This window comes from Cryptomeria japonica, chromosome 4 (genome assembly GCF_030272615.1).
Source record: "Cryptomeria japonica chromosome 4, Sugi_1.0, whole genome shotgun sequence".
NCBI classification, from domain to species: domain Eukaryota; kingdom Viridiplantae; phylum Streptophyta; class Pinopsida; order Cupressales; family Cupressaceae; genus Cryptomeria; species Cryptomeria japonica.
The window spans coordinates 641,556,018-641,628,106 of NC_081408.1; the positions used below are offsets into that span (position 1 = coordinate 641,556,018).

The following is a 72,089-nucleotide window of genomic DNA, read 5'->3' on the forward strand; positions in this document are numbered from 1 at the left end:
ACAAAGTGCCTCTATCCCACCCCACTCACTTAGATCATAGTATACTAAATCACCCATCACTGGGATACGCAAAATTTGGTAGACATCCTCAGGTGTCACCGTCATCTCTCCAGTCAGCAAGTGAAATGTGTTATGTTCACTATGCTAGCGCTCTGCCAACGCTGTTAGTAATCCCCAGTTTATCAAAGGTCGGGGCATGTCAAGAAGAGAAGCTAAACCACACCTGCTAATGTGGTCTCGCTCTGCCTGGCTGAGACGAGGTATTAACATCCATCTCTTCGGGAAACGTTCCAGAGACTGAAGAATGGAAAAGTGCTCCTGCAATCAAATCAACTCATCATATCAGTTTCTGGATTTATCTATCTATCAAATGAATCTATCTATAAGTCTATTTTACTCAATTGAGATTTTTATCAAATCTCGTTGGGCCCCTATCAATGACGCTCATCTATCATGAGGTCATTATCAATTTTCACTCATCTTGTGCGTGCATCGAGATAATCGGAACTGATCATCAAATTTATCAATCAAGAGTGCTTAATCAAAAATCAACTTCCCCTTTCAAAATCAAAAAACCAAAAAAAAAAAATCAAAAAATCAAAAAACAAAAAACAAAAAAAAAACAAAACAAAACAAAAAAACCCCCTGTGGTGGTGCCAGCGGTGCCCACGGTGGCGCCAGAGGCTTTGCCCGCAATGCCCATAGTGGCATCGACGTTGCCTTTCGCAGTGCCAGTGGCACCCGCGGTGGCGTCGGCGGTGCCTTCCGTAGCACTGGCGGCACCCGCGAAGCCAGTTGTGGCGGCGGCGGCCGGGCCTCCACCTCCTCGCGTCTTCCCTTCCCGCCATTTTTTTTTTCAAAAATAATATATTTTTTTAATGTATTTTTTTTTAAAATAAAAATGCATGTGCAAAGAATTCTTTTTTGAGATGCGAATCATTTTTAAAAAAAAAATTGAAAAACACATTTCACTAATCAAAAAACCCATCTCAAAAATGCAATTTTCTCCCCAACCCAACTGACAAAAATGCTAAAAAAATGATTTTTTTTATGCTAAGAGTTAAATCAACAAAGGTGGGTTTTCTTGAAGTACGTATCGGTGGACCATATGCCAGAGGACGCTCATATCGTCAAACTCGCTCAAACCTATGCTGGTGATATGAGATCGCCATGTCCTTTCTCCAGAGCAATTTTCTCCAACAACTGTAGGGCACAAATGAGGAGTAAAAAAAAAGAATTCACCTTTTTAAATTCATAATGGGGCATTTAGGTGGGATTTTTATTCCACTTATTTTTTCTAATCATTTGATCAACTAATCAGCCAAGCAAGACAATAATTTCAAGTTTCTTATCGGGAAATGAATCGGATTGACTCTAACAATCAGATAATCATTCCAATCTATAAATCAACAAAATTTCAATAATTTCAAAAATGAAAAATAAAAAAAATCATGAAAAATTCAAAATCATTCGAAAATTATCTGATTCATCTCTCGAGGGGGCATCCTCGCATTGATATCTATCAATCAGCGTCTGGGGCATCATATTGAGATTTATCATCTCTGAAACATCGAATCCGCATCATATGGAGATTTATCATCTCCAAATCAAATCAGTACCATATTGAAACCAAATCTGCATCAAATCAACATCAAATCTACATTCTATCGAATCAACAACATCATCGATCAATTTTTCTTTGAACCAATGTGTCATATCGAGATTTATCATCTCCAAGATCGAATCTGCATCATATCAAGATTTATCATCTCCAAATCAAATCAGTATCGCATCGAAACCAAATCTGCATCCAATCAAGATCAAATCTGCATCCTATCAAAATCAATATTACCAACATCATCAATCAAGTTTTCTTTGAACCAACGCGTCGTCACACATCGCTTCAAAGAGGGGCAAAATGTATACACCTAAAAAATGGTCTGAAGATAGTTAATTAAATATGCAGTTATTTGATTAATTCCCCTTCCCAATTAATTGAATTCACAAGCAATTTAATTAATTTCTCTATTCATCTACTAGTAAATAAATCTAAATGATTTATTTATATATTTCATCTCACATCCCCTATTGATTAATTAATTCTCAATTAATTAATGTCTCCCCATACTAATCAATTCTTCTAATCCCTAATTAAGATTAACAAACTCAAGTTTGTTGAGATTAATTACCCATTTTCCAATTATTTGAATTTCTAAATTCAAATGAGCACATGGCTCCTAACTTTAACCACCTAACCTAACCATCCCCTAACTTAACCCATTCAATCTAATCTTGGGTCTAACTAACCCTATCCTATCTTGCACATTCTAACCTCCTTATCCTAACATCTCATAGTGTGGATATTCTCTCATTGAGACACATGGCACTTTTGCCACATGTCTCCTCCCTTGGACACTTGCCCTCTCATGAGAAAGGCTCCTTGACACTTGTCACCACAGAGATGACAAGTGTCCCTTCATCCAACCTCTTCTCTCTCTCTCTCTCTCTCTCTCTCTCTCTCTCTCTCTCTCTCTCTCTCTCTCTCTCTCTCTCTCTCTCTCTCTTTTGTTGAGATTTGGGTTTTATCTTGATTGTTTGCCTATTTTTAGTACCTTTTCTTTCTTCTCAGTGCTGGGATCCATGTATGAGGTTATTTGTGTGTCTTGTTTCTTCTCATCTATCTATACATGTATGGCTAGGGTTTGTTCACTTCTCTACTCTGAGGAGGCCTATATTTTTCTCTTGTATATACCCATTCTTCTTGTAGCAAGGGATACTCTTTACCATGCTCTATTCTAGGGTTTATTGGTTGTTGGGTAGTTTCATCAAGTTCTTTCCTCTCTTGTTTTGGAATTCCTAAGCTAGTTTTCGGGGACTATGGATTTTGGGACCATTCCCCCTAAGGGGTTATTTTCTACTCTCCAAATGGTTTTATTGATAGATGTTTCTATTAAGCCATTTAGTTTTAGCCTAATAGTGATTTTTTCGTAGCTACCTACTTTTAAAGGATGTACCACTCATTGAAGAAGGGGGCTCTCTCAACTCCTTTTATTCCTCCAAGACTCCTCTAGAGGTGGATTTCTTTATTTTTTGTTCGGATGGGTCCTCCTCTTAGTACTATTTGGATCCGGGTATGTTTCTTGGAACTAGTTTTATTGAGGGGGCTTCTATTGCCATTTCCCCTGTTTATTCTACTACAAGTTTTATGAAAGTCTAGATTTTGTAGTGGGCATTAGTATTTCAAATCATATAGAGGTGGAATCTATTATTATTTTTTATTATATTCCTATTAAGGTAGATTGTGGTGTTATTCTTATTATTGGTCCTATCAAGGTGGACTATATGGTGGGTTTTGATACTTCTAAACCTATTGACTTACCTTCAAATTTAGATATCACTTGGTTTTTTTATCTCTAAGATGTTTTTTCATCTTGGATAGGCTAGTTTATTTCTATTACTACTACTATATAAGATTCTTCTCCCATTCTCTTCTTGTCTCAATTGGTAGCTAGTTTTGTTGTCTACTATTTCTAGGCTCATTATTGTCCCATTCCCTTTCTATTTTTATGGTGATTCTATTGGAAAAGGTTTTGGGTACCTCTCAAAACCCATTGGTTATATTTTTTCTAGTCCATTCTCTGGTCGAATTTTCCTCAGTTCAAAGTGTTCTCATTTTTGGAAGGTTTAGGGATTCCTTTCAAAACCCATTATTTTACTTACCCTTCCCTTGGTTGTGCTCTTTATAGATCAAGGTGGATTTGGTTTATTTTTTTAGGATGTTAACTAACTCCTTGATTTTTTTCTCTCTAGTTCAAGGTGTGTCTAGTTTTAGGTCTTGGGGTCCTTTTGAAAACTTATAAGTTCTATTTGAATTGTCTTAGTTGTGTCTCTTATGATATGCTAGTTGGCACTTCAATTCATGCTAGAATTTGGCTTTTTAGTTTTCTCACTTCTTGTGAGATCCCTCAATGTCATCTTGAAGGCTGAAATGTAAAAGGGTTTGGGCCCTATTTCCTAATTTACCTAATCAGAAAAATTTTAGTTGTCTTAGAATAGTTTGTTAAATAAATGATGATCCTTATCAAATTGTGGAAAAGTGACAATAAAGGTTGAGCTTATTATTATATTATTTTTTTTTAATTTATATTATGAACACGTAAATATTGATAACATTGACATTAAAAACTAAATTTAAAATATGATAGTCTTTCTGAAAGCATAGCATAATGGACAAATGGATTACATTGTCTAGATTAGAATTTTAAAGATTGTAAACTATGTCTTATGAATCTCATTGTATTATATTTAGATAGATTAAACATTACAAGGATGGGTGCCAAATATGGATTAAGAAAGAAGGGTAGGTTTCTACTTCTAATCCACCTATCAATAGTCAAATCTATTATTTGGCAAAAGCTTGTAATCATTAGTAATTTTACTATATGATTTTTTATTTTACTCTTTGCCATATTATGAAATTAGGACATTAGCATTTTATCTGTAAGATGTATGCTATATATATATCATGCTACACAAGATTTCGTAAAGCCTATCACATTCCATATTATTGGATACTTCATGCAATGTTGAGAGTTCTTTAGTAGAAGAACATAGGGGAAGCATACGCTTCATGGTTGGTAGGTTTAACACTTTGAATGTGATTTCACCTTGTGGATTACTATATTAGATAGAGCACTTGATCGAGGACATCAATATCAATTTAGTTTTTATATTTATTGGATGTATTCAACCTTCCTGTCTAAATGTGTTGTAATACTTTCCATCTAAATATGGAAGAACAATGTACCAGCAACAAAAAATGTCTTGTATAAATACGATTTTCTAGAATTTTTCTAAATGTTGGTTTACATGGATTCTTTAATGGAGTTTATTTTTAATCTTTGCCTATGTCTTTATAAAGACTACCTTATTACTATTTTAATAGAATGAAAAAAAATCTAATTAATCATAACATGTTTTAACTAAAAAATAGTATCTTTCTAAGGAACATAAAAACTATAAAAGAAATTAATTATTTATAAAATATAAATAAAAATATATAAAATTAAAGAAAAACTAGATGATAACAATAATGATGAAACTTATACAAAATAATAGAGGTCTCTAGATTAGATGCTATTGTTAAACATGGAAATATATGCAACACATTCTATTCTATCAAGTGAAAATGTCCATAACATAAACTTAAATATATCTTGAAAAATGTGTCATGTTCTATATTAAAAAATAAATAGAAGCACTCTTTAGAAGATATCCAATAATAGAAAATATATAATAATTAAGTAATCTATTGAAATGAAAATAATGAACATGAAAAGGGGAGAGGATAAAATAAAGCTCCTATGTTGAATATCTTCTGCCCAAAAGAAAATTTGTATCTTCAAAAGGAAAAGTATAATTTTTTTGATGTTTTTTTTTCTGGGGATCACCTTCAAATCAAGCCTATATTTTGGTTTATCTAGCCTCAAAAACAAATAATTTTAAAAAAATAATAGATAACATATAATTGTGCTCTTATTCTAAATATTCTTCCACTTTTAAGAGAAACAACAATGTAAGATAGAATGGAATTAAATAAGAACTAGAATATTTTTTATTAGGATAAACACGTTTTGAGGGGACCAGAAACCTTGAACAACAGGTTTTAAAGGGACCCGAAACTCTCAGATTTTTACGGATCTGGAACCAACAATGGGATGCTGCAGACAAAAAGATCAAGCATACCTAGCAGCCAACACTAAACCAAACGCTAGCCAGAAAAAAAAGGATCGAACACTACAAACCACGCTGGCCAAATTAACAGATCTAAAAATAACTAGATCTTAGAGATAGAGAACAAGGGTTTGAATGGCACCCTCAACCAACCATCAGGGTTTTCCCAAGCACGCTTAACCTATAGCAGAAACATCAGGATAACATCAACAAAACCTTCACCTAACCAAAAATAGAGACTGGCCATACAAGGCCCTTGAAAATTTTTAGCATCTAGCCTGGCCCTAAAAAGAGAAAAATACATAGGGTTTTTCTAGGCTCCCTCAACCTTTAGAGTGGGTTTTATAGTGCCCCCACAACAAGATAGGGAGTTAAAAAAACACCAAAAACCTTCAGCACCAAAATACTCAAACATGTGGATCCTTCAAGCATAACCAATAGCATCGGACTCCACCTCGATAGAAGATAAATATCCTCCAACCACATCCATCTCCCCCTCCATAGAAGATAGGCCCACCTCAATAGGAAATGTTGGAGAAGCCCCAAGATGCAATAGTAAATCATAAAGCACCAAGCCATGGAGCCATGAAGAAGGTCAGAATAACCCTCAAGAAAACATGGTCTGAGATAATCATGAGGCACATGAGAAAGAACAAAACCCAAAACAAGAGACAAAAAGGGTTTTATATAGGCCCCCTTAACCTTAATCTGAACCAAAGAAACATGGGCTACAAAATATCTCCCAAAATTACTAAAATCTACCCCATAGGGATTTAACCGGCTCCCTAAACCAGAAACACTGGGTTTTAGCATGGTTCCTAGAACCATAACAATAAAAGATGAAAGAGAATGTCAAAGGGAAGTAGCCAACCAACAAACTTCCCTGCAACTATTCATGAGAAAAACATCCAAGTCCAACTCCACCTCAATAGGAGTTGTAGTTACCTGAATAGACCGCTCAGCAGACAACCCATGAGAAAGCAAACAAGGAAAGAAACTATAAAAGGCCACCAACCTCAAACCACCCTCCAACAAGGCACAAAACCAAAGCCCCCGCAAATCTCTCACCGAAAGAGAAAACCCCAGAACAAGAAAGGAATTCCCAAAAACCAACCCAAGTGGAAAGCCCGAATAGGGGACGACACCCACAAAAACCCCTGGAAGAGGGATAGAGTCGCCCACCCAAAATCCGGCCCGCATGAACCCAAGAGGAATCCAACACCTGTCAAGAGAGAGAAACAACACAGTCGCACCTTCACAAAGTGTGCCATCAGCAAAAACAGTCGAGAGGTGCCCTGCCACCGTCTCCACACACCAAACCAACAAGTCCTCTGAGCCCTCAGCGGACCCTCATTCCACAATGGGGAGAAAAGGCCTGAACACAAGAAAGAGGATGGAGGAAAATGGATCTTCTCCCCCATCACCATCGCCATCCTCATTAGCAACACTAGAATCATCTGTTGACGAAACCCTCCCCTGCCCGCTTCCTCCTACGCTCCCTTTCCCACCCATCGCTTCAATATGAACTAGAATGTTATAAAATGGAAAAAATAAAACTAAAGTGTCCAAACCAAAAGCATTAAAGATTCAACAAAAAGAAAAATATAAAATAGATAAGTCAAATAAAAGCATAGCATAAGTCACCTTCAAGGCTTGGCAAAGCCAATGGAGGCATAAATATTAATGCAATATGCTACTACAATTCTTATAACCTCAATAAAGGGCTTGGTAATATCCATGTGCTTGAAAATACTCGTAAGAGCTCAACAATATTGTTAGAAATGCTAGATATTTATAAGTTTTTAAGAGATATTAAAAGAAAATTTAAGATAATTAAAAAGGCAATTCAAAAATTAAAAAAATGATTTAAAAGATAGGTTCTTTGAGAAGGATATTTCTAGTAAATATTTCAGATGTGTGTAAAATTTATAGTTAGAAAATTGAAAAAAAAAATTGTATTGATTAACAATTCTTTAAGTAATAATGGTGAAGTAAATCTATAAAATATAACATGAAAAATATAAAAATATTTAATCATGAAAACATGTTATGTTGGTGCTTAATTTTATGGATTTTGGCTTAGGTAAATGTTCCCTATCATATACATAGCCATGGTTGGATTAAGGGTATGTAGTCTTGGTAGGTATTCTTAACATTATCATAGTAAGAAACCTCTTCCTTGTTCACAATTTTCCCTTGTTGTTATCTATGGAGAGGATCTGATTAATAATACAAAACATTTTTTATTTAGTTTAATTTACATATGGAATCATTTATTGCCTTGACTTCAAAAGTTGGATGAGTAGGTATTGAAATCGTGGAGGCCTCTCATGGTGAAAAAAATCAATCCCTATCCTTGGACTAGAATTTTTTTATTGTGTCTTTTCATTCTTTTTACTATAAAGAAGCAATGTTAGATGGTAGGCTATGGATGTGGTTTAACTATTTCATTTTTCTCATGTCTTTATTCCTTTCTTTCAACTACTCAATACCATTCTAGTCTAGGTTAGAATACATAATTTTAATCTTCATTTCTAAGGTATATCTTGCCTTGAAGATATACCTGGTTATGTTCTAAGGATTGATTCAACTTCTTAAAAATTTTGCAACACAACCTATGTCTTTAATTTTTTTTACATTAATATTTCCAAGGCTCTTCCTAGGGATAATATCGTTTCATGCAAGATAGGCCTTCAACTTAATAAATTGATTTTGAGGATTTTCCCTTTTAATGCAAGTAACTTTTGATACTTGGACATCTTAATTTTTATTTCCTTTTCTATCATTTTATAACATTTGGTTTTGCTACTTGGTGGTGAAATGGCATTTTCAAATACTATATTGTTGATTATTTATTAGATTATTATAATATTTTTAGTTTTCTAATGTTTATTAGATCTCAATGGACACTTTTTAGCCTCTATTCATGTGGTAGATCCCTACGTGGATGATGATAATTTATTACTTTCATCATCTAATACTATAAAATCTTCTTTAGGGCCAAATTTGGGTACTCTTCATGAACCCAAAATAATCAAGGTGTGTGATGGTGTAACCCTTGGTCCTACTTTGTATTCAAGTCCTATCTTACATGGATTATTTGGTTATGTATTTTACCTCTCTCTATTTGGTTTATTAGTGCAAGGATACAATGGAGGATTTTCCTTTCCTTTCCTCTCTTTCTAATCATCTACATGATGGTGTGTTTTGGATATTTATCTAAAGAAGGAAGAGTGATGTTCCAAAACATGTCTTTGTTCCTAATGCCCATTTAACTAATGTGTGAATTATTAGGTAAGGGCTAATAATAGTGTAATATTTAGATCCTTTGGTTGTTTTGTAGGTTTGTTATTTTTGTGGGATAGTTATTATTATGAGGTAGATTAGTTATAAATATGTTGTTTTCTAGATTTTGTGTTAACTATCATCTCTCCTTTGCAAAAGATTCTGAAATTATTTCTAAACAAAAATTTACTTAACTTTTCCCTATTTATATTTAATCGTGTCTTTTTTATGACATACGAGACTGGATGTATGTAATCATTAATTTCAATCACTACGAATATTGTTGTTCAAATCTCGCATAGCTAGTGATGACTAATGAGTATTGTGCTTTTGCAGCTTTCTGTTACATTGAAGAGATCGATGGCGCATCGAAAGATTACTGCGAAGAAAGCAACACCCAGTATCCATGTGTTGCAGGCAAAGGCTACTTCGGTCGGGGACCCATCCAGCTATCCTGGTAATTAATCAATTCTGATCGCTTGAGCTTTATACTTTGTTCTGTTGCGCTTTCTTCCCACTTCACACTAATGAGATTGAGTGAGTATTGCAGGAACTTCAACTACGGTCCAGCAGGAAACGACATTGGGTTCGACGGGCTGAATGAGCCGGAGAAGGTAGCGCAAGATGCCGCCATTTCGTTCAAGACAGCAGTTTGGTTTTGGATGAAACAGAGCAACTGCCACAGCGCCATCACCTCTGGACAGGGATTCGGTGCTACAATCCAAGCTGTGAATGGCGCCATCGAGTGTAATGGTGGCAGACCTGACATCGTCAATAAGCGTATAAGTTACTACAAAAATTACTGCGAGAAGTTGGGAGTAGATCCAGGCTCCAACCTCTCCTACTAATTTTACCTCACTTCACCTCACCAATTACAACAGGAAAATAAGACTGCGGACTGAAATTCTTACAACAGCTTCTTTTGAAAATTTGTGTGACCTAGTATGATATGATGGAATAAAAATTTAGTAGATGAAATAGTGTTGTTTGTCAGTTTGTGTCATGGAATTATAGGAAGGCAACAGTTTTCTTTGATTGGATAGGGAGGCTACAATTCTTAACAATTGATTATAATTGTTTATTTATTGCAGTCAATTAAAATTATGAACAAGTTTCTTTAATTTTTTTTTAAATTGAAGAATGCAAATCAATCATTTCTTAAAGATAAAAAGAAAATAATATTTTATCTTCATTCTTATTTTACAAATTATTTTGTCACAAGGTCAGAAGAATCAAAGATATCTAATAAGGCTGAAATAAGTGGCCTATAGGCTCTAAAATCGCCAACAATCCGTGCAACTGCTGATATATAGTAAGAAATATGTCAAATTATCAATATGATTGTGTTTTACTTAGTGTGTCAAAGTCTCCAATAAAAATGTAAATATCTTTATGATGTAGATATTTGAATAGGGTAGGATTAGATTTGTTTTTTTCCTAAAACTGGAGTTCATAAATGAAATTAACTAGCTACACTTGGAATATCACAAATCCCCTTGTTATAATATCTCATTTGTCATTATGTGATTCTTGTAAAGCCGGGAATTGACAACTACATGCCAAGATTTTAAAAGAAAAACCTTTCAAGAGAAGAATAAAATCCTTGATTCTTGAATTCTATTATTATATTATTTTGATATAAAAAGAACTAGGCTCTAGAAGTAATGAATACTTAATATTTTTTATTTTACAATTACTCAAGTATACAATTCATTGCACAATTTAACTAGTTAAGCTAGGGGCAACTTCAACTAAATGCATAGTCCTCTTAATTTTGAAGGATATTTCCATATGATTAATTAAGGTTGCACAAAATGGAAGCTTACCTTTTATCCAAGCAAACAAAATAAGTAGGGGCATCATGATCAAAAATAAAAAATTGCATTCACTTTGTGTAGTCATAATATTTTTTAGTTCAAAAAAATTGTTTATCATTTCTTTTTAAATTCGTTCACCGTCATCTATAACAAAATTCAATAAATATCCAACATAGGAAAGAGGATTTGAGGAGATTTATGACAATTCAAGTTGGCACTTCAATACTCCCAACAATTAATAGACTAGTTTTTGTGCCCATATGAATTTTGAGTAATATTTTTGGGAACAATTAGAGGGGGAAAAGAATATAGAATAAAGTAAGGGTGCACATAAAATAAGAGATAATACAAACGTAGCTGCATAATTTAGATATTAGGAATTCAGGAACCTAAGTTAGAATAATAAAAAGAAAATGAAAGAGAGAAGGCCACATTCATGAACAAAAAATAAAATAATTCCATATGGTAGGACTTACTTCAAGATGATTCCTTGACTACAATTGATGAAATTCAATCACACCAAAAAGAATAAGATGTCACAACCATACTAAACATGGAATGCAAACTCAAAATTGATGATAAATGCTAGTTGGTTACTAAACTAATGTAATATGAAGGATTGAATATTGAATATTCTTTTCAAATTAGATTTGTACTTTTCAATTGATTGGTTGGTGGATGGATATAAATGCCAAAAACATCCATAAATGCATGCTCGGGGTCATTAATTAGAAATACATGGCATGAGATCCAAGATGATGATGAATATTCTATGAAAGTTTTGACTTTAGGCATGAAAAAGGTGAATTTAAATTTTTAGACGTCTTACGAAACAATCTAGTCCAAGGTGGCTATTTTTTTAAGATTGTGCAATGGAAAATTCTGAGTTGATTTTTTATGGTAGATTACTAATGTGTGTCGTGCACTAAATGGGTTAAAGTTCATGTCTAGACTAAATATTGATGATGTCTATAAAAATTATATAGAAAGGGTGGAAATTCTAAAGTATGCACTTTTATTGCTTCAATCAAGAAAGTCTTATATTTTGATGAGCAAAATTTGTGAGTTTTTTAAATTGAATCCTTTAGCAATGTATATGATTTAATTAATGTTTATATTTAACCATGCATGCATAGAAGAATAATGAATTTGATGAAGAATTTTAATTAAAGAAATATATATTGATGAGTTTAAGCATATTTGAAATATAATAAAAAATTAAGAGATCACACTCAAAATAGATTTATGTAAAGAAGCTATGTTAAAAAATACAAAAAGTAATCTTATAAAAAGATGACATAGAAATACATATTCAATAGATATATGAATACATGATGAAAGAATACACCTTTTAATCTTATTTTTAAATTCTTACTTTTAATTTGATAGGGGAGAATAGACTCATTAATAAAAAAATCATATGAATTTAAATTTAACAAAACCTTTTTGTAAATTTATTTCTAAATTTTTTTCATATACATTTTAATATTGTTCTATTTTCCATTTCTAACCATTTATCTATTGAAAAAATCTCCAAAAAAAGATTTTTTTAAAATTTTCTTTTAATTTATTTATATATATTGAGACTACCGAAATTATGAATGTTGTGATTTCATATGTTTGAATTTAAAATTCTAAACTTAAGATATTTATATTTTTTGATTTAGATAGATTTTTGAAGCTTTGGCATTCAAATTGCTTTGTATAAATAGACTTTTTGGGTGTGGGTTTTTTAAGTGTTGGCATGATTCCCTAAGACTTGTGTATTAAAACAATCAAGGGATGGTTTGAGGGGTTATGATTCATATGATTAAGTGGATGGTGTGGTCAATTATAATTAATATAAATGGAAGGATGATTTGATATTTTAGTTTTTTATATAAGTTACAGGATTTAGTTTTATGGATTAGGATGTAGAAAGGTTGATGGATGGATAGATGGTTTGATTGTTTAGGATCCATATGGTTTGAGCGATAGTTTAAGATTTCTATTGTATTAGTTTACAATTAATGAAAGGTAATAAAATTTATAAGTTTAGTATGTGCAAATATTTGGACAAATAGATAATTTATTTTGAGACCTTTCAAATGTAATAAATTATTGATATGAAGATATGTCGTAATTCATCAAAGGTTGTTAGAGTATACACGAGGCAATTTAAGTTGGCAATGTTTTTAATTATTAATGGCTAATTCTATTGATTAGAATTTTTAATTCTTCATATAGATAAGAGAGAAAAATAAGTGAATAACATAGAAGTGGTATTATAATGATTAAATTTATCTTTTAATAAATATTCTTTAATTTAATATATTGTGTTATTAGAAATGGAATTGAGAGCAAGAACATCTGAAACCATGGACGATGGAGGAGATGGAGAAAGAGATGATTATGGTGGTGAAGATAATCTAGATGATGGTGTAGATTATCTTGTGGTTGCCTTTGTGATTCTTGACTAGATGGGCTGGGTTCTATTGTCTATCGTATTCATGAGCTTTACAACTATATTTGGATTATATTCTCTTGGTGTCTCCTTAGATGTTCTTTTGAATTATGGGTTATCCTTAGCTACCCATTTTCATGTATTCCTTTCCTGGTAGAGGAATTTCTATCTGTGCCCTTTCTCCTTGATAGGTTGGAGATTTTTCTACTCAATGGTGATTGGTTACTCTTGGATGTGGCTGTATGTTCTCTACTTTTTAGTGCCTTGGTGGTAATCCTCTTGATCAAGATTCAAACTTTCCATGTTTACTTCATTTAATAGTAATGATTAATAGATTTTTGTGTTTTGGGTACTTTTTTTTGTCAAGCCAAACCTAGATGTGAGTTCTTTGGGTCGGTTCTTTCTAGGTTCAACTTTAGTGACTCTCTCTCTCTTATTGAGATTTGGATTTTCTCTAGGTTGTTTGCCTATTTTTAGAACCTTTTCTTTCTTATTGGTTGTAGGATCCATGTATGAGGCTATTTGTGTGTCTTGTTTCTTCTCATCTGTCTATACATGTGTGGCTATGCTTTGTCCGCTTCTCTACTCTGAGGAGGCCTATATTTTTCTCTTGCATATAGTCATTCTTGGGATACTCTTGTCCATGCTCTGTTCAAGGGTTTATAGGTTGTTGGGTAGTTTCATCAATTTCTTGCCTCTCTTGTGTTGGAATTATTAAGCTAGTTTTTGGGGACTATGGATTTTGGGTCCATTCCCACTAAGGAGCTATTTTCTACTCTCCAAATGGTTTTATTGACAAATGTTTCTATTAAGCCATTTATTTTTATCCCAGCAGTGAAGGTTCCTTTGCTACCTACTTCTCAAGGATGCACCACTCATCAAAGAGAGGGGGCTTTCTCAGCTCCTTTTATTCCCCCAAGACTCCTCTAGGGGTGAAGTTCTTTCTTTTGGGTTGGGATGGGTCTCCCTCTTAGTGCTATTTGGATCTAGGTGTGTTTCTTGGAACTGGTTTTATTAAGGGAGATTCTACTGCCACTTCCTATAGAGGGCATTGGTATTTCAGATCCTATAGAGGTGGAATCTATGATTATTTTTTATTATAGTCCTATTGAGGTAGGTTGTGGGGTTAGTCTTATTCTTGATCCTATTAAGGTGGAGTATATGGTGTCTTTTGATATTCTGAATGTATTGAGGTACCCTAAGATTTAGATATTTCTTGGTTTTTTAACCTCTAAGATGCTTCTTTTTCATCTTGGATAGGCTAGTTTATTTCTATTAGTACTACTATCTAAGATTCTTCTTCTGTTATCTCCTTATCTCAATTGGTAGCTAGTTTTGTTGTCTACTATTTTTGGGCTCAATATTGTCCCATTCCCTTTCTATTTTTATGGTGATTCTATTGGAAAAGGCTTTGGGTACCTCTCAAAACCCATTAGTTATGTTTGTTCTAGTCCATTCTCTAGTTGAATTTTTCTGAGTTCAAAGTCTTCTCATTTTTAGAAGGTTTAGGGATTCCTTTCAAAACCCATTATTCTACTTACCCTTTCCTGGTTTGTGCTCTTTATAGCTCAAGGTATCTTTGATCCATTTTTTTAGGGTGCTAACCCACTCCTTGGTTGTTTTCTCTCCAAATTAAGGTGTCTCTAAGTTTAAGTCTGAGGGTCCTTTTGAAAACCTACAAGTTCTATTTGAATTGTCTTAGTTGTGTCTCTTATGATATGCTAGTTGGCACTCCAGTTCATGCTAGCATCTGGCTTTTTAGTTTTCTCACTTCTTGTGAGATCGCTCTATGTCATATTGAAGGCTGATATGTAAAAGGGTTTGGGCCCTATTTCCTAATTTACCTAATCAAAACATTTTTAGCTATTAGAATAGTTTGTTAAATAATTAATGATCCCTATAAATTGTGGAAAAGTGACAATAATGATTGAGCTTATTATTATATTATTATTTTTTAATTTATATTATGAACATGTAAATATTGATAACCTTGACATTAAAAGCTAAATGTAAAATTTGATGCCTTTCTGAAAGCATAGCATAATAGACAAATGGATTACATTGTCTATATTAAAATTTTAAAGATTGTAAACTATGGCTTGTGAATCTCATCATATCATATTTCGATAGATTAAACATTCCAAGGATAGGTGCCAAATATGGATTAAGAGTGAACTGTAGTTTTCTACTTCTAATCTATCTATCAATAGTCAAAGCTAAAAATATTCTTCGGAAAAAGCTTGTAATCATTAGTAGTTTTACTATATTATGATTGTTTTTTTTACTCTTTTCCATATTATAATGTTAGGATATTAGCATTTTATCATGTAACATGTATGTTAGATATATCATGCTACACTAGATTCCATCAAACCTATCGGGTTCCATATTATTTCGTACTTCATGCAATTTAAAGAGTTCTTTAGTTGAAGAACATAGGGGAAACAGACACTTCATGGTTGGGAGGTTAAAAACTTTGAATATGTTCTGACCTTGTCGATTACTACAGATAGAGCACTTGATAGAGGACATTAGTGTCAATTTAGTTTTCATATTTATTGTATGTATTCAACCTTCTAGTCTAAATGCATTGTAATACTTTCCATCCAAATATAGAAGAACAATGTGCCGGTAACAAAAAATTTCTTATGTGTAAATACGGTTTTCTAGCATTTTTCTAAATGGTTGTTAACATGGATTCTTTAATGGATATATTTTTTTTTTAATCTATGCCTATGTCCTTAAAAAGACTACCTCATCACTATTCTATTAGAATGAAAAATAATCTAATTAATCTTAACATGTAATAACTAAGAAATATTACCTTTCAAGGGAACATAGAAGCTACAAAAGTAATTAATTATTCCTATAAACCGGTACTGAGAGGGGGGGGGGGGGGTGAATCAGTACAGGCACAATTTCCTTTCCCAAACTGGTTTGACTGCAAACACTGCAAATGTCTGACAGACAGTAACACTGGTCTGAAACAGAGTGCAACCGGTAAAGTTAAGAATGACTATGACAAGCATTAACTGGTTAGACACTTAGCTTTCTACTCAACTTAATAGTACACTTCCATTTCACCCTTGTGCACGAATAGGTAATCTATCACCAGAAATATAATAACAGCTAGCTCAGCATGATTTACCTTCAGACACAAATCACTTAAATCATCACATGAAAAATACTACACATGACACATAGATTTTTCACGTGGAAACCCAACTGGGAAAAATAACGGTGGGGATGAATACCCACAAGTTGCTTTTGAACTCTGTAGAAGTGCACTCTATTAGGAGCCTAGTCCAGTTAGAGACTGTTACAATAGATTTTGCTATGAACCGATCCTATTAGGGATCACCCAGTTAAGGGATGGTTGAATACCTGATTAAGGGTTAAACCCTGTTAGAGGTTACCTTGTTAGTGGATTTCAAGAACTCAATTAGTTTGAGTCACCCTGTTAAAGGATTTACAACAAGCTGATTAAAGCTACCTGGTTAAGGAATTTTCCAACTGTTGAAGTGGTTAAAGATCAATAGGTATTACAATGATCTGATAATAGCACTCAATGCCTAATGCAAATCTGCTTAAGTTCCTTCCTTCTACACACACACCATGCAGTAATCAATCCTCTTATCTCATCTGGTCTGGCAAGAATCACATATCTTTTCACTTAGATACACACACACAATTTTCCAACAACCTCAGAAAGAAACACAACAATGACCTTATAGGAAACAGATAGGTCGGTGGCATAAACCCTAAACCCTAAACATTTAGGTTAAGCAATTCAGGCGGTTCAATCCTAGCCATTGAACACTTTGCATTTGAATACAAAATTCTTGAACATATCTCAAGACATTCTCCATCGTTCATTCTTCACCGTTTTCATGGCGACTTGTAACCCATCACACGTTCTCCACCGTTTACAGGGACTTCGCACATTCCCGAGGTAGATATGATCAATCTCCTTCATGCAAGATCCTTCACATGCTCAAGATGACATGGCAACACGATTAGATCTTCATTACAATGCTAACTCATCACACAATGTCATCGATTGAGTCACACAGGCTTGGAACACTTCGACTGGAAACCCTTAAGCTAAGACTGCCAACCGGTAGTCATATCATGTTCAGTCCTCATAGAGAACATTCCATATGCCAGTTCACATTTCATCATACCAGTTCTGTTGGACAAACATACCACTTCACCTATTGCTCAATATACCGGTTTATATCATTATACCAGTTCACTTTGCCAACTGTTTGGCTTCAATATACCTGTTCACTTCTTTGCACATATACCGGTTCACATTTCAACATATTGCCGGTTGACTCTTCAATCATATTGACATCAATGACAACATAATATCATCATGTCAACATACTCAGCACAAATGCCAACAAACAATAGCAATGAAACTTATACCAAATAATAGAGGTCTCTAGACTAGATGCTATTGTTAAACATGGAAATATATGCAACACATTCTATTCTATCAAGTGAAAATGTCCATAACATAAACTTAAATCTATCTTGAAAAATGTGTCATGTTCTATATAAAAATTAAATAGAAGCACTCTTTAGAAGAGATTCAATAATAGAAAATATATAACAATTAATTAATCTATTGAAATGAAAATAATGAAAATGAAAAGGGGAGAGGATAAAAAACACTCCTAACTTCTTAAAGCTATGAGATTTCCATAATCCATATTGTATACTAGTTTATTTTTTTGGATTCGATTCTGTGTATGAATAACTTCTTCCCGAAAGAAAATTTGTAGATTCAAAAGACAAAGTATAATTTTTTTGACCTTTTTCGGGGGATCACCTTCAAATCAAACCCATATTTTGGTTTATCCAACCTAAAAAAAAATAGATAACATATAATTGTGCTCTTATTCTAAATATGCTTCCACTTTTAAGAGAAACAACAATGTAAGATAGAATGCAATAAAATAATAACTAGAATGCTATAAAATGGAAAAATATAACCTAAGTGTCCAAATCAAAAGCATTTAAGATTCTACAATAAAAATAAATAAAAATAGAGAAGTCAAATAAAAGTATAGCGTAAGTCACCTTTGAAGGTTTGCCAAAGCCAATGGAGGCATAAATAGTAATGCAATATGCTACTACAATTTTTATAAGCTCAATAAAGTGCTAGGTAATATCCATGTACTTGAAAATACTCGTAAGAGCTCAACACTATTGTTACAAATGATAGAGAGTTCTAAGTTTTTAAGATATATTAAAAGAGAAATTAAGAGAAATAAAAAGGTAATTCAAAAACAAAAAATTGATTTAAAAAATAGGTTCTTTGAGTAGGATATTTCAAGTACATATTTTAGATGTGTGTGTAAAATTTATAGTCTTAACATGAAAAACAAATATTACATTGATTAAAAATTCTTTTAGTAATAATGGTGAAGTACCTCTATAAAATATAACATGAAAATTCTAAAAAAATCAATAATCATGAAAACATGTCATGTTGGTGCTGAATTTTATGGAGTTTAGCTTAGGTCAAGATTCCCTATCATATACATAGCCATGTTTGGCTTAGGGGTATGGATTCTTGGTAGGTATTCTTACCATTCTCATAGTATGAAACCTCTTCCTTGTTCACAATCCTCCCTTGTTGTTATCTATGGATAGGATGTGATTAAGAATACAAAAGTTTTTTTATTTAGTTTAATTTACATATTATTAATAAATTATGGTGTTGACTTCAAAATTGGATGAGTAGGTGTTGAAATATTGGAGGCCTCATGTAGAAAAAAATCAATCCCTATCCTTTCACTAGCATTTTTTTATTGTGACTTTTCAATCTTTCTACTATAAGGAGGCCAAGTTAGATGGTAGGCTATGGATGTGGGTTAACTATTTCATTTTTCTCATTTCTTGATTTCGTTCATTCAACTCTCTTAATCAACTCCTCAGTATCATTCTAGTCTAGGTTAAAACACATAATTTTAATCTTCATTTCTAAGGTATATCTTGCCTTGAAGATATTAGCAATATAACTTGTTATGTTCTAAAGATTGATTCAACTTCTTAAAAATTTGGCAACACAACCTATGTCTTTAATTTTGTTGACATTAATATTTCCAAGGCTCTTCCTAAGGATATTATGTTTTCATGCTATGTAGGCCTTCAACTTAATATATTGATTTTGAGGGTCTTCCCTTTTAATGCAAGTGACTTTTGATAATTGGACATCTTACTTTTGATTTCCCTTGCTATTATTTTATGACAGTTGGTTTAGCTACTTGGTAATGAAATGGCCTTTTCAAACACTTGATTGTTGATGATTTATTAGACCTAATATTTTTAGTTTCCTAAGGTTTATTGGATCTCAACGGACATTTTTTGTCCTCTATTCATGTGGTATATCCCTTTGTAGATGATGTTAATTTATTACTTTTATCATCTACTACTAGAAAATCTTCTCTAGGCCCAAATTTGGCTGCTCTTTATGAACCCAAAATAATCAAGGTTTGTGATGGTGTAACCCTTGTTCCTACCCTTGTTCCTACTTTGTATTCAATTTCTATGTTACATGGAATATTTGTTTATGCATTCTACCTCTCTCTATTTGGTTTATTAGGTCAAGGATACAATGGAGGATTTTCCTTTCCTTTCCTCTCATTCTAATCATCTAGATGACGGTGTGTTTTGGATATTTGTCTAAAAAAGGAAGAGTGGTATTCCAAAACATGTCTTTGTTCCTAATTCCCATTTAACTAATGCGTGAATTATTAGGTGAGGGCTAATAATGGTGTAATATTTAGATCTTTTGGTTGTTTTGTAGGTTTTTTAAATTTTTGTGGGATAGCTACTATTGTGAGGTAGAGTAGTTATAAATATGTTGTTTTCTAGATTTTGTGTTAACTATAATCTCTCCTTGCAAAAGATTCTAAAATTCTTTCTAAACAATAATTTACCCCTTAATCAAAAGCATATAACATATTACAAACTTATATAGAACAATTTTTTTTATTTATTTAAGTGTTATTTTAAATTATACTTTAAAATGTAGAACACTCGTTAATCTCATTTATCATTTTTTTGGTACACTTTATCCAGCTCCAATATTATAAATTATTATGAATAATAATATATTATAATGTAATACTATTTAATAATATAAATTTATGTTATTTACTCAATATTTGAAGATTATAGGCATGTAAATTTATTATTTTTAGGGAATTATATATTTAGTAGACGTAGAATTGAAAGTTGGTTATATAGAAATATAGAATAAATTTAGTAAGCAAATCATCCAAAATTAATTTTATTTAAAGGATTGTAATTAAATAAAACTAAAGGTAGACTTGTTAGTTTTGGTGGGTAGATATAAGATGGGTAAGCAATTGTATTTGTATTTTATTGTGGTTTACTATATGCACAAGTATTAATTTATTTTCTCAATCTAGATAACTAAAGGAATCAAAATGGTTATACATGTTGACACCAAATAGTTATCCTTAAGCAATTTCAATCTCTACAAAACTTTTTTTGATGTACTATTCTTAATAATTTCCTATCAAATATCATTATAAGAATTTTTTTGAAGTTGGTGTGATGAAGACAAACATATGCGATATTAGAAACAATGTCATTAAAAAAATAGGTACCTCAAAAGTATTATAAAAAGAGGTGATATTTTAATAAGAATTGTATTATGCGAGGTGGTATGAATAGTTTACGATGTAAAGTTTGAAATGAAATTTAGTGGTAATATCCAAGACTTTATAATCAAATGTGATATATGATAAGTTTGTAAGTGTATTGAAAGTAATTTTAAGTGTGACTCAATTAGATAGATGGAAGATGGATACTATAAGGTAAAATAATCTAGGAATAAAATCTATCTATCTTTGACATCGACGCAATTTTAAAGTTTTGATATGATAATCAATTTACAAACATAAGTAATCTATGAAATGAAAGTTAATAATATTATTTAAGATTTAATAATCAAATGTAATATAATATAAATTGAGTGAAGTCTCAAGAATAATTTTAAAAGTGACTCAATTAAACAAAAATCCCTTTATAAGTTTGGATGATAGAAAGAAATAGATTTTAGATAATAAAATAAATTAGAAATAACATCTCTTTATCTTTGATTTGAACACAATTAAAAATTTTAATGTGAGAGGACGTAGAAACAATTTAAAAGTTCAATGTGAGAGTCAATACAGAGACGTAGCGCAATTCATCTTTTGAAAAGCCTATCTAGCCAATCCATCTTTTGAAAAGCCTATCTAAAATACTTCGAATCAAGTATATGAAGTCAATACACAGATGTAGCCAATCCATCTTTTGAAAAGCCTTTCAAAAATACTCCGAGTCAAGTATAAAGTCGATTCAAAAATCAAACGAAAGCAACAATTTCTACATTCATTAATCTGGAAGAACTGCCCACATACCCATCTCGAAGATGGAGATGAGACTTGGTTTCAAAATGCTTCATTTGTCAAATAAAAGACGCTATGTCACGAGTCGCCCATAAAAGTCGAAGAATGTTAGTTTGACTGGTAATATGGCTCCGGAAGAATGCATTTCCTCATTGAGAACTCGGAGGAGAATTGGTGGTCAAATGGAGGGGAGATAGCGCTTAAAACGTGTAATGTCTTCCATCTGCACATTTGGGAATCTATAAATACGGGCATGAGGAGGGAGCTTCAGAGATACAGATGCAACCAAGTCTAATAGAGATGGAGAGTGAAAGAAAGGCAATGTTGATTTTGGCAGTGGGGATTGCTCTGCTGTTTGAGAGTGTTTCTGCACAGAGTGTCTCCTCCATCATAAGCAAGTATTTCTTTAACACCATTCTCAACGCTGCAGACAGCTCCTGTGCTGTAAAGAACTTCTACGCATACGATGCGTTCATCCAAGCCGCCAACGCTTACTCTGGCTTCGGCACCACAGGAACTTCTGACGATGGCAAGAGAGAGCTTGCTGCCTTCTTCGCCCATGTCACGCAGGAGACTGCATGTACGTAATCATCAATTTCAATGACTTAAGATTGTAAAACTGCCAATTTCGCATAACTAGTAATGATTAATGAGAGTACTGTGCTTTTGCAGCTTTATGTTATATTGAAGAGATCGATGGCGCAAAGAAAGCTTTCTATGATGAAAGCAGCACTCAGTATCCATGTGTTGCAGGCAAAACCTATTTCGGCCGGGGACCGTTCCTGCTAACCTTGTAAATTAATCAATTCTCACTTGACCGTTATACTTATCTCTGTTGCACTTTCTTCCCACTTCACACCAATGAGATTGAGTGAGTATTGCCGGAACTTCAACTACGGTCCAGCAGGAAACGACATTGGTTTCGATGCGTTGAGTTATCCGGAGAAAGTAGCGCAAGATGCCACCATTTCGTTCAAGACAGCAGTGTGGTTTAGGATGAAACAGAGAAACTGTCATAGCGCCATCACTTCTGGACAGGGATTCGGTGCCACAATCCAAGCTGTCAGTGGCGCTATCGAATGTACCGGTCGTAGTCCAGACATCGTCAACACACGTATAAAATACTATAAAAATTACTGCCTGAAGTTGGGTGTAGATCCAGGCTCCAACCTCTCCTGCTAACTTCACCTCACCTCACCTCATGATACCTCTCCAATTGCTATTACAACAGCAAAATAAGACAGCAGACAAACATTCTGCCCTACCACCCTGTATAGTTGTATCCATTTATTAAATAAAATTAAAAAAAATATTAAGTAAAATAAATGATGTCGACTTTTGATGAGTGTTCAATGGGAATAATGATCGTGAAATTCAAATACTTTTGAAAATTTGTATTGAATATTAGTGTGAAGATAAATTTTTGTCATTTATTTATTTTTACATTAAATTATGAATTCATATAATTATCTTCAAATTATTTATTTAAAAGGGTCTACATATATCTATATTAATGTATCTACAAATTTTATTATATTTTAGCTATATTACCATATGGATATTGTCAAAAGTTTATAACATACAATTTTAAAATTATTTTTTTATTGGCGAGCTGGTTGTAATGGATGAGCTAGGGTTTCTATGGGTGAAGACTCGGGTGAAGAGGATGAGGACAATGATGCAGATGGGCTGGGAGAAGCTCTTTGCCTTTCAACTTGTGCTTGTTGTTTTTCCTTGTGCATCGCTTTTGCTTTTGGTTGTAGTTTTATGAAGATCTAGGCTATCTATGGTGGGGAAGGAGGTGATATTTTCCTCCTGTTTTCCCCTGATCTCCTTGGTAAGGGTTGGGGACTGCAAGAATTTTTTGGGTGCTGGAGCCAGGGCTATGTCTGGTTCGAGGAAGTTGTGGCTATGTTGGTGGGTGCTCTTGACTCTGGGTGTTAGGTAAATGCTTTGCATCTTTGGAAACGGAAGCCCCGATCTTTTGGAGTTGGGGTTTTCTGTTTTTGTGGTTAGTCTACTACGAGTTTCACTCTGCTTAGGTTTTGTGGGGCTTCCACTCTTGTGGGTGGTTTGGCTTTTTGGGATGTCATGTTGCTTTTGTTCGTTGTTTTTTTTGTGTGGACCCTCTATTCTTTTTTGGTTTATTCCTTGGTGGGTGTTTGTTATGCTCTTCCTATCAGTTCTCATGTATCTCTGTTTGAGGTGTTTTGCTCTCCTATGGAGGTGGAGTGGTGGCATGGGTCCTGGACTATGTTTGAGTTGTTTGGGCTTTTGGGTTGCTCTCTTTCTTGTCCTATTGAGGTGGCCCTTTCTCTTATTGAGGTGGAGAGTAGGCATGAGAGAGTTTCTCGGTTGTTGTTGTTCACGTTATTGGTTGAGGGAGTGGTTCAAAACCCTCATGGTTTTCTTCACACACGGTTCTAGGTTTACGATTTTTCCCCTATTTCCCAAAATGGTTTGCTGGTTGTGGGAACCTGTAAAAACCCTCTTGGCTAGATTGCACTTTCAGGACAAGATGTTATTTTTTGGACCTCAACAGGTTATGGGAGCCTTGTAAAACCCACTTTCTTGTCAACCTATGCCCCTTCTTTTCCTATTGAGGTGGCCCTTTCTCCTATTGAGGTGGAGAGTAGGTGGGGAGGAGCATGTTGGCTATTGCAGTTTGTGTTGCTAGTTGAGGGAGTTGGTCTCAACCCGAGGTGGTCTCGGCAGATGGTTCTGGGTTCATAGTTTTATCACTGTGTCCCAAAATGGTTTTCTTGTTGTGGGAGCCTATAAAAAACCCTCTTGGCCGGATTGTGCATACAGGTAGTGTTGTTGTTTTCTAGGCCTTAGAAGGTTCTAGGAGCCTTGTAAAATCCACTTTCAAGGTTGAGGGAGCCTAGAAAATCCCTATGTTTTTAGTTTTTTTCTGGGATTGGCTAGTTGCTAGTAGTTTTCAAGGGCCCAGTCTGACCATTGTTTGTTTTTGGTTAGGTACTAGCTGTGTGGTCTTTTGTGGCCAGGAGCTTCTGTTATCAGGTTGTGGGAGCCTTGTAAAACAAATTAATCAAGTTATGGGTGCCTGGAAAAACCCTTGGTGTCTATTGAACATCAAGGGAGCCTTTATAAAACCCTTGTGCTAGTGAAAGGCTTTGGCCTTCTACCTTTCCAACTAGGTTTCATTTATATCACTTTGCTGCTAGGTTGGTTTTAGGTTGCTAATTATCTTTGATGTATCTTTTGCAGCTGCCTGTTTTGGGTTTTGGATCCTCGTAAAATCTGAGGGTTTTGGGTTCCTTCAAAACCTATTGTATGGGGTTTCAAGTCCCCTCAAAACCCATTTTTCCTAATAAAGAACAATTGATTATAATGTCATGAAAACAACTTTTTATTTTTATTTTTTTCAAAACGTATTACTTTTTAAAAGCAATAATATAATAATATAAAATAAGGATTTGTAGCTTAATGAAAATATATTATACTTTAATAAGTATCTTGAATTTATGATTATGGATCTATATTGAGATTGGATTTTCTTTTTGTGATTGGTCAACATTCAAATATTTTAGGGAGATAACTCAGCCAACCACCAAGGGTGAAGGTCTCAAATGCATAAAAGGATGGGACTATGGATGGTGGTGAGCAATGGAACTTATGATGGAAATAGGGAGGTCAAGAAAGATGTTATTTCTTGGGTTTACACCACATAGTAAGGTTGTACCCATTTTTTAAGTGTCTTTCATGATGTTAGATTAAATTTCTTTCTATAGAAAAATAGACATATCAACGGATTTCTAAAAACATATTTCTATTTCTTGTCCACATCCTTATAAAATTCAAAAATAGGAATGATGGTAGGCATTGTGACATATGGATGTAGATATGATGGATATGAATGAGAGCATGTTGTGATATGGATGACTTGCTAATTGTTGTAAAGGTTGGATGGGATGTAGGGGTGGAAAAATCTTTTCCCCAACTGTATAGTACATGTAGATAGCTAATTTATGTGTGATACTTACAAATGGGTTTTCATCCCATTACTTTTCCAAGGTTCCATTAGAATGGTTTTTACCATTGGATGATTATTATATTTTCATTACTCTAATTTTTTATTTCCTTTTATATATTGGGGTTGTTGAATTTTAAATTTAATTAACTATTTCCATAACAATCTAATAATATCCCATTCTAAATTTATAATAATGCAGACCAAATTACTTGTGGTATTCTAGGTAGATGTTGATGTGAGCATTGTTGACTACTAAGTTAGCTTCTTAGAAATGATAACATGGTATCATCATAGTCCCTATGATATTGATTATTTTCAATGTAAATAGATTGTGGTGCACTTTGAATGATGGAAGTGGTGATGGAGCTATTTTGGACGATGGAATGGGATATATAAGATGGGTGAATAGAAGGATGAGATTATTGAGGCATGACTAAATGGCATGGGGCCCAAGGAAATAAGGAACAAAAATTGCACACATGATGTGATGTAATGGGATTATATCTTTTGTTTTTTATAGGAACTTTTATCTCTTAAAATGTTTGTACTTGTTGTCATATAGGATTTCAAATCTTTAGATTCTTAGTTTTTTGGACATTAGAGTTTAAGTGTCCATAATGCAATATTTTAGGACCCACAAAGGTTTTGAGTTTTATTTTGTCACATTTTTTCTTAGTTATTTGAATTGTTTTGATTAATAAAAGTGGGATAGGCCTATACCATTAATTTGTTATTTGAATTGTTAGGATTCACAACTACCAAAATTCTCAATTGAGATGGAATAATTTATTTTTGGGTTTTTGAACTATGAAACACTAGTCTCTAGTGTTAAATTTATGAATTTTATTTTTTAGGTGCTTGGATTTTGAAGACTAGATTTTGTGACCCAAATGACCATTAGATTCTAAGATCTATGAATGTTGAGATTAAAGATATTTAATTTTAGAATTTTAGACTTTAGAGCTTTATATTTTTGGATCTTGATAGAGTTTTTGAACATTGCCATTTGAATTTCCTATTATTTTTGTTGGGTGTGGAATTTTAAAGTTCTTTCATGGATTCCTTGGAATATGTGGATGCATCCAATTATATTTAAAATAAATTTTTAAAGCCCAATAGGTAAATATTCTTCTCTTGGAGCCCCATTAAGGTTGTGATAACTTCATCATTATGAAATAGGTCAAGTGGTTTGTGATGTTTTTCATCTAGAGTGATGTATTCAAGGGGTGTATGGGTAAGATTGAAGCCAATAAAAAGGTTTGTAATTTGGGGGATAGTATCATTGAAAGGGTTGGAGATTGAGCGGATAGTATCAATGAAATTTTTTTGGATAGGTAATACAATGCTAATGTAAGCATTGTTCAAAGGGAATTTAGGCTTCATAAAATGATTGTTTGCAAAAAAATTAATAGGAACAGTGAGAAAGAAATATTTTGATCTTGCCTAAAGTTGCACTAGTAGTTACTGGAGTACCCTTAATAAAAAAATTCTACATATTAAAATATTTGTATACATCAGCTTGAGATTATTAGTGTTGCATTAAAATGAATACTTTTTAGGATTCCTTCTTCATGAACCTGGCTATTTTTTTTTCTTGATAGTTCAAGTTTATACACATTTGATTTATAATGAAATATGTGTTACTTTATAAACATGATGAAAACCCATCATTAGAAGTTGCAAACTATTGGTATTTTTCATTTTTTAAACCAAAAAAATATAAAGAGATGAAGAGGAGTTATCAAATGATGTGTTTCTAAAAGGGATGCCAAATATGGTTTAAGAGATAGCAAGTTGTGAGGTCTAGGAATGATATAATAGCTTTATGAATTGTAGGAACTACAAGTTTGGTTATAGCCCATATTTACTATGAAAACTATGCTAAAAGGTATTCTATATGAAGAAATTAGGTTTAAAAACTATTTTGTGGTAGGAAAGTCATAGTATATGACATATGAAGTGATCAAAGGGTAGAATATTGTGTTATGATAGCTGGATCATATGCTACCAATATTGTATGAGAATGGCAATAATGTGAAGTGTGTTCAAGTAAGAGTTCCCCCTTCAAATAATTACATAACTAAAAACAATAAAATTAATTTTAAGGTGGAATATAATGAAATTATTCCTATAGGGAAGAAGAATAAAAGAGTATATTACATGTGTATGAAACATGCAAAATTATGCTTATGAAATGAAATAGTGCTCATTAGGGATTTTACATGATATGATGTAAAATCACATGAAGCATGCAAAGAAATATATAATCTTCTTAGTATGCATAAAATAAGAAAAAAATATCATCACCATTTTAGGGAAGAGAATGAATCACCAACATCCTCCAAGCCTATAAAAATATGAATGCAAAAGAAGAATTACAAATGAAAAAAAAAATTAGTTCAAAATGGAATATACCTCAAAATATCAAGACTTTTCTTCATCCCTAGAATACCTTAAAATAATTATATGCCATATAAAATAAACTAGATACAAAGAGAAGAATAAATATGATATTTGACACCACTATATGCAGGTACCTACAAGGGTAAGATGGGTCCTCTACATGTAACTAATAAATACATATCAAACATGATGAAAAGAATAGAAAAATAAATAAAAGTATACACACATGTATAGATGATACAAAGGAATGATTGTATCCTCATACACCAAATAGTTCACTTTATAATCTTGATTATAGTGGTAGCAAGAACAAGATGATAAAGGCATCATTGTGAGAGTCATACTAAGAGAATTTCATCCACCTAAGTACAATGAATTAGTTATAAGAATACCATATCCCTTTGATAATAGACAAAGGTATGCATGAATAATATCATGAATATAGATGTTTGTTATGGGATATCGCTTGAGGATTCATAAATTTATTCTCTGACATATGTATGTAATTACAATCAATACATACAATGAGTTGTAGTTGCTCACTACTATACACATTATTGTGAGTAGTAAGAATTGCAAGTTGATGCTCAATATTATGAATAGATTTGATAACATTTTGGATTTTCTTAATCTGGGTAGGGAGAAGAGATTTTCATTAAAGTTTACAAAATAGACAAAAGGTTTCCACATTATTTATTAATAGACCATCTCGTATGAGGGTCATAGCCTTCTTAATATATTTTGATTTAATAGACATTCTAATATAGATTGCATCACCAATGAGACCTTCAAATAGATTTTGAGAGATATCCCAATACAATAGAAGTAGAAACCTAAAACACAAGGTTCAATAGTAAATTGATAACATTCATACCCCAAGAAAAGTCAAAAATAGTTCTAATGGTGTTGTATATGAAGTATTCAAGGAGTTCAATATGTTTGGTGTGTTTCTCCTTGATAATATTTTGAATTACCTCTTCTTCTATGTCATTTTTTGATACAAAAAATTCCCTCAACTAATCAATCAAAGAACATTAAGAATAATTACACTTTCATCCATGTATCTTTAGGAATTATGGTTTGTGTTTACAATTAATTACTTGAAACATTCTAAGGATATGTGAAAATCCTATTCTCAAAGATCTCAAAGTAGTGGCCAACGAACAAGAATAAAAAAGGAGTTAAAATCCTCTACATGTTTAGTTGTGCCAAACCAATCAGGGTGATCATATATAAATATATTATAATGAAACTACTTGACAATGTGGGTATTTCTCTATAGACATGCTCTTAATTAGATAGAACAAGAACCCTAATAAATACAACACATATGGCTTACTTATTGGACACTCTTGATTTTTGGTTCAGAGAGAATATATTCATACTTATAAATATGTAAATACTTAAAATGAAAGATAATTTGTTCATTTTATATTTTTATTCTAACTGATAAACATAAGGATTTTGCATTGTTCCTTGTTCAGGGTTATAGAGTCACTTCAAGTAGTCATTAAACACAACTATAAAAAGAAAATTTATATCATAGATCTCTTAATATTAATGTATGGCATTGATATCCCCAATTTTTGTCTAACTATAGTTCTACTTTTAGATCCTTAACAATTAATTCAAATCTTTATATCATACCTAAAGCTATTTATATTTTCCTTGAAAAGATGAAAAAATAACATATACTCCATGGAAATGATATAGAGATGAAAATAATTAAACATTTTTATTAAACTTTCAAAATAGATTGACTAAAAAATTTAGGAGACAACTATAGTATAATTTCTATATTATATTACTCATTCTAAACAAAGGATTGATCTACAAGTATTCAATAACTAAACAACCACTTCTTTTATAACTTTTGAACCAAGCACATGATAATATAGCAACTAACTTGATAGAATTATTTTGAAAATTTTGAAAATATTAGAATCTATGTATAGTACCTCTAATCTCCATTTTATAGGAGCAAGGGAGCAACAAGCTTCAATTCATGTACACGTCACAATTATATTTGAAAAAGGAAAAAGATTGGAGAATATGTCAAAGACATCTTTGAGAAACTACTAGACAAAATAGAACTTTCTCATTGAGAAAAAGAATGTTGGAGCTCCAAAAATTGTAGGTGATGGGCTCAAAACTTGAGGAAGATTCTCCACCTTCAAAATTGACTACAACTAAGATGATGCTATTGTAACTGCACTATGGAGAATGTGATTGCAAAATTATGAAGTGTCATGGAAGTCCCTTTTGAAGATAAATGAAATGCATATCAAATGTATCTTCATTTCATTTAATTCAAAATCCAAACTTGGAGCCCACATTGAAGAAAGGTGGTCCTCAAGATGATTGTTTGAAATAAAATCAAAATATGTATTCATTTTATTTAAATTTCAAAATGTGAACATGGGATAAAGATGTGGAATGGTGGGGCCCTAAGTGATGGTTGAGTTGAAATGTAGATTAAGTTTTTATTCTTTTTCATTTTAATGATAAAAAATTCTATCCATCACAATGTGGTTGGCAAGGGCCAAGTGTTTGTGATACTCATCTCCCAACAGTCCTGATGCAGAAATTTCTGGCAAAACTGAGCCTTGAAAACCTCACTTCAAAAAATGAACAAACTCAAAATAAATTCACTTCAATAATCTCTAATGAGAATTTTATTCATATCACAAATGCTGCACATAAACTCTTCTTGCATTGATGTTAAGTACAAGGCTTCATTTGTACATGAAAGAAAACTAACTCCAACTTAAAATAGATTCATTCAAATCTATCCTTGTTTTAGAAAAAATATCCAAACTACTTACTCTACATGCTAAAATAAATAGATTTAGGATTATTAGAGAGATGTATGGAATTTATAAAGGAAAAACAAATTTCTCCGCACACTCAACAATCTAGAAATATCTAGAATGTGACAACGTTAAACTACCAAGGAACAAAAGACTTTTTCATGGGCTCCTATCCATGAGTTCATCAATTCTACTTCCATACTTAGATATACCTAAAGTTGTCATCCATGTAGCTTCTTCAAGTGAGTGCTATTTCCATTTGACCAAGTATTGAAGATACTCTTTGTTTTTTGGTCTTATTTACCACTTTCTTGTACAAAATCGCTTTAGGTTGCTTTGGCATCTCTATGGACAATTGTTGCTTCCACTCAATGATCTAATATCCACCTATTTTAGGAACATGAATTGTTTTTCCTTCACCTTTGTAAGGGTATAGATCTGCAACATTAAGGTAGGAGAAATTTCAATGCCTTTTGGAAGTTCTATCTCATATGCATTGCTAGAAAATCTCCTTAGAACCCTACAAGGACCAATTTTCTTAACTTTAACTTGTTGTACTCACCCTTTAGAAACTGCTTCTTTTTTAGTAGCCGGGTAATCATGAGTTATAGTTGCCAATAATGTTGCACAATTGCTCTAATTAGTAATTTTTTTCTCAACTACTGAGTATATACAAGTGGGCACCTATTGACACAATACATAAATTTTTATTGGACTTTAAATTAGCATGTTCCATTGAATGGTTATTAGAACATGGATGATAATTCAACCCCTTCCCCTATAATAATTTAATGGTTTTAACTATAAAACAAGTATTTAAAACACCAATACAAAGTAAAGTACCACGAGAACTTAAAACAAAATATAGAGTCTAATATATAACTGAGTCAAAGAAAGACAACAATTTCTACATTCATTAATTTGAGTTAAACTTAAGAAGGTGCATTCATTAGTTTCTCTTAATCCAACAATAATAATTTAACAATTTTAACTATACAATGAGTATTTAAAACAAAATTGGGTAACACGAAAGTTGAAGATATAAAGTCAAGTCAAACAAAGGCAAGAATTTCTAATAAATGTCTGGCATCTCGAAGATGAGACTGAGATTTCAAAATGCTTCATTTGTGGAATAAAAGAGCTACGTAACGACTTGTTAGCTTGACTTTGAATGATTCTTAAAGGACCGGATCAAACACCCGGAAACACCGAATGCGCTCCTTGTCAAAACTCAAGAGGGGAAAATAGCGCGTAAACGCGTTATGTCTTCTTCCAAATGCACATTAGCCAATCTATAAATACGGGCAAGAGGAGGAAGCTTGATAGATACAAATCCAAGCAAGTATAATAGAGAGGAAGAGAAATAATAGAGATGGAGAGTGAAAGAAAAGCAGTATTAGTGTTGGTTTTGGCAGTAGGGATTGCTGTATTGGTTGGGAGTGTTTCTGCACAGAATTGTGGGTGTTCGAGCAATTTGTGCTGCAGCAAGTGGGGATACTGCGGCACTGGAGATGATTACTGCGGCACTGGCTGCAAAGAAGGGCCATGTTCCACCTCCCCCACTCCCTCCACTCCCACCACTGGCGGTGCTGTCTCCTCCATCATCAGCAAGGATTTCTTTGACGCCATTCTCAACGCTGCAGACAGCTCCTGTGCTGGAAAGAGCTTCTACACATACGATGGCTTCATCCAGGCTGCCAACGCCTACTCTGGCTTCGGCACCACTGGATCTTCTGACGACGCCAAGAGAGAACTCGCTGCCTTCTTCGCCCATGTCACCCACGAGACTGGATGTACGTAATCTCTATTTCAATGACTACGAATATTGTTGTTCAAATCTCGCATAACTTGTGATGACTGATGAGTATTGTGCTTTTGTAGCTTTCTGTTACATTGAAGAGATCAATGGCGCATCCAAAGATTACTGCGATGAAACCAACACTCAGTATCCATGTGTTGCAGACAAAGGCTACTTCGGCCGGGGACCCATCCAGCTATCGTGGTAATTAATCAATTCTGTTCGCTTAAGCTTTATACTTTGTTCTGTTGCGCTTTCTTCCCACTTCACACTAATGAGATTGAGTTGAGTATTGCAGGAACTTCAACTATGGTCCAGCAGGAAAGGACATTGGGTTCGACGGGTTGAATGAGCCGGAGAAGGTAGCGCAAGACGCCACCATTTCGTTCAAGACAGCAGTGTGGTTTTGGATGAAACAGAGCAACTGCCACAGCGCAATCACCTCTGGACAGGGATTCGGTGCCACAATCCAAGCTGTCAATGGCGATGTTGAATGTAACGGTCGTAAACCAGACATCGTGAACAGGCGTATAAATTACTACAAAAACTACTGCCAGAAGTTGGGAGTAGATCCAGGCTCCAACCTCTCCTGCTAACTTCACCTCATCTCACCTCATATATCTCCAATTACATTTACAAGAAGAAAATAAGACGACAGATGAACATTCTGCCCTACTGTCATGTCCATTTGCTAAACAAAATAAAATTTCCAAGTGAAATAAACGATGTTGTCAAGATTTTAAAATTAAAATAGTTTAACAGTTTGTTTTGAAAATTTGTTTGATTTAGTATGATGTGATGGAACAAAAATATGTGATGAAGCAGAAATTCAATAGTACATGAAATACTGTTGTTTGTTCGTTCCTGTCATAGAATTATAAGGAGGCTGCAGTTCTTGGCAAGCAATTAAAATTGTTTATTTGCTACTGCCAATCAAAATAATTCAAAAATTATTTTTAAAGCGTTATATAATTTAATAATTTAAATCAATTATTTTTTAAATATATAAAAATATATATATTTTGTCTTCCTTCGGGTTAGATAAAATATTCTCTCACAATGCAAGAAAAAGCAAAGATATCTATAATAAGATTATGCATGGCTTCTTAAATCTCAAACTTTCTCAACTGCTGATATTTACAACCTATCAAAAATTCAGAAATATGCCAATTTATTAATGTAATTGTGTTTTACTTAGTGCATGAAAACGTCTTGTTAAAAATCTTTATTATGTGGATAGGTTGGATAGGGTAGGATTATATTTGTTTCTCACTAAAAGTGAGTTTCATATATGAGATTAATTAGCTAAACTTAAAATATCACAAATCTTCTTGTTATAATATCTCATTTCTTATTTGTTATAAATCTCCATGGAGCGATAAGGTGTGCATGGATTGATAAAAAAGGTGATGATAAAGAAGAAGACTAGATAGGACGACACAAGGAGATATAAGGGTGTTAATGTCGAACATATCTGAGGATGAGGCCCCTCAAAAATGTGGTCTTACTGGTTCATAGCTGCAGTTAAAAGCGATTTGGCTTCGACCCCTTACCAATCGTTATATATATATATATAATTTGTCACTATGTGGTTCCTATAAAGCCAAGAATTGGCAACTGAATGTCATATCATCCTTTAAGGAACAAAATCCTTTATTTTTTAATTCAACTATCATATCATTTTGAAATTAAAAAAAATAGGCTTAAGAAGGAGGGGAACACTTAATATTTTTGAATTTAGAATTGCTCAAGTATACAACAAATTGCACAATTTCTCTAGTTAAGCTAGGGGCAACTTCATCTTAATGAATAGTTCCCTTAATTTTGAAAGAGATTTCCTTATAATTAACTAAGTTTATATAAAATGGAAGCTTTTCTTTTATCCAAGAAAACAAAATAGATATAGGGGCATCATGGCCAAAATTAAAAATTGCATACATTTTGTGTAGTCATAAAATTTTAAAATTCAAAAATTTTGTTGATCATTTCTTTTAAAAGTTGTTCACCTTCACCTTCAAGAACATTTAATAGATATCCAACATAGGAAAGAGGATTTGAGTAGATTTATAACAATTCAACTTGGTATATTGATACTCCCAACAATTAATATGCTAGTTTTTGTGACCATGAGAATTTTGAGCAATATTTTTTGGAACAATTAGGAGGGAAGAATATAGAATGTACTAAAAATGCACGCAAAATAAGAGATAACACAAAGGTATGTACATGTAATTAAAATATTAAGAATTCAACAAGTAATATAAGCCTTTAAGCTAGATAATCACAAAAAAAAATTGAAAGAGAAAGAGAAGGCCACATGATAGAGGATCCAATGCTAATGCATGGACAAAAAAGAGAGTAATTAAATAATGACATATTTTTCAATAAGGAAAGAGGTCATAAAAGGGGATTTCATTCTCCATCAAATGATGGAGTCATCATAGGGGTGTTGGATATTGTCAATTATTATATAGGAGAAAAATAATTAGCAAGAAGAGGAGACTCATAAAATGACACTAAATGGATCAAAATTAGTGTTTAGACTAAATATTGATGATGTTTGTAAATATTATTTTAAAAGGTGGAATTCTAAAGTATGCACTTTTATTCCTTCAATCAAAAAAATCTTATAGTTTGGTGTGCATAATTTGTGAGATTTTTAAATTGAATATTTTAGTAATATACATAATTTAATTTATTTTAATAATTTAACCATGCATGCATGGAATAATAGTGAATTTGATGAAGATTGTTAATTAAAGAAGTGTATATTGATGAATTTAAGCATATTTAAAATATGGTAGAAAAGTTAAGAGAGATCACACTCGATTTAGATTTCTATAATGAAGCTATGTGAAAAAAACACAAAAAGTAATCATATAAAAAGAAGACATAGAAATAGATGTTCAACATATATATAAATACGTGATCAAAGGATATACTTTTAAGCATATTTTTAAATTTTTAAAATTTATTTGATACAAGAGAGTAGACTCGTTAATAAAAAAATAATATAAATGTACATTTAACAAAACCTTTTGCAATTTTTTTTCCAAATTTATTTTTTTATATACGGTTTTATATTTTTCTACTTTCCATTTCTAGCCATTTATCTCTTGTAGAAAATCTCCAAATTAATAAAATCTAAAAAAAAGTTTTTATTATTTTCTTTAAATTTATTTTTTATATATTGAGACTATTGGAATTATGAATGTTGCGATTTCATAAGTTTGGATTTGAAATTGAAAACTTGACATTTAGATTTTTTATTCTAGATAGAAATTTGAAGCTTTGGTATTTAGATTGCTTAATATTTAAACTTTTTGGGTGTGGGTATTGTTACTGTTGGCATGGGTTCCTTAAGATATGTGTATTTAGAAGGGCTATGGGATGGGTTTATGGGTTAAGATTCATAGGATTAGGTGCATGGTTTGGAGGATTAAAGTTAATATAAATTGGTGGATGATTTGATATTTGAGGGTTTATATGAGTTAAGGGATTTGATTTTATAGATTAGGATGTAGAAGGGTTAATGGATGGATAGATAGGTGAGGATTTAAATGATGAATAGATGGTTTGATTGTTTAGGATTTATAAATTCTTTGAGGGATATTTTGATTCAACGGGATATTTATGGTTTTATAGGTTAGAATTTATATGGTTGGATGAATGTTTTAATGGATAATTTGGAAGGTTTATTTTGTGCAAGTGTTTAAGGTTGTAATTTATTGGAAGATTGGCCTCTATATTTATAAGGCAGGTAACCATGACTTTTTAAAAAATTTTAAGGAGAAAGTGATCGAGTTGGATGTAACCTTGAATAGTGTTGGGGAACCCATTTGGGTATTACTACATTCTTCTTGATCTACAAGGGTCTCATCATTATATATTTAAATAAGTTATTACATTGGTCAACAAATTCATTAAAAAAGGGGTTCATATTTTTTATTTTGATTGGATTATGACTTGTAAAGGTTTGACTCAATTTTTTTATGGTCTTAACATAAGAGACAATAAAGATACTCAAACATCCTAGCTACTCAAGTGGTTCATTTTAAATTGTTGTCCTATTAATAAAAAAATAAACTTGATAAAAAAAATAGTACCAATTCAATATGTTAAATTGATAACTATGGAGGATTAATAGTATACCAATATACCATCTCTCTATTTTTAAAGATATGTGGTGAGAATATTCCCTATGTCAACCACTTATTGATTCATCACAATCACCAAATTATTGAATGGTTAATTATGATAGGTTTACAAAATGATCAACTAGGAAATCTCCTATATAACCAGAGTGAGGTGAGGCATAATTCCATGATATAAGGGTGTTTTTTGGTGGGTTGTCTTGAGAGTGTAATCCACATCCTCCACTTGGTAGACTATAAATTCATTACTAGAAAATTATTTCAATTAGTGAGCCCTTGTGACCTTAATACTTAACATTAATGTAGCCCTTACTGTTATTACAAAAATCATTCTTACAAATCCATAATGTATTCCTAAACTCGCTACTAGAAATTAAATCTCTTTCTTTAAAAGAGCTAACAAATAGAATTACACATTCACAAGAGATTCACAAAGACAAATAACAAAATACTTGATATTATTATTCATGTGAGAATAAGAAGTACATTTTGGAGACAATATTTGTAGTAATTTTCATGATAGTCCATAAACTAATTAATATTGTTGAAGGAATATTTACATTCTTCACTATGAAAGACTAGACACATTCTAACTTAGACACTAATACTCTACCCTTTTCCAAAGAGACCAAGATTCCCTCAAAAAAATCTCTCTTAATTATAACCTTGGAATTCCTTTTATAAGAGTAAGGAATGCAACAAGCTTTAGGTTGTTTACAACTATCATGTTCTCATTTGACATATGTTTTTTTTATACACATGGAAAGAAAATATTCCCAATATGAAACCTAAAACAAAAAAGGACAACTTATAAAACCATATGCACTAATGATGAAGAATAAAATATTGTTGAAATTCAACTGCTTGAGTTGTGCCATCATCACATTGTTGATGACTTTAGGGATGTAAGATTCTCACTATACAAACTAGAAGAGGAGCTCATAGAGTGCAATCTTGCAAGCAGATAGGGGGGACTGACTTTAGTTATCAATTTTAACTAAATGGGCTCTTTGCTAGATCTGACTTTCCCCTATCCTTATTGTTCTCCTCCCCGCTCCCTCTATATCTTAGGCTTCAGGAAACAGGGGGTGAAGGTAGGCAACTAGTAAAAGGCCATTTACAACTGCAAATGCCTTTCAATATCCCTTTATCTACCTCTTGCAATTTCAATGTCCCTTTAGCTACAAAGTAATCTGTTGTGCTGCTATAAACACAACCTTCTTAAAATATTCTCCACCTAGTATCATTAAACCTAAATCTTATGAACATAGAGTTTGTTTCTACATATGGGCATTCCATTTATGATACTGTTCTTGAACAAATGTAGAGGGAAATTTTTATAATGCTCCTTGAGCAACTCAACATCTATCAACTTATGAAAAAACTCAAAGCTCTAAATTTAGAAGTTCTAAATGTAGCCTAGCATGTCGTACCATGCGTATAAAACCTCCTTTTTGCCTTTTCAAAGATTTAAAACTTATCTTCTTTAATCATTTGACCGCCAATTGAAATTTATTTTTGGGAACAAACAAACATTCGTACCCATGTGATGGTACCCACACAATAATTATTACAAAGGCAATGGTTATAGTGACTGAAAAAATATCACATGGGCCCAGTTGCCACAATGTTGTGATAGACATAAGTCATTACTTAAGCGACAAGAAACTACCTTAAGGAGTTTTCCCTATAAATATTTTGTAGACTATGAATCACATCCACCATTATATCATCAAATATCAAAGATGAAGGTTCAATTCCAGGCCTAAGCTTTGATAGAACAAAATTTGTACAAGCATGATAATAATTGAAAGAAACTTGTCACTTTTCAATTGTATCATGTGTACCATAGTGATGAATTATTATTTGTTGAGCAAGGATTGAATGTTAATAAACCACGTGCTTATGGAAGTAAATGAATTCATTGTGTCACACATGTGATGTGAGGGGAATGAGGTCGCTGACATAGGGGCATTGTCCTTTAATGATGACAAGGAGATACTGCTCAAGATCCCAAGGATTTTCTTAATCTCTCGATGGATTTTGATGAAACTTGGCATGCCGAAGTTGACGTCATGATGGTCGCCACTGTATTTTTCTCTTCTCTACGATGTGTCAGATTATTAATTACAGAGGGGAAGGTGGCATGTGGATTTAGAATCAAGGAAGGATTTCGCATTAATGACTTTTACTCCAATTTGATGTGAGGTCAAGTGGAAAATTTTAAATATATTGGAAGGCATATCATTTGTAAGAAATCCAAGGCTTGAGTAATAAACCCAGGTCTTCAGACTGCATAATGCAAAATTAATGCACAACCTATAAATTGTACTTGCAAAACCATCCACCACCATTATTAATTATTTTTGGGATTAGTAATTTAATTTTTTAGTAAAATTATTTTTTTTGTTTTATTAGAAGCATAATTCAGCAAGTAAAAATTTATAGTTTTATATATTTCAAAAATTTCGCTCATAAAAATTATTTTTGGGTTTCTATCAAATGTTTTATTTGCAAAAAAATGATTTTATATTTGAAAAGAAAGATAAATATTTATCAATATTTTCTATTGATTTTTACCAATTTCAATAAATTCACCAACCAAATTTACATTACGTTTCCACAAAAAATTAAAAAATCGCCAATAAAATTAAATTTTAGATCTTCAAGTAACAAAAAATTCGCCAATATTTTACACCATTTTCGAGGGGGGTTTCTTTAAGTTTTCTCTATACTTGTAAATCATTAAAGATCAATATATATCTTGCAATCCTAGTCATTACAAAGAGGGAGAAACAAGACTTTCGATAGCTTTTTATTAGAGTAAAACAAGTTTTGAAGGGACCCCTAAACCTTTTACCAAAAAAGGACTACCAACGATAAGAGAAAAATAGACACAATAATAGCTGGCCAACAACAACAAAAAAAAGAAACCAAAGGGTTGATAGACTTGAAAGCCTACTGAAGTTTCTTTAACATTTTTTAAGTTTCAACATTCTTGTGAATCGCATCTTCATTGATGTTCAGAACATCATGGATAATATGGACTTGATCCATCTTCATTGATGTTCAAAACATCATGGATAATATGGACTTGGTCATGGTTGTGCATTCTAGTTGAGAGGCCAAGAATGGGTCCTATACCTATGCCATGTTGATCTATAGCAGCATCCTTCCCTATGTCCTCCATAGTAGCAGAAGAGGAGCCAATGTTACCATTTGTCAAACCTTTAAGGGTCCACTCCTTTTCATTCAGCTTCTTGAGACCATTAATACTATTTTGCATAGTAGTTCTACTCACAGCCACAACAGCCCTAAGCTTATCATGAACCTTATCGATGGACTCTTCAAGAAATGTGATCTTTTCCTCATATCCATCTTCATAATTTTCACATCCTTGGTCACATTTTGGGTGAGAGAAAGCATTTTATCTACATTATCCAAAGAAGGAAATTTGTTCAAAATATTCTACCCTAAATCTACTTTATCATTAAGTGTATTAACCTTATCTTTAAGTAAGTTGATTTCAAACACCATCTATTTAAAAAGGTTATTTTATCCCTCCATCATATCCTTTGCCACCACCAGCATGTCCCATGTTCCGGTGGTAGAGGACCCCTTATCCATTCCTGCGAGGGTATCTTACTCTATATCAACAAGGATATCAATGTGGATTTCCATCCCCTATGGACCATCCATCCTAGAATCAGGAATGTCAACCCTGTCCCTTGCCTCCTCATCCATTTTATTTTTGACATTCACAGTTGAATTCTCCAAAGTCTTCTTGACAACAGGGGATCTAGTCTTCCTTTGGTCCCTGAAGAAGTTGAGAAAATACAACTTCTGAGATCCTAAGAGCACCTGCAAGCAAAATACCTATCACAAGAGAAGATTGGAGACAAAAAGACAATAATGGCTCTAAAGAGAAAGATTATCATTCAGAGAGGGAATGAATAAAAATGTACAATGCAATCCTTATAAAAGGAGAATATGAAACCCTAAAGGTGTGCGACCCTAAAGGGATAATATTTATTTAATAATTAGAAATAATTATTAATTACCTACCATATTATTAAATGCCTAAGTTTAGCTTAAGTGTAGAGGATAATAGACTAATAATTAAATAAATAATTATTAGCTAATACAAAATAACTCTAACACCCTCCCTTAAGATGAACCTAGGGAGTAGCTAAACAACTAAATGCAGGAAGCAAAAAGAAACTACATGATGAAGGCAAATTTGGGTCTCGGCAAAAAGGCTCGATGAGATACCCAATCACAATGTTTTGAAATTTTTTAACCCTTATGATGGGCACCTCGACTCATAGACCTTCGCTTGTTAACATCATAAAGATATTTGCGTTTTTATCAAAGACATGCTTGTTAAAACAAAATTATATTATAAATTGGTGCATTTCTGATTTTTTGATAGACTATATATCAACATTTACATATGTAGAAAAAACTGAACATTTTGGACACCGCATATTACTCATTTAAATCTTATTATGGATTTCTTTCCATTTTTAGTTACTTGTTAAGAACTGCAGCCTCTTTATAATTCCATTACAGAAACTAACAAACAACAGTATTTCATCTACTGAATATTTATCCCGTCACATCATACCTACTGCATCACACAAATTTTCGGAAAATACTGTTAGAAACTTTTTTAATTTTAAAATCTTTAAAACATCCTTTATTTCACTTGGAAAACTTAGATATAAATATAGATGACAGGAGGGCAGAATGTTGGTTTGCTGTCTTATTTTTCTATCGCAATTGTATATTGACAGATGTGAGCTGAGGTGATGTAAAGTTAGCAGGAGAGGTTGGAGCCTGGATCTACTCCCAACTTCTCGCAGTAATTTTTGTAGTAACCTATACGCTTATTGACGATGTCTGGTCTGCCACCGTTACACTCGATGGCGCCATTCACAGCTTGGATTGTAGCACCGAATCCCTGTCCAGAGGTGATGGCGCTATGGCAGTTGCTCTGTTTCATCCAAAACCAAACTGCTGTCTTGAACGAAATGGCGACATCTTGCGCTACTTTCTCCGGCTCATTCAATCCGTCGAACCCAATGTCGTTTCCCGCTGGACCGTAGTTGAAGTTCCTGCAATACCCACTCAATCTCATTAGTGTGAAGTGGGAAAAAAGCGCAACAGAGCAAAGTATAAAGCTCAAGCAAGAATCGATTAATTACCAGGATAGCTGGATGGGTCCCCGGCCGAAGTAGCCTTTGCCCGCAGCACATGGATACTGAGTGTTGGTTTCATCGTAGTAATTTTTGGATGCGCCATCGATCTCTTCAATGTAACAGAAAGCTGCAAAAGCATGACAATACTCATCAGTCATCACAAGTTATGCGAGATTTGAACAACAATATTGGTAGTCATTGAAATAGATGATTACGTACATCTAGTCTCGTGTGTGACATGGGCGAAGAAGGCAGCGAGTTCTCTCTTGGCGTCGTCAGAAGATCCTGTGGTGCGGAAGCCAGAGTAGGCGTTGGCAGCCTGGATGAAGCCATCGTATGTGTAGAAGCTCTTTCCAGCACAGGAGCTGTCTGCAGCGTTGAGAATGGCGTCAAAGAAATCCTTGCTGATGATGGAGGAGACAGCACCGCCAGTGGAGGGAGTGGAGGGAGTGGGGGTGGTGGTACATGGCCCTTCTTTGCAGCTAGTGCCGCAGTAATCATCTCCAGTACCGCAGTATCCCCACTTGCTGCAGCACAAATTGCTCAAACACCCACAATTCTGTGCAGAAACACTCCCAACCAGAACAGCAGCTCCCACTGCAAAAACCAACATCAACATTGCTTTTCTTTCACTCTCCATCTCTTCCTCTCTATTATACTTGGTTGCATTTGTATCTCTGAACCTCCCTCCTCTTGGCCGTATTTATAGATTGGCAAATACTTGTCCATAAATGTGCAGATGGAAGTAGTCATAACGCGTTTACGCGCTATCTCCCCGGCTTGAATTTGGACTTTTGGAGCGCATTCGGCTCTTTCATTTGACCAATTCTCTGCCAGAGGGTGTCCGTTTGTTTCGAGCTTCAAGAAGTCATTGAGTAAATGCTAATTTATTCTTCAATTTCTCATATTCACCGTCAAACTAACATCCTTTCTCTGTCTTTGATGTGCAACTCGTTACGCAGCCCTTTTTTTCTTTTTTTTTTTGACAAATAAAACGTTATGAAAACAAAGTCTCATGTTGACCTTCGATATGGCTATGCGTACATTTATCCCAAATTAATGAACATGCAAACTGTGGCCTTTGTTTGACTCGGTTATATGTTTGACTCGGTTATATACTTGACTTCTTTTATTTTAGACAGACTTTTATTTTATTTTAGATAGACTTTAATTAATATATAGGGATATTAAAGCAATTAATTAAATAATATTATAGAGAAAGCTATTAGACTAACTGAAAATAGCTGTATTATTGTGAGTTTATTTTATTATTTAAATTTTATTTTTCATTTTAACATATTAGAATAAAAGTGTAGAATCTAATTGCATCATGATTTATTTTTCGATCTTTATTGTTTAACTTTCAAGTTCTTTTGTTAGACACAATGAGTAATGGCTGTAATAACACATCCTAATTTTGATCTAAAATTATATAAAATTAAAGAATGTAGAATTGTTATCTTTGTTTGATTCAAATTCTATATTTTTGCCTTTAGTGTTATTTCATTTTGTATAGGTATGCTAAATATTTATTTTAAAGTTGAAATTATTAAATTATTATAGTAGAATTGTAATATTTTTTTAATTTTTAATCTTTGGTATTTTGTTGACATATTTATGAAATTAGTAATCATTCTTGCAAATAATGTTACATATATTTGTATGATTGATATTTTAGATCATGAAGAGAAAATCTTCCTCAATTTCAAAAACATCCAATTTCCTAATAATATTTCAACCCTTATTTTTTGAAAGATCGAATGGAGCACAGCTAAAATTTATTATATGAAATATTTTTCTCTCTTGTTTTAAGTTAAATTTTTGATGTTCCAACAATGTCATCGATTATGTAGCCTTCTTAAATGTATTATATTTACTAAATGCACTTGTATTAATAATACAAGTGTTTTTATTTATATTTCAAACTATTTTATGACTATACTAAACTAAGAATGCTTACAACCTTATAAACATGGCGTCCTCAACCTAACCAACTAAATTAATCTCCTTTTATTAATTTAATACATAGATAAGATAAGTAGTTGGCCAATTTTATGGCGACTTCTTCCCCATTTTTATTCCCTACTTATTGACCTAAAATTTAGAATTCATAATAGCAATATGGGATGGGCCATTGACAGAAAGTGAGGATCTTTATATATTCCTTTATTATAATAATTACAAATACAACTTTATCACATAAAATTTAATAAGAATGATAATACAATTATAAAATATCTTGATGGGCCATTGATAGAAAGTGAGGATCTTTATATATTCCTTTATTATAATAATGACAAATACAACTTTATCACATTAAATTTAATAAGAATGATAATACAATTATAGAATATCTTGATGTCTACGATAAATTTCTTAAGAATAATTAGAAGAGATATTTTTGGTTCTCTTGATAAATAAAACAAAAGTCCCATCTTGATTAGAAACTCCTTACATAATATTAAGTTTTAAAATTTTGAGATAATTTTATTTGATAAATGAAATAAAAAGCTTATTTTTATTTTCAAGATGGCTATGTAAACATTTATCGTGAACATAAAAGCCATTCTCTTTATTTGACTCACTTTTATCTCTTGACTATATATAATGAAATATTTACTTTTTAAATTTACTTAATAAATTATACTAATATAATATTCACAAAAAAGTGGGGATAGTGAATCACACTCACCAAACCTAATAGGACCAAATTCTTTTAAAAAGACATGATTGCATATAAATAGGGCCGATTGAGTAAAGTCTAAGAAACAAAAAAAAAACCAAAATGACTTGGAACCAGTAATGCCAAGTCCTAGTAGAGAACTAAAATTTTTAATTTTGGTTTCTAGATAATCCACTAAAGGAAGATGGGGTGATATCCACAGATAGACCTTGTTAGGTTTGTAGTTTTGAAGTGTAGTATTTGAGTATTATTACCAGTACTGACACCAAGGCTTAAGAAACCTAACTTCAATTTCATAAAGCATATGGAAAGGTATAAAATCAATAATAAAAAAAAAAATCTTGGCCTTGAGTAGAAATTTTTAATTTTATGCATAGACAAGAAAAAAAAATCTTAATGGAATATTCTAAAATCCTCATCTTAATCTTTTCTATGGTTATGTTGACATTTATCCAAATTTAATGAACATATAAATTGTTGTCTAAATGTTCAACTTGCTTTTATTTCATCTCTTCTCTCTATATATAATGAGTATTTGATCTTTAATTATATTTAATAAAGGATATTGATGTAATACTTAAAAAAAAGAAATAGTAGTGATACACACCCACAAAGTCTAATGCGACCATGTTTATAACCAAAATTATTAAACATAGATAACACCAATTCCAATGAAATATAAGTAGTAAAAAAAAAGAGGAGGGGGTTGATAACTCAATGATGAATGGATAGTACTAACCCGGTACTGAGAGGGGGGGTGAATCAGTATAGACAAAAATACAGTCCTAAACCAGTTTGACAACAGACACTTCAAATGACTGGCAAACAGTGACATCGGTTTAAAACAGAGAGCAACTGGTAAAGCTAAGAATGACTGAGACAAGCATTAACTGGTTACTCACTTAGCTTTTCACTCAACTCAAGATTACACTACAATTTCACCCTTATGCATAAACAGGTAATCTATCATCAGATCATAATAATAGCTAGTTCAACATGTTTTATTGATAGGCATAAAACACAGAACCATCATATGCTTGACAGACAATAGCAAAGCATCACAAGATAAAAGCATCACACATGACACACGTATTTTTCACGTGGAAACCCAACTGGGAAAAACCACAATGGGGATGAATACCCACAAGCTGTTTTTGAACTCTTTAGAAGTCCACTCTGTTAGGAGCCTTGTCCGGTTAGAGACATTACACTAGGTTCTGCTAGGAACTGATCCTGTTAGGGATCACCCGATTAAGGGATGGCTAGAATACCCAGTTAAGGGTTAAACCCTGTTAAAGGTTACCTTGTCAGAGGATTTCAAGAACTCAATAGCTAAAGGATTTCAAATTCAATAGCTTTGAATTACCCTGTTAAAGGATTTACAGCAAGCCGGTTAAGGCTACCCTGTTAAGGGATTTTCCAATTGTTGAGGTGGTTAGAGATCAACAACTATTACAATGATCTGGTAACAACACTCAATGCCAATGCAGATCCACTCAAGCTCCTCTTCACCTTCTGCACTTACACTCTGTAGGTATCACTTCTCTCCTCTTGGTCTGGCAAGAATCACGTATCCCTTCTCTTGGATACACACACACAACTTTTGCAAATTACCTCAAAAAGAGACACAACATCGACCTTATAGGAAAACAAATAGGTCGATAGCATAAACCCTAAACCCTAATCCTGTTAGGTTAAGGAATTCAAATGGTTCAATCCTAACTGTTGAGCACATTGCATTAAATGCAACAGTTCTTGATCCAATCTCAAGACATTCTCCATCATCCATTTCCACCGATTTTATGGCGGCTGATAACCCATCACACGTTATCACAATTTTACAGACTTCTCACATTCTTGAGGTAGATAGGAACAATCTCCTTCATGCAAGATCCTTCACGTGCACAAGGCTTACGTGACAACATGATCTGTTCTTTGTTACCATGCTAACTCATCACACAAAGTCACCGGTTGAGCCACATAGGCTTGAAGCACTTAAATCGAAAACCCTGAAGTTGAGACTACCAACCGGTAGTCATACAATACTTCCATGTGCCAGTTCTCATAACTATATGTTGGTTCATCATTAACAAATGCACTGTTTCACTTTGACACAAATAACGGTTCATAGTGTTCTACCGGTTCTCTCATATGCCGGTTCTCACTTCTTCAGCATATTGACATCAATGACAACATACAATGTCATTATGTCTTCATACCGGTTCACATAATGCCAACAATCTCCCCCTTTGGCATTGATGGCAATAAACAAAGATATCTTCTCCGCTTCACATCTTCTTCCCATTTTCTGCAGATATCTTCTCCCCCTTTGACAACAATACCAAAGTGGAGGCACAAGCTTCCCTGTTCCATATATCTTTAGTTTACCTCCTGAAGGGGCAACACCCCTAATTCACCTCTTAAGTACATAAATGTAGCCTTTGGGAGAGGCTTGGTGAATATATTTGCTAATTGCTCCTGACTGGAAACATGTTCCGGTGCAATCTCTTTGTTCTGAACCATTTCCCTTAGGAAATGATACTTGAGTTCAAAATGCTTGGTTCTAGAGTGTAAAACCGGATTCTTTGAGATATTGATAGCACTTGTGTTATCACAAAATATACTTACCGGTTCAAATACAGGAACTTTGAAGCCATTTAATACATGCTTCATCCAGATTGTCTGACTGCAGTTCATGAAAGCTACAACATACTCTGCTTCCACTGTAGACTAAGAGATACAACTCTACTTCTTACTCATCCATGAGACCAGTCTAACACAGACAAAGAATGCACCACCGGTTGTCCTTTTTTGGTCATCTATATTGCCTACCCAATCAACATTTGTGTATACTTTCAAGTTGAAATCCTTGCTATAAGGATACCACAATCCATAGTCAATAGTTCCCTTCAGATACCTAAGAGTCCGCTTGACTGCAACCAAGTGAGATTCTCTTGGGCTTTTCTAGGATCTTGCAGTAATGCCAAGTGCATGTGCAATATCCGGTCTGCTATGCACTACATAATGCAATTTACCAATCATTGATCGGTATTCCTTCTCATCAACCAATTCCGAGTCATCTTCTTTAGATAGTTTACAACCGGTCACCATCAGAGTACCAACCAGTTTGCTATCTTCCATGCCAAAGGTCTTCAACACCTCTTTGACATACTTGGACTGAGTGATAAAGATTCTATCCTTCATCTGCTGGATCTACAGTCCAATGAAGAATTTAATCTCCCCTATGAGTGACATTTCAAACTCTTTCTTCATCTCATCTACAAACTCATGACTCATCTTGTCATCTCCACCAAAGATAATGTCATCAACAAATACATCACAGATCAGGATCTAATCTCCTTCAGACTTCAAGTAGATATTAATATCTTCACTTGTTCTCTCAAATCCAATCTTCACAAGATGGGAATGTAGACATTCATACCATGCTCTAGGTGCCTGCTTTAGTCCATATAAGGCTTTATGTAGCCTACATTCCATGTCACTATCTTCAGATAGGGCAAACCCATCTGGTTGCTCAATATACACTTCCTCTTCAAGTACACCATTTAGGAATGCAGATTTTACATCCATTTGATATACTTTGAAACCTTTAAAAGCTGCATATGCAAGAAGCATACGGACTCCTTCCAATTTGGCTATGGGAGCAAAGGTTTCTCCATAGTCTTCTCCTTCTTCTTGAGCATATCCTTTGCACACTAATCTTGCTTTGTTCCTAATCACTATGCCATCCTCATTCAGCTTATTTCTGAAAACCCATTTAGTACCAATGACATTTTTGTGCTCTGGTCTGTGTACCAAAGACCATGTACCATTTTTCTCTATCTGGTCAAGTTCCTCTTCCATTGCCTTGATCCAGTCTTCATCCTTATGTGCCTCTTTGAATGATTTAGGCTCAAATTCAGAGATCATACATGAGTTTTCTCTGACCTTTCTTCTTGTAAGGATTTCTGCATCCTTATCTCCTATGATCTTCTTAGGATCATGATTCAGCTTGACATACCGAGGAATGGTCTTGATAGATTCCTCTTGCTTTTCTTCTTCATCCTCATCTCCATCAGTATCAACATCTACATTTGTCGGTGTAGGAACATTGTTACTGGTACTCGGTTGGCTATCAACCGGTTCCCAGAAGGTTGCAACCATTTCGTTTAGCGCTTGCTCACTGTCGGTTTCCTCAATTTTCTCAGAGGTTTCATCAACTCTTACATTGATGCTTTCCATAATTCTCTGAGTCCTATTGTTGAAACACTTGAGAGATTTTCTCTTGGTGGAATATCCTAGGAATATTCGCTCATCACATTTCGCATCAAATTTGCTCTAGTGTTCACTCCTCTTGATGTAAAATTTGCTAGCAAACACTCTAAAGTAGCTAACCACAAGTGTCTTACCGGTCTAATACTCATAAGGAGTTTTATCCTTACCTTTCTTGATGAGTACCCAGTTCATTGTGTAGACTACAGTGCTCACCGCTTCTCTCCAAAAGGTGTCAACTACCTTTCCTTGAATCAACATGGTTCTAGCTACTTCAACCATAGTCCGGTTATTCCTCTCTGCTAGGTCATTTTGCTGTGGAGTCTGGGGGCCAGACAATTGCCTCTTGATGCCATGTTCTTCACAGTACTTGTTGAATTCACCAGAAGTGAATTCCCCTCCTTGATCAGTTCTCAGGCACTTGATCCTTTTACCACTTTCCTTCTCCACTAATGCTCTGAAAGCTTTGAACTTTACAAAGGCTTTAGACTTGTCTTTCAATAATGTGACCCACATCATTCTTGAGCAGTCATCAGTGAGAATCATGAAGTACCTATCACCCTGCACACTTCTAGTTTTCATAGGACCACACAAATTAGTATGCACAAGGTCAAGCAAGTTGTCAGCAGTGAAAGATTTACCTTTAAAGGTTGAGGAAGACATTTTCCCCAATTGACACTCTCTGCACAAGGTATTATTCGGTTTTCTTAGCACCGGCAACCCTCTAACTGCCTTGATCTTACTAGCCTTCACAATGTTATCAAAGTTTACATGGCAGAGTCTCCTATGCCATATCCAGCTATCATCAAATTTAGCCATAAGACATGTGCTTATGTTTGCATTCAGCTGAAATAGGTTACCTTTGGTCTGCATGCTGGTGGCCACCAATTCACCATTTTTTCCTTTGATTCTGCAAACTACATTCTTGAATTCTAGAGTGAGGCCACTGTCATTCAGCTAGGCAACACTCAGAAGGTTGTGTCTAAGACCATCAACCCAATACACATTGTTAGCACTACTCTTTCCATTCAGAGAGATAGACCCTCTGCCTTTGACCATGCATGGTGCATCATTGCCAAAGCGAACCACACCACCATCATACTCCTCCAAGGATAGAAACTTGCTCCGGTCACCAGTCATATGGTGAGAACAACCACTGTCAATGATCCACTCATTGGAATTATCAAACCAAGAGACAAGAGCCTTCTTGTTTGACACATCTTCCTTAATAGCAAAAAACACAATATCTTCATTTTCTTCATCCTCTGATTCTTTATCTGTGACACCTTCATCAACTGCCACAAAAAAGTTTCTCTGGTTTCCTCCTTTGAATTTCTTGAACCTTTCCAGTTTGTCATTGTTGTCTCCATTAGGACAGTTTACAACAATATGTCCTATTCGGTTACAAGAAAAGCATTTCAAAGGTAGCTTACCTATGTATTTGCCAATTCCTTTAGGAATTTTCCTAGAAAGGAGAGCTTCAAATGCCATCACAATTTCCTCATCATCCATTTCTCTGCCCTGTCTTGGTTCACCACTAGTGCTAGCTTCTTTTCCTTTTCTAGATGGTACTGTAGAAGCTTTAAAAGTTGATTCAGTCTTTTGAACACTACCATTGAAACTATTTAGCTCATAGGTTGTCAACTTTGCAATGATGGAGTCTAGGGATACCTTAGTCTTGTCTATTGATCTTAGCTCCTGAATAGTAGCAACCCTTATTGCATAGACCGGCAATAGGGATCTCAGGACTTTTCTTACCACACTGGAATCTTCTATTTTACCACCTACACTCTTGATATCTCCAACAATGGTTTTGATTCTTATTCCATACTGTTGAATGCTCTCACCTTCAACCATCCACATATCTTCAAACTTCCCTCTAAGGCTTTCTTCCTTAGCCTGTTTTACATGCTCATCACCGCCATAGATATTTTCAAGAGTATCCCATACCTCTTTGGGATTTACATTATCCTGAACATCAATAAACTCAATGTCAAATAAACTATGAATTAGGGCTTCCAGAACTTGCCCATTCTCTTGCATCTCTCTCTTTTGGTCATCGGTGAGAGTACCGGTAGGAGCAACATAGGCAGTCTCAACATAGCTCCAGTCTTGAGCACCCATGCTTCTGATGTATATCTTCATTCTGTCTTTCTATTTACTAAAATTTTCTCTGTTAAACTTTGGACCTTCCCTCTTCATCATTAGACTGGGATCTTTACCTCAAGTGGTTAAGCTTATAGCATAGAGGACTTGGAGGAGGCTCTGATACCAATTGATAACTCAATGATGAACAGATAGTACTAACCCAATACTAAGAGGGGGGGTGAATCAGTACAGATAGAAATACAGTCCTAAACCGGTTTGACAGTAGACACTTCAAATAACTGGCAAACAGTGACACTAGTTTGAAATAGAGTGCAACCGGTAAAGCTAAGAATGACTGAGACAAGCATTAACTAGTTACTCACTTAGCTTTTCACTCAACTCAAGACTACACTACTATTTCACCCTTATGCATAAACAGGTAATCTATCATCAGATCATAATAACAGCTAGTTCAACATGTTTTATTGATAGGCATAAAACACAGAACCATCATATGCTTGACAGACAATAGCAAAGCATCACAAGATAAAAGCATCACACATGACACACATATTTTTCACGTGGAAACCCAATTGGGAAAAACCACGGTGGGGATGAATACCCAAAAGCTATTTTTGAACTCTTTAGAAGTCCACTCTGTTAGGAGCCTTGTCCGGTTAGAGACATTACACTAGGTTCTGCTAGGAACCGATCTTGTTAGGGATCACCCGGTTAAGGGATGGCTAGAATACCCAGTTAAGGGTTAAACCCTATTAAAGGTTACCTTCTTAGAGGATTTCAAGAACTTAATAGCTAAAGGATTTCAAACTCAATAGCTTTGAATTACCCTATTAAAGGATTTATAGGAAGCCAATTAAGGGTACCCTGTTAAGGGATTTTCCAACTGTTGAGGTGGTTAGAGATCAACAGGTATTACAATGATCTGGTAACAGCACTCAATACCAATGCAGATCCTCTCAAGCTCCTCTTCACCTTCTGCACTTACACTCTGCAGGTACCACTTCTCTCCTTTTGGTCTAGCAAGAATCACATATTCGTTCTCTTGGATATACACACCCAACTTTTGCCAACAACCTCAGAAAGAGACACAACATCGACCTTATAGGAAAATAGATAGGTTGGTAGAATAAACCCTAAACCCTAAACCTGTTAGGTTAAGGAATTCAAACGGTTCAATCCTGACCATTGAGCACACTGCATTAAATGCAGTAGTTCTTGATCCAATCTCAAGACATTCTCCATCATCCATTTCCACCAATTTCATGGTGACTGATAACCCATCACACGTTATCACCATTTTACAGACTTCTCACATTCCCGAGGTAGATAGGAACAATCTCTCTCATGCAAGATCCTTCACGTGTACAAGGCTTACGTGGCAACATGATCTGTTCTTTGTTACCATGCTAACTCATCACACAAAGTCACTGGTTGAGCCACACAGGCTTGAAGCACTTAAACTGGAAACCCTGAAGTTGAGACTACCAATCGGTAGTCATACAATACTTCCATGTGTCAGTTCTCATAACTATATGCCACTTCATCATGAACAAACACACCACTTCACTTTGGCACAAATGTCGGTTCACAATGTTCTACAGGTTCTCTCATATGCCGGTTCTCACTTCTTCAGCATATTGACATCAATGACAACATACAATGTCATTATGTCCTCATACCGGTTCACATAATGCCAATAGGGGTTTGCATCATTAGGATCTCCCTAAAAATCTCTAGACATGTATTTGTCACTTGTATCCTAGCTAATAATTTGGGTGTTGTTCAACATAGACATGAGAGATAGAAAACTATAGGTAGGGGACCATGCCATAATTATCCCAACTATGAGAAATACTTTCTTATTCTCTAAAAGAGTGGTTGGACTAAAGATGAGAAATATCCCTCTAAAACTTCTACATTCAACAAAACTATTAAGGAATATATTCTACAATGCAACATAATTTTGTATCTTTTAAAATTTATTTTTTCCTTAGAAAATATGATTATAAAACTATATTCTATTGCATATCACATTCTTTAGGAAAATAATAATATTTCTTAGCATTATTTTTTCTTCGGTAGGTATATATATAGAAAACAACCTAATTACTTTGAGACACCAAATTACAATGGTGGAGTAAGGAATACGCATTATAATTTAGTGCACTTACAATTATAAATTGAATATAAATTTAAAATTTTGTTGTAGATATAAATGAATCATTAGTTCTTCACAGACAATATAAAGAGAATAATATCAAATATGAATCACCGTGGGAGTTAGGTTTACTAAAGAGTGATCATTTTTGTTTTAAGTTACTAGAGAACTTTTTATTTTAAGTTAGTATTTATTGATTTATGAAATTGGTAATCCTTTTTCTGAATATCGTTAAATATATGTATCGTTAATATTTTGTAGCCCTGAGAGGCCATACATTTCTTATGTTTAGAAACACCTTATTCCCTATTAACATATACGGTCAAATGTAATTCAAGTGTAGGAGAAGACATAATCCTGACCTCTCTTAAATTAAATATTTTTCCTTTTGAGTCAAAGAGATATTGTAATACGATTACCTTCCTTAGTTTACAAAGTTAAAAGTGTAGTGGTTTTAAGCCTTAGGGTTTAATTAGGGTTTTGCCTTGTTCATTGGCCACTGGCCTAGAAATCCTTGATCATAAGAAGAGGCTAGTCTTTATAGGGTTCTAGGAAACTTAGCTTGAAAACACCAATGATTCAATTAGATAAGGATCTCTTGAAATGCATTCATGGCAGATTGATGATGCATTCTAATCGACAAAATAAAAGTTAAGGGATATATCCTTTATCAAAACAATTTGAAAGTTTTGACATGGGATTCAATACATAATTATAGTTGATACAAGGTCATCTTTGGCCCATAATTACATATAAATTTAAATCTTCATTTATTGAAGCAATAAGTAGGGAAAATTAAATAGGTGAAATCCACAAATTTTCAATCAAAAGCCCTTTTTAAATTTGTACCTCCTCTCCTATTAAGGTGCAATCAAGCTTAATCTTTTTGTTTTACTTTTAGGTACCAATGTTTAATTTACTTATTTCCTCTATTACAATAGTATTACTATCCTTAAATTATGGGGATGATATAGGTAACTCTAAGTTATCATCCTTCATTTCAATGAATTCAAACTCATCACCCAAATAATCACCTATGGTGGGAGACCTAAACATATTTCTGCTTATGGAAATTCGTAAGTAATTCATCATTAAGAGATAAAGATATTCATGATTAAAATACCTAAAAAATCTTGACACTTGAAGTACCTATGTGCTTATAGTAACCCTAACACCTATGAGAGGGCCACATAATTAGTGACATTATTGGTATATAGGATATTTAACTTAAAGTCAATAGGAAAAATAATATTTCATTCAAGAGAGATCAAGACTATGGGTTCCTCTATACATGTGTTACATTTGACCTTATATTTTAATAGGAAATTAGATATTTTTTAATTTAAAATGGTTTTCTCTCTAGCTTCCAAAATACCAACCATACAATTATGTGCAATGTTTTTTTCAAGAAAATATACCAGATTCATAAATCTATAAATACCAACTAAATAGAAATCCAAAGAATTTTTCTTTTAATCCAACTATAATAATTTAACAATTTCATCAATAAAAGAACCATTTAAATCAAAATAGAGTAACATGAAAGCTAAAAATATAGAATCAAGTCAAACAAAGGCAACAATTTCATTCAAGAGAGATGAAGATTGTGTGTTCCTCTATACTTGTGTTACATTTCACCTTGTATTATGTTAATAGAAAATTAGATGTTTTTAAATTTTTAAAAAGTTTGCTTCTAACTTCCAAAATATTTAACTATACAAATATATGTAATGACATTCACAAAAATGAATATATGTAATGACATTCACAAAAATGATTATGAATTTTACTATACCAACTAAATAAAACTATAAAGATTTTTTTAATCCATCTATAATAATTTGACAATTTCAACTATAAAATAAGTATTTAAAACACCAACACAAAATACAATAACACGAAAGCTAAAAATATAGAGTCAAAAGACAAACAAAGGCAACAATTTCTACATTCATTAATTTGGGATAAATGTCCACACAGCCTGCCATCTCGAAGATGAGCATTGAGTTTCAAAACACTTCGTTTGTTAAATCAAAGAGCTACGAAACGACCAACCTCCATATCTCAGAAGTCAAAAGATGTTATCTAATACATCACTTGAACGACCGAATCAAACAATGTGGCCCAAATTGGTGAAATGTAAGCACCAAATGCGCTCCCATCAACACCGTATGTCTTCAATCTGCACATTCATGGACAATCATTTGCAAATCTATAAATACGGGCAAGAGGAGGGAGGTTCAGATACACAAATGCAACCAAGTATAATAGAGAGGAAGAGATGGAGGGTGAAAGAAAAGCAATGTTATAACCATTTCTCTCTTGAAAAAATGGGAGGATGATTAGGATTGATATGATTAAGTGGGTGGTGTGGAGGATTATACTTAATGTAAATGGGAGGATGATTAGTTATTTTAGTTTCTATATAAGCTAAGGGATTTAGTTTTATGGATTAGGATGTAGAAGGGTTGATGGATGGATAGATGGGTGGCGATATACATAATTGAATAGGTGGTTTGATTGTTTAGGATTTATATGATTTGAGGGATATTTTAAGATTCTTATTGTAGTAGTTTACAATTAATGAAAGGTAATAAAATTTGTAAGTTTAGTATGTCCAAATATTTGGACAAATAGATCAGTTAGTTTGAGATCTTTGAAATGTAATTGATTATTGATATAAAGATATGTCACCTCTTGTCAAAGGTTGTTAGAGTATACGTGAGGCAATTTAAGTTGGCAATGTTTTCAATAATTAATGGCTAATTCTATTGCTTAGAATTTATAATTCTTCATATAGATAAGATAAAAAATTAAGTGAAAAACATAGAAGTAGTATTATAATGGTTATAATTTTTTTTTAATAAATGTTCTTCGATTTAATATGTTATGTTATTAGAAATGGAATTGAGTGCAGTAACATCTGAAACCATAGATGGTGGAGAAGATGGGGAAGGAGATGATGATGGTGGTGGGGATAATCTAGATGATGGTGTAGATTCTCTTGTGGTTGCCTTTTTTATTCTTCACTAGATGGGTTGGGTTTTACTATCTATCATGTTCACGAGCTTTACAACTATATTTAGATTATGTTCTCTTAGCATCTCCTTAGACGTTGTTTTGCATTATAGGTTATCCTTAGCTACCCATTTTCATGTATTCATTCTTTGGTAGATGGATTTCTCTATGTGGCCTTTCTCCTTGATAGGTTGGAGAGTTTTCTACTCAATAGCGATTGGGTTCTCTTGGATGTGGTTGTATGTTCTATATTTTTGGGTTCCTTAGTGGTACTCTTCTTGTTCAAGCTTCAAACTTTCCCATGTTTATTTCATTTACTACTAATGATTAGAAAATTTTTGTGTTTTGGGTCCCTTTTTTGTCAAGCCAAACCTAGATGTGAGTTATTTTGGGTCAATTCTTTCTAGGTTTACCTTTGTCGAGATTTGGGTTTTCTCTTGATTGTTTGCCTATTTTTAGGACCTTTTCTTTCTTCTCAGTGGTGGGATCCATGTATTTGGTTATTTGTGCATCTTGTTTCTTCTCATCTATCTATACATGTATGGCTAGGGTTTGTTCACTTCTCTACTCTGAGGAGGCCTAAATTTTTCTCTTGTATATACCCATTCTTCTTGTAGCAAGGGATACTCTTTACCATGCTCTATTCTAGGGTTTATTGGTTGTTGGGTAGTTTCATCAAGTTCTTTCCTCTCTTGTTTTGGAATTCCTAAGCTAGTTTTTGGGGACTATGGATTTTGGGACCATTCCCCGTAAGGGGTTATTTTCTACTCTCCAAACGGTTTTATTGACAAATGTTTCTATTAAGCCATTTATTTTTAGCCTAACAGTGATGTTTTCTTAGCTACCTAGTTTTAAAGGATGTACCACTCATTGAAGAAGGGGGCTCTCTCAACTCCTTTTATTCCTCCAAGACTCCTCTAGAGGTGGATTTCTTTATTTTGTGTTCGGATGGGTCCTCCTCTTAGTGCTATTTGGATCCAGGTATGTTTCTTGGAACTGGTTTTATTGAGGGGGCTTCTATTGCCATTTCCCCTATTTATTCTACTACAAGTTTTATGAAGGTCTAGATTTTGTAATGGGCATTAGTATTTCAAATCATATAGAGGTGGAATCTATTATTATTTTTTATTATATTCCTATTAAGGTAGGTTGTGGGGTTTTCCTTATTCTTGGTCCTATCAAGGTGGACTATATGGTGGGTTTTGATACTTCTAAACCTATTGATGTACCTTTAAATTTAGATATCACTTGGTTTTTTTTATCTCTAAGATGTTTTTTCATCTTGGATAGGCTAGTTTATTTCTATTACTACTACTATATAAGATTCTTCTCCCATTCTCTTCTTGTCTCAATTGGTAGCTAGTTTTGTTGTCTACTATTTCTAGGCTCATTATTGTCCCATTCCCTTTCTATTTTTATGGTGATTCTATTGGAAAAGTTTTTGGGTACCTCTCAAAACCCATTGGTTATATTTTTTCTAGTCCATTCTCTAGTCGAATTTTCCTTAGTTCAATGTGTTCTCATTTTTGGAAGGTTTAGGGATTCCTTTCAAAACCCATTATTTTACTTACCCTTCCCTTGGTTGTGCTCTTTATAGATCAAGGTGGATTTGGTTTATTTTTTTAGGATGTTAACTAACTCCTTGATTTTTTTCTCTTCAGTTCAAGGTGTGTCTAGTTTTAGGTCTTAGGGTCCTTTTGAAAACTTATAAGTTCTATTTGAATTTTCTTAGTTGTGTCTCTTACGATATGCTAGTTGGCACTTCAATTCATGCTAGAATTTGGCTTTTTAGTTTTCTCACTTCTTGTGAGATCCCTCTATGTCATCTTGAAGGCTGAAATGTAAAAGGGTTTGGGCCCTATTTCCTAATTTACCTAATCAGATAAATTTTCATGTTGTCTTAGAATAGTTTGTTAAATAAATAATGATCCTTATCAAATTGTGGAAAAGTGACAATAAAGGTTGAGCTTATTATTATATTATTATTTTTTTAATCTATATTATGAACATGTAAATATTGATAACATTGACATTAAAAACTAAATTTAAAATTTGATGTCTTTCTGAAAGCATAGCATAATGGACAAATGGATTACATTGTCTAGATTAGAATTTTAAAGATTGTAAACTATGTCTTATGAATCTCGTTGTATTATATTTAGATAGATTAAACATTACAAGGATGGGTGCCACATATGGATTAAGAAAGAAGGGTAGGTTTCTACTTCTAATCCAGCTATCAATAGTCAAATCTAAAAATATTCTTTGGCAAAAGCTTGTAATCATTAGCAATTTTACTATATGATATTTTATTTTACTCTTTGCCATATTATGAAATTAGGACATTAGCATTTTATTTGTAAGATGTATGCTAGATATATATCATGCTACACAAGATTCCATAAAGCCTATCACGTTCCATATTATTGGATACTTCATGCAATGTTGAGAGTTCTTTAGTAGATGAACATAGGGGAAGCATACGCTTCATGGTTGGTAGGTTTAACACTTTGAAGGTGATTTCACCTTGTGGATTACTATATTAGATAGAGCACTTGATCGAGGACATCAATATCAATTTAGTTTTTATATTTATTGGATGTATTCAACCTTCCTGTCTAAATGTGTTGTAATACTTTCCATCTAATTATGGAAGAACAATGTGCCAGCAACAAAAAATGTCTTAAGTGTAAATACAATTTTCTATAATTTTTCTAAATGTTGGTTTACATGGATTCTTTAATGGAGTTTATTTTTAATCTCTGACTATGTCTTTATAAAGACTATCTTATTAGTATTCTATTAGAATGAAAAAATAATCTAATTAATCATAACATGTTTTAACTAAGAAATATTATCTTTCTAAGGAACATAGAAACTATAAAAGAAATTAATTATTTATAAAATATAAATAAAAATATATAAAATTAAAGAAAAATTAGATGATAACAATAGTGATGAAACTTATACAAAATAATAGAGGTCTCTAGACTAGATGCTATTGTTAAACATGGAAATATATGTGACACATTCTATTCTATCAAGTGAAAATGTCCATAACAAAAACTTAAATATATCTTGAAAAATGTGTCATGTTATTAAAAAATAAATAGAAGCACTCTTTAGAAGGTATCCAATAATAGAAAATATATAATAATTAAGTAATCTATTGAAATGAAAATAATGAACATGAAAAGGGGAGAGGATAAAATAAAGCTCCTATGTTAAATATCTTCTACCTAAAAGAAAATTTGTATCTTCAAAAGGAAAAGTATAATTTTTTTGATGTTTTTTTTTGGATCACCTTCAAATCAAGCCTATATTTTGGTTTATCTAGCCTCAAAAATAAATAATTTTAAAAAAATAATAGATAACATATAATTGTGCTCTTATTCTAAATATGCTTCCACTTTTAAGAGAAACAACAATGTAAGATAGAATGCAATTAAATAAGAACTAGAATGTTTTTTATTAGGATAAACAGGTTTTGAGGGGACCAGAAACCCTAAACAACAGGTTTTAAAGGGACCCGAAACCCTTAGATTTTTACGGATCCGGAACCAACAATGGGACGCTGCAGACGAAAAGATCAAGCATACCTAGCAGCCAACACTAAACCAAATGCTGGCCAGAAAAAAAGGATCAAACACTACAAATCACGCTAGCCGAATTAACAGATCTAAAAATAACTAGATCTTAGAGATAGAGAACAAGGGTTTGAATGGCACCCTTAACCTATAGCAGAAACATCAAGATAACATCAACAGAACCTTCACCTAACCAAAAACAGAGACTGGCCAAACTGGGCCCTTGAAAATTGCCAGCATCCAGCCTGGCCCTGAAAAGAGAAAAATAAATAGGGTTTTTCTAGGCTCCCTCAACCTTTAGAGTGGGTTTTATAGTGCCCCCACAACGAGATAGGGATTTAAAAAAACACCAAAAATCTTCAACACCAAAATACTCAAACATGTGGATCCTCCAAGCATAACCAATAGCATTTGACTCCACCTCGATAGAAGATAAAGAACCTCCAACCACATCCATCTCCCCCTCCATAGAAGATAGGCCCACCTCAATAGGAAATCTTGGGGAATCCCCACGATGCAATAGTAAATCGTGAAGCACCAAGCCACGGAGCCATGAAGAAGGTCAGAATAACCCTCAAGAAAACATGGCCTGAGATAATCATGAGGCACACGAGGAAGAACAAAACCAAAAATAAGAGACAAAAAGGGTTTTATATAGGCTCCCTTAACCTTAATCTGAACCAAAGAAACATGGGCTACAATATATCTCCCAAAATTACTAAAATCTACCCCATAGGGATTTAACCGGCTCCCTGAACCAGAAACACTGGGTTTTACCATGGCTCCTAGAACCATAACAATAAAAGATGAAAGAGAATGCCAAAGGGAAGTAGCCGACCAAAAAAATTCCTTGTAACTATTCATGAGAAAAACATCCAAGTCCAACTCCACCTAAATAGGAGTTGCAGTCATCTGAATAGACCGCTAGGAAGACAACCCATGAGAAAGCAAACAAGGAAAGAAACCAAAAAAGGCCACCAACCTCAAACCACCTTCCAACAAGGCAAAAAACCAAAGCCCCTGCAAATCTCTCACCGAAATAAAAAACCCCAGAACAAGAAAGGCATTCCTGAAAACCAACCCAAGTGGAAAGCTCAAATAGGGGACGACACCCACAAAAACCCTGGAAGAGGGACAGAGTTGTCCACCCAAAACTCGGCCCGCATGAACCCAAGAGGAATCCAACACCCATCAAGAGAGAGAAACAACACAGTCGCACCTTCACAAAGTGCACCATCAGCAAAAATAGTCAAGAGGTGCCCTGCCACCATCTCCACACACCAAACCAACAAGTCCTCTAAGCCCTCAGCGGACCCTCGTTCCACAACGGGCAGAAAAGGCCTGAACACAGGAGAGAGGACAGAGAAAAATGGATCTTCTCCCCCATCGCCATCGCCATCCTCATCAGCAACGCCAGAATCATCTGTCAATGAAACCCTCCCTTGCCCGCTTCCTCCTACGCTCCCTTTCCTGCCCATCGCTTCAATAAGAACTAGAATGTTATAAAATGGAAAAAATATAACTTAAGTGTCCAAACCAAAAGCATTAAAGATTCAACAATAAGAAAAATATAAAATAAAGAAGTCAAATAAAAGCATAGCATAAGTCAACTTCAAGGCTTGGCAAAGCCAATATTGGAGGCATAAATATTAATGCAATATGCTACTACAATTCTTATAACCTCAATAAAGGGCTTGGTAATATCCATGTGCTTGAAAATACTCGTAACAGCTCAACAATATTGTTAGAAATGATAGATATTTATAAGTTCTTAAGAGATGTTAAAAGAAAAATTAAGATAATTAAAAAGGCAATTCAAAATTTAAAAAATAGGTTCTTTGAGAAGGATATTTCTAGTAAATATTTCAAATGTGTGTAAAATTTATAGTTTGAAAATTGAAAAAAAAAATTGTATTGATTAACAATTCTTTTAGTAATAATGGTGAAGTACCTCTATAAAATATAACATGAAAAATATAAAACTATTTAATCATGAAAACATGTTATGTTGGTGCTTAATTTTATGGAGTTTGGCTTAGGTAAATGTTCCCTATCATATACATAGCCATGGTTGGATTAAGGGTATGTAGTCTTGGTAGGTATTCTTAACATTATCATAGTAAGAAACCTCTTCCTTGTTCACAATTTTCCCTTGTTGTTATCTATGGAGAGGATGTGATTAATAATACAAAATAGTTTTTATTTAGTTTAATTTACATAAGGAATCATTTATGGCCTTGACTTCAAAAGTTGTATGAGTAGGTGTTGAAATCGTGGAGGCCTCTCATGGTGAAAAAAATCAATCCCTATCCTTGCACTAGAATTTTTTTATTGTGTCTTTTCAATCTTTTTACTATAAAGAGGCAATGTTAGATGGTAGGCTATGGATGTGGTTTAACTATTTCATTTTTCTCATGTCTTTATTCCTTTCATTCAACTCCTCAATACCATTCTAGTCTAGGTTAGAATACATAATTTTAATCTTCATTTCTAAGGTATATCTTGCCTTGAAGATATTAGCAATATAACTAGTTATGCTCTAAGGATTGATTCAACTTTTTTAAAAATTTGCAACACAACCTATGTCTTTAATTTTTTTGACATTAATATTTCCAAGGCTCTTCCTAGGGATAATATTGTTTCATGCAAGATAGGCCTTCAACTTAATAAATTGATTTTGAGGATTTTCCCTTTTAGTGCAAGTAACTTTTGATACTTGGACATCTTAATTTTGATTTCCTTTTCTATCATTTTATAACATTTGGTTTTGCTACTTGCTAGTGAAATAGCATTTTCAAACACTATATTGTTGATTATTTATTAGATTATTATAATATTTTTAGTTTTCTAAGGTTTATTGGATCTGAATGGACACTTTTTAGCCTCTATTCATGTGGTAGATCCCTATGTGAATGATGATAATTTATTACTTTCATCATCTACTACTATAAAATCTTCTTTAGGGCCAAATTTGGGTACTCTTTATGAACCCAAAATAATCAAGGTGTGTGATGGTGTAACCCTTGTTCCTACTTTGTATTCAAGTCGTATCTTACATGGATTGTTTGGTTATGTATTTTACCTCTCTTTATTTGGTTTATTAGCGCAAGGATACAATAGAGGATTTTCCTTTCCTTTCCTCTCTTTCTAATCATCTACATGATGGTGTGTTTTGGATATTTATCTAAAGAAGGAAGAGTGATATTCCAAAACATGTCTTTGTTCCTAATGCCCATTTAACTAATGTGTGAATTATTAGGTAAGGGCTAATAATAGTGTAATATTTAGATCATTTGGCTGTTTTGTAGGTTTGTTATTTTTGTGGGATAGTTATTATTATGAGGTAGATTAGTTATAAATATGTTATTTTCTAGATTTTGTGTTAACTATCATCTCTCCTTTGCAAAAAATTCTAAAATTATTTCTAAACTAAAATTTACTTAACTTTTCCCTATTTATATTTAATCGTGTCTTTTTTATGACCTTCGTCCTATTCGATTTGATGGGTGTGCTTCACTACCACCATGTTTTTGTGAATATTATACTTCTCCCATCTATTAAAGAAATTTTGATAGGAAAATGAAGGGGATGATTTCTATTTTAAATAATTTAGGATAAATTATTACATAGCCATCTTGAAAATCAAGAAAAGGATTTTGTGTTATTGATCAAATAAAATCATCAAAAAAAAATTAAACATAATATTACGTAAAGAGATGCAAATCAAGATGAGACTTTTGTTTCATTTTTCAAGGGACCCAGAAGTATCTCTTCTTCTAATAGTTCTTAACAAATTCATTGTAGACATGAAGATGTTCTATAATTGTGTTATCATTCTTAATAAATTTTATATGGGAAGGTTGTAATGATTATTATCATAATAAGGGAATGTACAAAGATCCTCACTTTCTATGAATGGTCCATCAGATATGACTATTATGAGTTTTAAATTTTATATCCATGAGTAGGGAAAAAATATGGTGGTAGAGGTGGCCATAAAATTGCCCAACAACTTATCCTATCGTGTACTACATTAATAAAAGGAGATCAAGTTGGTGAATTAGGTTGAGGACACCATCTTATATTATCAATAAGCATGCACTTAGTAGATCTAACGTGTATGATAAACTCACATAACCAATGGCATTGTTCTGATTAGATAAAAAATGGGAGAGGCCTGAACCATTACATAACCATAAAAGTGGAGAAAGCCAAGGGTCTCACAAATAATCAATGACATTGTTGGAGCATAAGAAATATAACTTAAAACTACAAAGAAAATATTTCGTATAAGGAATTTCACTTGTGTTGCATTTGACCCTACAGAATGAAGTGTTGAAATGTTATTAAGAAATTGTGTGATTTTTGCTCTCCAAGTTCTAAAATATCAACCATACAATTCTATGTAACACTATTTGCAAGAATGATTACCAATTTCATAAATTTGTAAATACTGATAGAATAAACTTTAAAAAGAAAGAAAAAATTATAATTCAACTATAATATTTTAATAATTTCAATTTTAAAATAAATATTGAGAACACCAATACAAAATGAAATAACACAAAAATAAAAAAATAGAATTCGAATCAAACAAAGACAACCATTTCTCCATTCCTTAATTTTAGATAATTTTAGATCAAAGATAGGATATGTTATTACAACCATTACTCATTGCGTCTACAAAAGGACATTAAAGTTAACTTGTGACGTAAGAGCAATAGCAATGCAACAAGGCATTTAAAAGCTATCCATGCTCAATGTAAAAGCAATTGCTCAAAGAAAATATATTCTACCATACTAATGTAATGTCTCCACTGAAGCATAATAGCCAATAGAATTTATTACATGTTGGTATTTTGTTATTTTACTGCTTGACAATAAAGATAAATAATAAACTGTGATGCACTATCGTTCACATGGTGTAATTAAATTACTTCTAGATGATAAAACAAACTGACGATAATATCCCTTTATTTGACTTGAGAAGCAATATATAACGGTACCTATATATTTATTAAAGTCTATCTAAAATAAAAGGAATCAAGCAAATAATTTATTAAAGTCTATCTAAATAAAAGGAGTTAAGCATATTTTATTAAAGTCTATCCAAAATAAAAGGTGTTAAGCATATTTTATTAAATTCTATCTAAAATAAAAGGAGTGAAGCATATAATTTATTAAAGTCTATCTAAAATAAAAGGAGTCAAGCAAATAATTTATTAAAGTCTATCTAAATAAAAGGAGTTAAGCATATTCTATTAAAGTCTATCTAAAATAAAAGGTGTTAAAGCGTATTTTATTAAAGTCTCTCTAAATAAAAGGAGTGAAGCATATAATTTATTAAAGTCTATCTAAAATAAAAGGAGTCAAACATATAACCGAGTCAAACAAAGGCCACAATTTGTGCGTTAACTGATTTGGGATAAATGAGCAGATGGCCATCTCGAAGGACAAGACGAGTTGCACATCAAAGCCAAAGAAAGGATGTTAGTTTGACTGTGAATATGGCAATTGAAGAATAAATTAGCATTTACTCAATGACTTCTTGAAGCACCGAATTAAACACCCTCTGGTCGAGAATGGGTCAAATCAAAGAGCCGAATGCGCTCCAAAACTCAAAATTCAAGCGGTGCAGAGAGCACGTAAACGCGTTATGACTACTTCCATCTGCACATTTATGGACGAGCATTTGCCAATCTATAAATACGGGCAAGATGACGAAGATTCAGAGATACAAATGCAACCAAGTATAATAGAGAGGAAGAGATGGAGAGCCAAAGAAAAGCAATGTTGATGTTGGTTCTGGCAGTGGAGGCTGCTGTTCTGTTTGGGAGTGTTTCTGCACAAAATTGCGGGTGTTCGAGCAATTTGTGCTGCAGCAAGTGGGGATACTGCGGTACTAGAGATGATTACTGTGGCACAGGCTGCAAAGAAGGGCCATGTACCACCACCCCCACTCCCTCCACTCCCTCCACTGGCGGTGCTTTCTCCTCCGTCATAAGCAAGGATTTCTTTGATGCCATTCTCAACGCTGCAGACAGCTCCTGTGCTGGAAAGAGCTTCTACACATACGATGGCTTCATCCAGGCTGCCAACGCCTACTCTGGCTTCGGCACACCTGGGTCTTCTGACGACGCCAAGAGAGAGCTCGCTGCCTTCTTCGCCCATGTCACTCACGAGACTGGATGTATGTAATCATTAATTTTAATCACTACGAATATTGTTGTTCAAATCTCGCATAACTAGTGATGACTAATGAGTATTGTGCTTTTGCAGCTTTCTGTTACATTGAAGAGATTGATGGCGCATCGAAAGATTACTGCGAAGAAAGCAACACCCAGTATCCATGTGTTGCAGGCAAAGGCTACTTCGGCCGGGGACCCATCCAGCTATCCTGGTAATTAATCAATTATGATCGCTTGAGCTTTATACTTTGTTCTGTTGCGCTTTCTTCCCACTTCACACTAATGAGATTGAGTGAGTATTGCAGGAACTTCAACTACGGTCCAGCAGGAAATGACATTGGGTTCGACGGGCTGAATGAGCCGGAGAAGGTAGCGCAAGATGCCACCATTTCGTTCAAGACAGTAGTTTGGTTTTGGATGAAACAGAGCAATTGCCACAGCGCCATCACCTCTAGACAGGGATTCGGTGCTACAATCCAAGCTGTGAATGGCGCCATCGAGTGTAATGGTGGCAAACCTGACATCGTCAATAAGCGTATAAGTTACTACAAAAATTACTGCCAGAAGTTGGGAGTAGATCCAGGCTCCAACCTCTCCTGCTAATTTTACCTCACTTCACCTCACCAATTACAACAGGAAAATAAGACCGCAGACCGAAATTCTGCGCTACTGTCCTCTTTAATTATATCCATTTGTGAAATACAATAAAATTCCCAACTGAAACAAATGATGTTGCAAAGAATTTTTAATTAAATTAGTTTACAACAGCTTCTTTTGAAAATTTGTGTGACCTAGTATGATATGATGGAATAAAAATTCAGTAGTAGATGAAATAGTGTTGTTTGTCAGTTTGTGTCATGGAATTATAGGAAGGCAACAGTTTTCTTTGATTGGTTAGGGAGGCTACAATTCTTAACAATTGATTATAATTGTTTATTTATTGCAGTCAATTAAAATTACGAAAAAGTTTTCTAAAAAATTGAAGAATGCAAATCAATCATTTCTTAAAGATAAAAAGAAAATAATATTTTATCTTCATTCTTATTTTACAAATTATTTTGTCACAAGGTCAGAAGAATCAAAGATATCTAATAACGCTGAAATAAGTGGCCTATAGGCTCTAAAATTGCTAACAATCCATGCAACTGCTAATATATAGTCAGAAATATGTCAAATTATCAATATGATTGTGTTTTACTTAGTGTGTCAAAGTCTCCAATAAAAATGTAAATATCTTTATGATGTAGATATTTGAATAGGGTAGGATTATATTTGTTTTTTTTCCTAAAACTGAAGTTCATAAATGAAATTAACTAGCTACACTTGGAATATCACAAATCCCCTTGTTATAATATCTCATTTGTCACTATGTGATTCTTGTAAAGCCGAGAATTGACAACTACATGCCAAGATTTTAAAAGAAAAACCATTCAAGAGAAGAATAAAATCCTTGATTCTTGAATTCTATTATTATATTATTTTGATATAAAAAGAACTAGGCTCTAGAAGCAATGAATACTTAATATTTTTTATTTTACAATTACTCAAGTATACAATTCATTGCACAATTTAACTAGTTAAGCTAGGGGCAACTTCACCTAAATGCATAGTCCTCTTAATTTTGAAGGATATTTCCATATGATTAATTAAGGTTGCACAAAATGGAAGCTTACCTTTTATCCAAGCAAACAAAATAAGTAGGGGCATCATGATCAAAAATAAAAAATTGCATTCACTTTGTGTAGTCATAATATTTTTTTGTTCAAACAAATTGTTTATCATTTCTTTTTAAATTTGTTCACCTTCATCTATAAGAAAATTCAATAAATATCCAACATAGGAAAGAGGATTTGAGTAGATTTATGACAATTCAAGTTGGCACTTCAATACTCCCAACAATTAATAGACTAGTTTTTGTGCCCATATGAATTTTGAGTAATATTTTTGGGAACAATTAGAGGGGGAAAAGAATATAGAATAAAGTAAGGGTGCACATAAAATAAGAGATAATACAAACGTAGGTGCATAATTTAGATATTAGGAATTCAAGAACCTAAGTTAGAATAATAAAAAGAAAATGAAAGAGAGAAGGCCACATTCATGGACAAAAAATAAAATAATTCCATATGGTAGGACTTACTTCAAGATGATTCCTTGACTACAATTGATGAAATTCAATCACACCAAAAAGAATAAGATGTCACAAACATACTAAACATGGAATGCAAACTCAACATGGAATGCAAACTCAAAATTGATGATAAATGCTAGTTGGTTACTAAACTAATGTAATATGAATAATTGAATATTGAATATTCTTTTCAAATTAGATTTGTATTTTTCAATTGATTGGTTGGTGGATGGATATAAATGCCACAAAACATCCATAAATGCATGCTCGGGGTCATTAATTAGAAATACATGGCATGAGATCCAAGATGATGATGAATATTCTATGAAAGTTTTGACTTTAGGCATGAAAAAGGTGAATTTAAATTTTTAGACGTCTTACGAAACAATCTAGTCCAAGGTGGCTATTTTTTTAAGATTGTGCAATGGAAAATTCTGAGTTGATTTTTAATGGTAGATTACTAATGTGTGTCGTGCACTAAATGGGTTAAAGTTCATGTCTAGACTAAATATTGATGATGTCTATAAAAATTATATAGAAAAGGTGGAAATTCTAAAGTATGCACTTTTATTGCTTCAATCAAGAAAGTCTTATATTTTGATGAGCAAAATTTGTGAGTTTTTTAAATTGAATCCTTTAGCAATGTACATGATTTAATTAATGTTTATATTTAACCATGAATGCATAGAAGAATAATGAATTTGATGAAGAATTTTAATTAAAGAAATATATATTGATGAGTTTAAGCATATTTGAAATATAATAGAAAAATTAAGAGATCACACTCAAAATAGATTTATGTAAAGAAGCTATGTTAAAAAATACAAAAAGTAATCTTATAAAACGATGACATAGAAATACATATTCAATAGATATATGAATACATGATGAAAGAATACACCTTTTAATCTTATTTTTAAATTCTTACTTTTAATTTGATAGGGGAGAATAGACTCATTAATAAAAAAATCATATGAATTTAAATTTAACAAAACCTTTTTGTAAATTTATTTCTAATTTTTTTTCATATACCTTTTAATATTGTCCTATTTTCCATTTGTAACCATTTATCTGTTGAAAAAATCTCCAAATTTTTTTTAAAAAAAAGTTTTCTTTTAATTTATTTATATATATTAAGACTATCGAAATTATGAATGTTGTGATTTCATATGTTTGAATTTAAAATTCTAAACTTAAGATATTTAGATTTTTTGATTTAGATAGATTTTTGAAGCTTTGGCATTCCAATTGCTTTGTATAAATAGACTTTTTGGGTGTGGGTTTTTTAAGTGTTGGCATGATTCCCTAAGACTTGTGTATCAAAACAATCGAGGGATGGTTTGAGGGGTTATGATTCATATGATTAAGTGGATGGTGTGGTCGATTATAATTAATATAAATGGAAGGATGATTTGATATTTTAGTTTTTTATATAAGTTACAGGATTTAGTTTTATGGATTAGGATGTAGAAAGGTTGATGGATGGATAGATGGTTTGATTGTTTAGGATTTATATGGTTTGAGGGATAGTTTAAGATTTCTATTGTATTAGTTTACAATTAATGAAAGGTAATAAAATTTATAAGTTTAGTATGTGCAAATATTTGGACAAATAGATAAGTTATTTTGAGACCTTTCAAATGTAATAAATTATTGATATGAAGATATGTTGTAATTCATCAAAGGTTGTTAGAGTATACGCGAGGCAATTTAAGTTGGCAATGTTTTCAATTATTAATGGCTAATTCTATTGATTAGAATTTTTAATTCTTCATATAGATAAGAGAGAAAAATAAGTGAATAACATAGAAGTGGTATTATAATGATTAAATTTATCTTTTAATAAATATTCTTTAATTTTATATGTTGTGTTATTAGAAATGGAATTGAGAGCAAGAACATCTGAAACCATGGACGATGGAGGAGATGGAGAAAGAGATGATTATGGTGGTGGGGATAATCTAGATGATGGTGTAGATTATCTTGTGGTTGCCTTTGTGATTCTTGACTAGATGGGCTGGGTTCTATTGTCTATCGTATTCATGAGCTTTACAACTATATTTCGATTATATTCTCTTGGCGTCTCCTTAGATGTTCTTTCACATTATGGGTTATCCTTAGTTGCCCATTTTCGTGTATTCCTTTCCTGGTAGAGGAATTTCTATCTATGCCCTTTCTCCTTGATAGGTTGGAGATTTTTCTACACAATGGTGATTGGTTACTCTTGGATGTGGCTGTATGTTCTCTACTTTTTAGTGCCTTAGTGGTAATCCTCTTGACCAAGATTCAAACTTTCCATGTTTACTTCATTTAATAGTAATGATTAATAGATTTTTGTGTTTTGGGTACTTTTTTTTGTCAAGCCAAACCTAGATGTGAGTTATTTGGGTTGGTTCTTTCTAGGTTCAACTTTAGTGACTCTCTCTCTCTTATTGAGATTTGGATTTTCTCTGGGTTGTCTGCCTATTTTTAGAACCTTTTCTTTCTTCTTGGTTGTAGGATCCATGTATGAGGCTATTTGTGTGTCTTGTTTCTTCTCATCTGTCTATACATGTGTGGCTATGCTTTGTCCGCTTCTCTACTCTGAGGAGGCCTATATTTTTCTCTTGCATATAGTCATTCTTGGGATACTCTTGTCCATGCTCTGTTCAAGGGTTTATAGGTTGTTGGGTAGTGTCATAAATTTCTTGCCTCTCTTGTGTTGGAATTATTAAGCTAGTTTTTGGGGACTATGGATTTTGGGTCCATTCCCACTAAGGAGCTATTTTCTACTCTCCAAATGGTTTTATTGACAAATGTTTCTATTAAGCCATTTATTTTAATCCCAATAGTGAAGGTTCCTTTGCTACCTACTTCTCAAGGATTCACCACTTGTCGAAGAGAGGGGGCTTTCTCAGCTCCTTTTATTCCCCCAAGACTCCTCTAGAGGTGAAGTTCTTTCTTTTGGGTTGGGATGGGTCTCCCTCTTAGTGCTATTTGGATCTAGGTGTGTTTCTTGGAACTGGTTTTATTAAGGGAGATTCTACTGCCACTTCCCCTGTTTATTCTACTACAAGTCTTCTGGAGGTGGACTCTGTAGTGGGCATTCGTATTTCAGATCCTATAGAGGTGGAATCTATGATTATTTTTTATTATAGTCCTATTGAGGTAGGTTGTGGGGTTGGTCTTATTCTTGATCCTATTAAGGTGGAGTATATGGTGTCTTTTGATATTCTGAATGTATTGAGGTACCTTGAGATTTAGATATTTCTTGGTTTTTTAATCTCTAAGATTCTTCTTTTTCATCTCGGATAGGCTAGTTTATTTCTATTAGTGCTACTATCTAAGATTCTTCTTCTGTTATCTCCTTATCTCAATTGGTAGCTAGTTTTGTTGTCTACTATTTTTGGGCTCATTGTTGTCCCATTCCCTTTCTATTTTTATGGTGATTCTATTGGAAAAGGCTTTGGGTACCTCTCAAAACCCATTAGTTATGTTTGTTCTAGTCCATTCTCTAGTTGAATTTTCCTGAGTTTAAAGTCTTCTCATTTTTAGAAGGTTTAGGGATTCCTTTCAAAACCCATTATTCTACTTACCCTTTCCTGGTTTGTGCTCTTTATAGCTCAAGGTATCTTTGATCCATTTTTTTAGGGTGCTAACCCACTCCTTGGTTGTTTTCTCTCCAAATCAAGGTGTCTCTAGGTTTAAGTCTGAGGGTCCTTTTGAAAACCTACAAGTTCTATTTGAATTGTCTTAGTTGTGTCTCTTATGCTATGCTAGTTGGCACTCCATTTCATGCTAGCATCTGGCTTTTTAGTTTTCTCGCTTCTTGTGAGATCCCTCTATGTCATATTGAAGGCTGATATGTAAAAGGGTTTGGGCCCTATT

At 33.3% G+C, this 72,089-nt stretch overlaps 5 protein-coding genes across 5 annotated transcripts; 4 read left to right on the top strand and 1 right to left on the bottom strand.

The window, feature by feature from the left end:
* The first annotated feature begins 9,246 nt into the window (after positions 1-9,246).
* Positions 9,247-9,866, top strand: LOC131047694 (chitinase 6-like). The gene is made up of 3 exons (XM_059219373.1): positions 9,247-9,265; positions 9,355-9,475; positions 9,569-9,866. Exons 1-3 carry the CDS (start codon positions 9,247-9,249, stop codon positions 9,864-9,866), a joined length of 438 nt encoding a protein of 145 aa, XP_059075356.1.
* A 12,147-nt stretch (positions 9,867-22,013) lies between these two features.
* Positions 22,014-22,895, top strand: LOC131079091 (chitinase 6-like). The gene is made up of 3 exons (XM_058016977.2): positions 22,014-22,293; positions 22,386-22,505; positions 22,597-22,895. The coding sequence occupies exons 1-3, from the start codon at positions 22,014-22,016 to the stop codon at positions 22,893-22,895; spliced, it is 699 nt and encodes a 232-aa protein (XP_057872960.2).
* A 9,372-nt stretch (positions 22,896-32,267) lies between these two features.
* LOC131047688 (chitinase 6-like) lies at positions 32,268-33,571 on the top strand. Its single transcript, XM_057981486.2, has 3 exons — positions 32,268-32,716; positions 32,805-32,925; positions 33,020-33,571. The coding sequence occupies exons 1-3, from the start codon at positions 32,296-32,298 to the stop codon at positions 33,315-33,317; spliced, it is 840 nt and encodes a 279-aa protein (XP_057837469.1). The 5' UTR covers positions 32,268-32,295; the 3' UTR covers positions 33,318-33,571.
* Positions 33,572-41,658: 8,087 nt separating this feature from the next.
* On the bottom strand, positions 41,659-42,721 carry LOC131047691 (chitinase 6-like). The gene is made up of 3 exons (XM_057981488.2): positions 42,296-42,721; positions 42,083-42,203; positions 41,659-41,992 (listed from the first exon to the last, which is right to left on the bottom strand). Exons 1-3 carry the CDS (start codon positions 42,714-42,716, stop codon positions 41,695-41,697), a joined length of 840 nt encoding a protein of 279 aa, XP_057837471.2. The 5' UTR covers positions 42,717-42,721; the 3' UTR covers positions 41,659-41,694.
* A 22,951-nt stretch (positions 42,722-65,672) lies between these two features.
* On the top strand, positions 65,673-66,694 carry LOC131047693 (chitinase 6-like). Its single transcript, XM_057981491.2, has 3 exons — positions 65,673-66,093; positions 66,183-66,303; positions 66,397-66,694. The coding sequence occupies exons 1-3, from the start codon at positions 65,673-65,675 to the stop codon at positions 66,692-66,694; spliced, it is 840 nt and encodes a 279-aa protein (XP_057837474.2).
* Positions 66,695-72,089: the final 5,395 nt, after the last annotated feature.

Excerpts from the sequence above, each read along its gene's own strand:
- LOC131079091 (XM_058016977.2), top strand. The coding sequence starts at position 22,014 with ATGGAGAGTGAAAGAAAGGCAATGTTGATTTTGGCAGTGGGGATTGCT. Across the intron at positions 22,294-22,385 it reads TGTCACGCAGGAGACTGCAT|CTTTATGTTATATTGAAGAG; the intron begins GTACGTAATCAT and ends GTGCTTTTGCAG. Across the intron at positions 22,506-22,596 it reads GGGACCGTTCCTGCTAACCT|GGAACTTCAACTACGGTCCA; the intron begins TGTAAATTAATC and ends GTGAGTATTGCC.
- LOC131047693 (XM_057981491.2), top strand. The coding sequence starts at position 65,673 with ATGGAGAGCCAAAGAAAAGCAATGTTGATGTTGGTTCTGGCAGTGGAG. Across the intron at positions 66,094-66,182 it reads TGTCACTCACGAGACTGGAT|CTTTCTGTTACATTGAAGAG; the intron begins GTATGTAATCAT and ends GTGCTTTTGCAG. Across the intron at positions 66,304-66,396 it reads GGACCCATCCAGCTATCCTG|GAACTTCAACTACGGTCCAG; the intron begins GTAATTAATCAA and ends TGAGTATTGCAG.
- LOC131047688 (XM_057981486.2), top strand. The coding sequence starts at position 32,296 with ATGGAGAGTGAAAGAAAAGCAGTATTAGTGTTGGTTTTGGCAGTAGGG. Across the intron at positions 32,717-32,804 it reads TGTCACCCACGAGACTGGAT|CTTTCTGTTACATTGAAGAG; the intron begins GTACGTAATCTC and ends GTGCTTTTGTAG. Across the intron at positions 32,926-33,019 it reads GGACCCATCCAGCTATCGTG|GAACTTCAACTATGGTCCAG; the intron begins GTAATTAATCAA and ends TGAGTATTGCAG.
- LOC131047691 (XM_057981488.2), bottom strand. The coding sequence starts at position 42,716 with ATGGAGAGTGAAAGAAAAGCAATGTTGATGTTGGTTTTTGCAGTGGGA. Across the intron at positions 42,204-42,295 it reads TGTCACACACGAGACTAGAT|CTTTCTGTTACATTGAAGAG; the intron begins GTACGTAATCAT and ends ATGCTTTTGCAG. Across the intron at positions 41,993-42,082 it reads GGACCCATCCAGCTATCCTG|GAACTTCAACTACGGTCCAG; the intron begins GTAATTAATCGA and ends TGGGTATTGCAG.
- LOC131047694 (XM_059219373.1), top strand. Across the intron at positions 9,476-9,568 it reads GGACCCATCCAGCTATCCTG|GAACTTCAACTACGGTCCAG; the intron begins GTAATTAATCAA and ends TGAGTATTGCAG.